Raw genomic sequence first — 72,089 nt, 5'->3', positions numbered from 1 at the left:
TAGGTTGGTGGTGGTTGAACAGGTTATTCTAGTGGTAATTACTATTATTTTCCAGTTCCCAGTAAATGCCTGTAATGTGTTCTTGTGAGATATACACATGTATTACTTATAATCTTTATCATTCTTTATTGTTTTCCAATTTGTCCGTAAAAATGTTGGCTGTCCATGATTTTTGAATAAGTTGTCCAGACAAAAGCAACATTGCATTTGCTAACCCTTGTCATGATACTAGTCCAAACTGCAACCAAAACTGATGAGCGCTTGAGTTGTCATCTTTTGTCAAAGATCCCAATTATTCTGGCAGTGGGTTTGAAACCACTGTGTCAACCAACAGATTTGACTTTGAGCCACTCCTAAGGGTGTAATGCTGACAGTCCCATGGTTTGTACCCTTTAACCCCTATACAGGGATCTGGACTTCACTGCAGGGGAGCCACTCGGACGCTACCTCCTCGAGTAGTCTCTGTGTGGTAGACAGCTGACCCATGGGAGTCAGACACACCGGTACAAGGCAAAACACCCAGTTAAATGATAAAAAATCAGTTAAAAACATCGGGAAACAGGAAATATATAATGTCATGACATATAACATGATTATGGGTAAGGCTACGTTCACACTAGCATTTTTACTGGATCCGGCAGGATTCAGCACAAACGCTTCCGTTACTGATAATACAACAGTTCAGTTTTGTCCCCATTGACAATGAACGGGGACAAAACTGAAGCATTTTTTCCGGTATTGAGCCCCTATGACGGATCTCAATACCGGAAAATTAAAACGCTAGTGTGAAAGTAGCCTAAGCAAGAGGTAAAAAAGTAACACTACATTATAATATGAAAGCAACATCATTCATATATGATTAGAGAATGCAGTCGACAATATAATAACCTGTAGTGGTAAGTAAGTGTAAAGCAAAAACCAACCAAAGGAATAAACCATCATGGTATATGTGATATAAAGTCATTTATAATCATCTCCTCATATCAGATTCAACCTTCTGCACTACCATTTCCTACTATGTTACACATATTGCTGCTATAAGTAACGTATCACCAATATAGTCTGTATTATAATTCACAAATAAGATTTCAGAAATGATCTTTTCCCATCTTGCAATGAACAGGGATACATTTTCATATAGGTAATTCGCACTGTATAATATTGGTGTAACATGGAACCCTATAACTAAATTTGGAATGGGGCTTGTTCTTTCAGCACATGAAAAGTTTATGTTATTTTGGTCTCCTCTCTGTCCTCTGTGTCTTTTTCTCCTTTATTTGGTCTGCATTCATTTTCCTCGTCTTATTTCTATCATCCGCAAGTTATACCTAATTGTATCTAAACAGTAAAGGTGCCCCAGCACTTCTTATAATATTAAATATCCATAAAAAACAGGAGATACAGTCCAACATCTAGTGTTTCGAACCACAAGGGTTTTTGTTCACGACATGATTACAGGACTGATACACAGGAATTTAATATTTAGATGTAAAAATTCCAGTGTATCAGTCCTGCATTAATGTCGGGAACTAGAACCCATGCTGTTCAAAACACGTAGATGTTGGACTCTATCCCCTGTTTTTTTTTATGTTTAATAAGCGATCTTGATTTTAAGAAGTTCTGGAGTGTCTATACTTTGTGGATATTTCATTGCCGCCAGCTGACAACTCTCCTGCGCTGTGACTACGGACTGTCCCTTAGTTGCTGGGCCCCACATCAGATGCTATATATCTGCCACCCTGACTATGCATATTTAAAGGACATGTGTTAGATCATGTGCTGTCTAAATAAAACCTGCTCAGTACCTAACAATCTGCCCATGAAATGGCAGACTGTTATAAGTCAAGGCATACAACTGGGAACAGTGGGCAAGCTTTCATTTTTCCCGCAATGCTCTTCACAGTATCCATGGTATTTACAGTTAAAAATACATTGGTTAAAATAAACTGCATCTGCCTAAGTTGACTTTTACTGATATGTACACTTCACAGATAGGGCAAACAGGCAGAGGAACAAGCTCATTCCACTTTTTGTTTAGCTTATAACATTGTAATTGTTGAATGATCCGCACCTTAACAGATTGTTCTTTTCCCTGAAATGTTTTAAAATACATACACAGTTTATAGACAATACCTCTTAAGACTTAGAAGGTCACTTGTAAAAACCTTCCTTATGATACACCATGCCTTTCTTCTCCATAAGCACAAGCGCAGAGAGATATTTACTTTCAACATTGGCCAAGCATTTATACCAGGCCAGAGATTCCGAGGTGCTAATCCAAATCTTACGGTGCATGAAAGCCAACCGTTCAGATTTCATTATCCAACCTTTGGTTTTATTTATTGTCTTATGGGACGATGTTGATGGGGTCATCTGTACATAGGGATGCACTTTCTGAATAGGATACAGATGAGAAAATAATCACTCCAAATGTTAATACATTTTGTGGGTTTGTTTGCTTTGTATTTTGTTGAACTTTAAAATTGAACAAAAGTGGAGACCGAAGACAGAAAAATACTAAAACAAACACAAAAGTCAGTAGCTAATGTACTAGCACCAAAGCCGCAACAGAAAAGATGGATAAATCAATGACTTAGAAGAATATTTAGTAATTAGATAATTGTTATAGAAAAACTATTTCCCAACACTCCATTTTATGGCAAAATGGCGTATACCATGTACCATAAAACATACAGTCCTGGCCAGAAGTATTGAGACAAAATTTGTTCCTTCATTGTTTTTAGATCTTTTTGTCAGAAGTTTGTATGGTATACTCAAGTACAATTATAATCATTTCCTAGTTATTTTTAACTTTTATTGACAAATACATCAAGTTTATGCAAAAACTCAATATTGAAAGTGTTGACTCTTCTTTTTCAAGACATCTGCAATTCTCCCTGGTATGCTGGATGTCAGCTTCTGGGCAAAATCCTAACTGATGGCAACCCATTCTTGCCTAATCAGGATTTTAGCACAATTTCTGTGGTTTTTGTTTGTCCACCTGGTTTTTAATGATTTAGATCTGGGGATTTTCTTTGGCCATGGACCCAAAAGTTTATATTTTTTTTCATTGAGCCACTTAGTTATCACTTTTGCCTTGTAACATGGTGCTCCATCATTCTGGAAAAAGCATTGTTCATCACCAAATTGCTCCTGGGTCATTGGGAGAAGTTGCTCTTGGTGGATGTTTTGATACCATTCTTTATTCATGGTAGTGTTCTTAGGCAGAATTGTGAGTGAGCACTTTCAATAGTGGGAATAGTAATATGAAGCACATACAAAGTTTAGTTGAATCGGCTTAAATAACAGGTCTAGGTAGAGTAGCTTGCCGATTGAGGTCTTGCGCTTCTATAGTGTGTGTGAGATTGCAGTATACTGTTTTCTGCCCTAACACTGGCATAGCGGAGCACTTGCTTAAGCCCTGACCTGACAAACCCTTGCACTATAGGACCTAATCTCCATCTCTTATGTGTTTCACCAACTTAAACTAATCAGAGAGAAACCACTAGCATGGTCCGAAGGTCAGGTAATATAAAGCTTCATGAGTAAAGAGTCGATAGCACACTAAGATATTGCTTAGTACTTTCTATCATTCATCAACTAAATAAATTTGAGCCTAATATTTAGTTGTGAATTTCAGTAACAATTATTAGCATTCCTGATGTACTACTCCAACGGGATACAAATGAGCAGATTATCATGGAAATCTTCAGAAAGACCGCTGCTATAACCAATTTGCTAAAATGGGGGAGCCCCCACCCCTATTCCCTGAAAAAAGGGACAATATCTCAGACTGTTTCAAAACTGGTATTTTTAATAAACACACCAAGGATATGAGAACACAATTTCAGTTATGAGGATATCCAGATGGCATTCTCAAAGCATTCACTGAAGCTATACAAAAAAAAATCTTTCTGCAGTACATAGACATACTGTATGTAATGTATGAAGCCAATTCATCCTATGGTCTTGGTAAATGGAGCCCCATAGAAGTATTACAGTTGATATGTAGTACACTCAGCAGTGAGAAGCATAACCATAGCCTAACAAAAAAAATATAGAAAACATACATTTTAATAGTAAAATATGATCTTGACCAACCATCCAGGGACAGGAGATGAATCATATGCAAGGAAACCAATTAGCATTTGCAGTCGCCAAGCATAAAGGCCAACAGTCCTGACAGTTCAGCTCCTGTCAATTAGGCAGCAAATAAATACTATAGCAATCTAGAGGGTTTAGCTTAATATCAGCCTATCAAAGTACAGTTAGGAATGGTCCAGGCAGACCAGATAGCATGGAATTTGTCAGGATTTCCCCGATGTCGGTAAATCAGTTGTTTATATGGGAGTATGTTATTCACAGTATGGACCCATTCTGCACAGGATGGTATAATATTGTTCATCCAGTTACTGGCAATTAGTTTCCTGGCTTGAAAGAGGACTTCATGTAGGAAATCAAAATGAGAAGTGGATAGCAATAAGGTTTTAATGAGTCCAAGTAAGCAGAATCAGGGGGTTAAAGACACAGGAACACCCATAAATTCATTTAGGAATTTAATGACCTGTGCCCAATATCCCTGAATATATAGACACTGCTAATGGTATATCGTTCATCCAGTTCCTAGCAATTAGTTTCCTGGCTTGAAAGAGAACTTCATGTAGGAATTGGAAATGAGAAGTGGATAGCATTATGGTTTCCATGATTCCAAGTAAGCAGTATCAGGGGATTAGAGGCACAGGAACACCCAAAAAGCCCTAGAACCTTAGTCACTTCCACAATCTCCAGGAGATGCAGGTAAGCAAGAACTAAAGGAGGATGATTTGCATGGCTACTGAGAAAAAAAGAGACAGCAAGGTAATCCAGCTTAAGGTGATCCAGACCCTGATGCTGCAGAGGCATAACAAGTGAAGACAGCCTATGCACCCCAGAACAGTAGACACTATAGCCACCGTTGCAAGAGCACAGCTATTAGCCAGAAATCCCTATAGCAGATTAAAAAAAAACTAAGGAATCTAAGGGCTGATGACATATTTTTTTGTTTTGATCATGCTGGGACATCTGGGAGGACTTTCAATGGTATACATACTATTGCTGGAAGTACTACAGCTTCAATGCTTCATACAGTCTCTGACTTTCTTAACACCACATGCTGGCCTTTGCACCTCCAACACCTACCCTGCCTAGCATGGGCAGCCCCAAACTACCATGAGGCAGGGAAGCCACAGCTACAATGAATTCCCCCAAGGGAACACAGGGTTCCTCTGCTTTACTGCCCCAACCCCAGGGAGAAAATGACCATTTTCAATCAAACATGCTACCCCATTAGATGTCACAGGTCTCTTTGTCTCTACCTTATGCACTAGAGATGTGCTTTCTAGCAGGAAATGTGTAATATAGGTCTCCTAGGCGACTAAACACTTTTTCCCATGCAGGAGACGCATAGGCTTCCTTTAACGATGAGGTTGCCATCACGTCTCCCTTTTGCATTCTGTTTGGCTGCTGAGTAGTCATGCCCCCCTAGAAGTTGAGCTTCTCTGCCCTTGTCTTGATTGATAAACTGCCATGGCCTCATATGATGTGGGGAGTACAATACACTCCCATCTCACTTACTATTGGCCAAGTTGACGATCAAGACCCCCAAATGGGGCAGGACCTTACTGTTAAAAGAGAGAGCAGAACACAGGCAATCTGCCACTGCTATCTCTTACAAAATTCATAGGAAAGGGAGATTATGTCCTATATCTCCAGGGTTGTCAGGTCAGGGCTTAGGTATGAAGACCAGTTGGGGTCACTGTTCTAATGGCAAGTGCTCTGCTATGTCGGTGTTAGGGCATGACACAATCTTGCACACACTAGAGAAGGGCAAGGGACCCCAACCAGCAAACATCCCTATCTAGACCTGATTTTTAAAGCGAGTCTGTCATCACAAAATTAAACTATTCCTGCTGCCCTGTAGTTGACATGTACAGTACCTCAAACATATCAGTCCTTGAAAGCAAGAAATGCGCTCACGCCTCCCTCCCACCATTCCTTGGAAAGTTCTTCACTGGTGATGACGCGGTCCTGTAGCTGAATCGCTTTAGGAGGTTTCATGGCAATTTCTTGGGCACCCTAAAGTCTTCTTCATAGCAATTGAACCCTTTTTCCTTGAAGTTCTTGATGATCCGATAAATGATTGATTTAGGTGCAATCTCACAAGCAACAATGTCCTTGACTAAAGCCTTTTTGATACAAATCAATGATGTATGCACATTTCATTGGAGGTAGTCATGGTTAACAGAAGAAGACTATGATTTCAAGCACACCCCTTCCCACCTTTAATGCAACCAGTTTGCTCTTCTAATTACATCAGCATGACAGAGTGATATTAGCTGCCTTGTCCTTGTTAACACTTTCTCCTGAGCTAACAAGAAGATCACTTAAAAAGTGTTAGCAGGTCATTTTGGGGCAGGGATGAAATTCAGTGGAAATGGGGTTTGTGATTAAGTTAATTTTCATGGCAAGGAATGACTTTGTTATTAGTTCCAATTCATCTGATCACTCTTCATAATAATCTATAGCACTGCCACAATTAAAAACGGAAGCAGCAAACAACAACAAAAAACTAAATTTGTGTCAGTCTCAAACATTCTGGCCACAACTGTACAGTGCCTTCAAAAACTTTTCACCCACCCACTCACTGTGGTGCTTTTCCTAGTAGAAGAAGGGTAGAGGCTGCACTCCAAAGTAATGCAAAGAAACAATTCTCTTTATTTCAGATGCAGTGTTTCAGTTAACATAGCCTTTTTAAGCAGCATTTGGATTATATTGGGGGTGAGTTGGACTGAAGTCCTGGAAGGCATGCACCCATCTTCTTGGGTACCTTGGAGTGTTGTCCATTCAACATGATTGCTTACAGCGGTGCTTTTCCTGTCCTTTTGCATTATAACTGATTTATGCCATTTAAATTTACACAATATACCTACCACCAGGGTGGACTAGGATTAAAAAGCAGACCTGGTACACAAACTCCACCAGCATACATCCAAAGTCCCCCCAGCATGGCCAGACCTGCAGAGGGAAACATACTTACCTGAACCCCCAGCTGGGCCTTACCTTTGCGGCTGCAGAAGTCTGGTTTTACACAGGTCACAGGCCGCTGCAGCGGTGATGTGTCCCCGATGTGTAATGTGACTCAGTAACACGACACATGGGGGACACATCACCACTGCTGCCAGTCATTGACTGCAGCAGCCATGTGACCTGTGTCAGACCTGATGTTGACACAGGGAGACAGCAGCGGGGAAGCGAAGGAGTTGGAACCCAGTGGCGGGGATCAGGTAAGATTGATTACCTTTATAATAATATAATAACATTTGCAAAGACAGGTGCACTCTGCGGTCTTACTAAACCCTCATACTGATGTTAAAATTGATAGATTAGCCAACATATCTTACTGTGGAGGACATGTCTGAGCCCGAGCACCGCGCCAAGGTTTCTCAAGTAGCTCGGGTCCTAACAATTACCTACCTGTGCCATATGGGCAATACCAGGAACCAGTAGGCGAATTAAAGGAGCGTAAGGTCCGACTCATAACCAATTCACCAGTTACCTCCAGCATGTAGCCATGCTTGCAATGGGAGGAGGGAGGAATCTGAGAGTCCCACTCAAGACTGGCTGATATCAGCCAGTCCTCGCAGGTGCACCTAAATGTGTCCTGTGGATGGAAAACAGGCACATTTAAATTGGAGTTCATACACCTACAGGAATCTCTATATACAAACCAGCAGAAAAAATGGCGTGATTGATTACCTCCTCAGGTCCAGCCATGCTGCAGCGTCTGCCCAAAAGGCCCTGGGGGTGATCAACCACTTTCAGCTGCTGTATTTAGTTGCCCCTAAAAACTCCTAAAAACGTCAGCACTACATTTATTTGCGAATCCTCCACCACCAACAACCAACTACTAAAAGCTACTGCAGTTAGTCTGCCCCAGCCTCGTCCCAGTGTGTAAGTCAATCGACCTACCAGAAGCACCAGATGATGCAAAAAAGATTGATGGGCCTGGGCCACAAAAGTGCATATTGGAGGCCTGGACTATGCTATAGGGAGCCACACAGGTCCTTCTTGCAACTGGTGATCAGATTTGGGAGGCAAAAGGCGCTTCATCCATGTGTGCCACAGTGCTGTAGGACATTAAAGTTATTCTACAGACCTTGTGTGAGTGATGGCGTGGTAAGTTACAGCAGGCAGAGCTATGTTCGTTTCTCCTGCCTGCACAGAACTACCGGCCAGCATCAGGAGAGGAAGTGAAGTGCAGTCTGTGTGGTAGTGGAGTGGTAATTAGATTACAAGTAGAGGCTGCACTACCACAACTATGGAGCCACACACTGCAGGGAGCGAGAGGTAGAACTTAGAAGGAGGCCACTGGAGAAAGCAGGCCCTGGCCACAACATCAACTTCAATTAAAGGGGCTGCCACGATTGGCGTCCCACTTAAAACTGTAGAATATTATTTGTGGGACAACTTCTTTAAGTGAGAAATAGCGCAGCCCACTGAGCATTTGCCCTGTAGGGTAGATGTTTAGTCTCAGCCTGTCTATCACTTTGAAGATGCAAAATATTTTTTAATGTGACAATCAATAATTAAAGGGAGTCTGCCACCACAATTTGACCTTATACACCTCTTGCATAGCACTGTAGCATAACTATACATGAGTCAAATGGTACCTTTGTCTTTTTGTTTTGATGCTCACCAAAGGCAAAAACACTGTTTTATTCATATGTAAATGAGGGCTCGCAAGTGCCCAGAGGTGGCGTTCAAGCTGTAAGTGCCCAGGGGCGGCGTTCAGGCTGTAAGTGCCCAGGGGCGGCGTTCGGGCTGTAAGTGCCCGCGCCGCTCTGCCTTCTTCTCACATAACCCCTTTCCAGCCTGTTGCTGTAACCCCATGTATAGTTATGCTACAGTGCTATGTAAGCGGTCTATAATGTCAAATTGTGGTGACAGACTCCCTTTAAGTCAAAAAACTGAAATGTTTAATTTACATAAGTATTTACTCCCTGAAAGTCAAAACTTCATGGAGCCACATTTTTCTGCAATTACAGATGCAAGTCTCTTGAGCTAGGTCTTTATTAGCTTAGCACGTCTAGACACTAGGATTTTTGCCCATTTTTCCAGGCTAACGTGCTCCAGCTCCTTCAAGTTTGATGGGTTCAATTGGTGTACAGTAGTCTTCAAGTCATGCCACAGTTTTGCAATTAGATTAAAGGGCATCTGTCAGCAGACTTGTACCTATGAAACTGGCTGACCTGTTACATGTGCGCTTGGCAGCTGACAATATCTGTGTTGGTCCCATGGTCCCACATTGCTGAGAAAAATAAAATTTTCATATATGTAAATAAGCCTCTAGGAGCAACAGGGGTGTTGCCATTACACCTAGAGGCTCTGCTCTCTCTGCAACTGCAAAAGGCCCAGGCGTGATGATGTTTTCATACTACATATGCAGCATTAAAGGGTTTAGTAACATTTCCAATATTTGCTGTTTTGCTTTTGTATAGATTTCATGTTGTTTCATGCTGTGTTCTCCAAACATACATATATTGTAGATAGATAGATATGAGATAGATAGATAGATAGATAGATAGATAGATAGATAGATAGATAGATAGATAGATAGATAGATAGATAGATAGGAGATAGATATGTCACAAACCTGATTCCTATAAATGCTACAATCGGCAACACTGGAACGCATACACTTTCATCTATTTATGTTTCATATTATATAAGCTTTTTGTGTTTCATTTGAGGAACTGCTGACATCTACTGACTACACAAAATACAGCATCAGTGGAGATACATTATTTCATAATCTTTATATTCTGAATGACTGGATAACACAATAATGGAGAAAATATTCTTATAAATAACCCATTCATTACATAAAAGGGTAAAGACAGCAGTATGTGTGATATTCAATCACGTTATTATTCATTGTTATCATTATTACAAAAAACAAAAACAACAATTGAATATTAATTACTAATTAATTCATCTTTACTCTGCACTCTATATACACTATATGGCAGAAAGTATGTGGACAGCTGCCCATCACACCTACAGTATACACTCACCTAAAGAATTATTAGGAACACCTGTTCTATTTCTCATTAATGCAATTATCTAGTCAACCAATCACATGGCAGTTGCTTCAATGCATTTAGGGGGGTGGTCCTGGTCAAGACAATCTCCTGAACTCCAAACTGAATGTCAGAATGGGAAAGAAAGGTGATTTAAGCAATTTTGAGCGTGGCATGGTTGTTGGTGCCAGACAGGCCGGTCTGAGTATTTCACAATCTGCTCAGTTACTGGGATTTTCACGCACAACCATTTCTAGGGTTTACAAAGAATGGTGTGAAAAGGGAAAAACATCCAGTATGCGGCAGTCCTGTGGGCAAAAATGCCTTGTGGATGCTAGAGGTCAGAGGAGAATGGGCCGACTGATTCAAGCTGATAGAAGAGCAACGTTGACTGAAATAACCACTCGTTACAACCGAGGTATGCAGCAAAGCATTTGTGAAGCCACAACATGCACAACCTTGAGGCGGATGGGCTACAACAGCAGAAGACCCCACCGGGTACCACTCATCTCCACTACAAATAGGAAAAAGAGGCTACAATTTGCACGAGCTCACCAAAATTGGACTGTTGAAGACTGGAAAAATGTTGCCTGGTCTGATGAGTCTCGATTTCTGTTGAGACATTCAAATGGTAGAGTCCGAATTTGGTGTAAACAGAATGAGAACATGTATCCATCCTCTGATGGCTACTTCCAGCAGAATAATGCACCATGTCACAAAGCTCAAATCATTTCAAATTGGTTTCTTGAACATGACAATGAGTTCACTGTACTAAAATGGCCCCCGCAGTCACCAGATCTCAACCCAATAGAGCATCTTTGGGATGTGGTGGAACGGGAGCTTCGTGCCCTGGATGTGCATCCCTCAAATCTCCATCAACTGCAAGATGCTATCCTATCAATATGGGCCAACATTTCTAAAGAATGCTATCAGCACCTTGTTGAATCAATGCCACGTAGAATTAAGGCAGTTCTGAAGGCAAAAGGGGGTCCAACACCGTATTAGTATGGTGTTCCTAATAATTCTTTAGGTGAGTGTATATGCTTGTTGGTCATTCCATCTCAAAACTGCAAGAATGTCTGCGCCTCTTTATAAGTTGGTTGCATTTTACACCAGTGGGCTTTTGAAAAATATTGATGTGTGAAACACCAGTCTTTAATAAATCACCCCTCCATGGGTGTTAATATAAAATTGGGTCCTATTTGTAGTTGCAACAGCCTTCACTCTTCTGGGAAAACTTTCCACAAGATTATGGTGTGTGTCTGTGGGAATTTGTGCCCATTCTTCTGTAACACCCCAGAGTGGTGTTACCACTACTGCACCCTGCTACTATCTCTAATGGGCTAATAAAATGTCATCTTATGTATGTCTTTCCAAGTCCTCCACAATGTGCATTCATATTCTTGATATGTAACTGTTTATTACATGTAATGTGCCTGGTTCACCAGCAGGTGTCAGCTTAAATGGCAGAGCTATCCTTAGATAGAATGGAACTCACTTATGCCTTAGTCACACGTCAGTGTTCGATCAGTGATTTCCATCAGTGATTTTGAGCCAAAACCAGGTATGGTTCTAAACACAGAACAGGTGCAGATCTTTCCCTTATATCTTATGTCTGTGGCGGCTCCAATCTTGGCTCACAATCACTGATGGAAATCACTGACCAAACACTGACGTGTAAATAAGGCCTCATGCACAAGACAGTATTTTTTTGCGGTCCGCAAAAAGCAGTTCCGTTGTTCCGTGATCCGTTTCCGTTTTTGTTTCCGTGTGTCTTCCTTGATTTTTGTAGGATCACCAGACATGAAAAGTGAAAAAAAAATCTAAGTCAAGTTTGCCTTGCAAATGATAGGAAAAAAACGGACGCGGACGCGCGGACGCGGATGACAATCTTGTGTGCCTCCGTGTTTTTTCACGGACCCATTGACTTGAATGGGTCCGCGAACCGTTGTCCGTGAAAAAAATAGGACAGGTCATATTTTTTGGACGGACTGGAAACACAGATCACGGACGCGGATGACAAACGGTGCATTTATCCGAGTTTTCAACGGACCCATTGAAAGTCAATGGGACCGCAGAAAATCCCGTAAAACGGAACAACGGACACGGAACACAACAACGGTCGTGTGCATGAGGCCTAAGGCATAATGTTGGATGGAAAGGTCTGGTTTGTGATTGTTTGTTTCAGATCATCCCAAAAGAGCACTTTGTACAGGCCACTGAAATTCATTAACTCTAAACTTATCAGGCCCTGGAGCTGTCACGGCTGTATGTGAGCAACTAGAGCATACACAGAAAATAGAGCCACTGACCGGACCCAAACTAGGGAGGATAAAGGGTGACCCCTGTCAGACCCTCAAAGCTCTCCCTATGCTGCTAAGCACATACCCGGATCCTAATGGTGGAACGAGGCATGCCCGCGTACCTAAGACTGATGACCACTGTAACCCCTACAATAGTGGAAGGGGCACGGCCACCGGTGCCCTGCTCAGTATATGGAGGGAACCGTGGTCGCCTCGGATCCGGTCAGAAAACAAACAGATACACTACAATGTCTGCACACTTAGCTGAAGGAGCTGCAGCAGCAGAGAAGACGGATCCAAAGACAGGTGGCAATATCCAGAGTACTTGCTGCAGCAGAACACAAGTCCAGTGAAATGATAGCTTACAAGTGAAGATACTCAAGCAAGAGCTACAACTCAAATGAGAAATATAATCCACACTCTACAAAGAAGGAGGGGTGATTTAAAGGCAGAGAAATCAAACATAGGAGGAACAGCTGGGAGGAAGGAAACAGAAAGTAATGACCTCATCCCAGGGGTGGAGAAACAGAGCAGTGAGAACTCCTCCAAGCTCTGGTAGTGACATCATCACAGGGGTGGAGAAACAGAGCTGTGAGAACGTCTCAAAGCTCTGGTAGTGACAGTACCCCCCCCCCCCCTCCGGACACCCAGGACCCACCTTCTCAGGATGAGCCCTATGAAATGCCCTGATGAGGCGAGTGGCTTTAATGTCCGACACCGGAACCCACATCCTCTCCTCAGGACCATAATCCTTCCAATGAACGAGGTACTGAAGAGAACCGCGGACAATGCGAGAGTCCACAATTCTGGAAACCTCAAACTCCAGATTGCCATCAACCAAAATCGGAGGAGGAGGCAAAGAGGAGGGTACCGTGGGCTGGACATATGGTTTTAAGAGAGATCTGTGAAATACATTATGTATCTTCCAAACCCGTGGAAGATCAAGACGGAAGGCAACAGGATTGATGACTGACAAGATTTTATAAGGCCCAATAAACTTGGGACCCAATTTCCAGGAGGGAACCTTCAGTTTAATATTTCTTGTAGACAACCACACCAGATCACCCACATTCAGGTCCGGACCAGGCACACGTCTCTTATCAGCCACACGCTTATACTTCTCACTCATGTTTCTAAGATTACTCTGAATCTTTTGCCAAATGGTAGACAAAGACGAGGAAAATCTCTCCTCCTCAGGTAAACCAGAAGGAGCCCCTCCCGAGAATGTCCCAAACTGCGGATGGAACCCATATGCACCAAAGAATGGTGACTTATCAGAAGATTCCTGACGACGGTTGTTCAGAGCAAACTCAGCAAGAGGGAGAAATGAACACCAATCCTCCTGGTTCTCTGCCACAAAACAGCGCAAATATGTCTCCAGATTCTGATTGAGGCGCTCAGTCTGACCATTCGACTGCGGGTGAAAAGCAGAAGAGAAGGACAGCCGAACCCCCAGGCGAGAACAGAAAGCCTTCCAGAATCTGGACACAAACTGCGTGCCTCTATCGGAAACAATATCAGAGGGAATGCCATGCAATTTAACAATATGGTCGACAAAAGCTTGCGCAAACGTTTTAGCATTGGGTAAACCAGGGAAAGGTACGAAATGAGCCATCTTGCTAAAACGGTCCACCACCACCAGGATCACCGACTTCCCTGAGGAACGAGGAAGATCCGTGATAAAGTTCATGGACAGGTGTGTCCAAGGACGAGACGGTATGGGTAACGGGAGAAGGGAACCTGAAGGCTGTGAACGAGGGACCTTAACGCGAGCGCACGTCTCACAAGCAGCCACAAAACCCTCCACCGACTTACGAAGAGCCGGCCACCAAAATCTCCGAGCAATGAGATCTACCGTGGCTCTACTCCCGGGGTGACCAGCAAGAACAGTATCATGATGCTCCTTGAAGAGATTGTGATGTAGCTCAGGAGGCACAAACAACTTCCCAGAAGGACAACGGGCAGGTGCCTCAGTCTGGGCAGCCTGGACCTCGGCCTCCAAATCAGAATATAGAGCAGAAACAACTACCCCCTCCGCCAAAATGGGACCCGGGTCCTCGGAGTTTCCTCCTCCCGGAAAACAGCGAGAGAGAGTATCAGCCTTCACATTTTTGATCCCAGGGCGGAATGTAACGACAAAATTGAATCTGGAGAAGAACAGAGACCATCTGGCCTGTCTCGGATTCATACGCCTGGCCGACTCCAAGTATGCCAGATTCTTATGGTCGGTAAAAACGGTGATAGGGTGCCTGGCCCCCTCCAACCAATGGCGCCATTTCTCGAAAGCCAACTTGATGGCCAACAACTCCCTATCTCCCACATCATAGTTTTTCTCTGCCGGGGAGAGTTTTTTAGAGAAAAAGGCACAGGGTCGCCATTTGGCAGGAGAAGGGCCCTGGGACAAAACCGCACCCACACCCACCTCGGAAGCATCCACCTCAACAATAAAAGGTAAGGAAACATCAGGATGCACCAAGACGGGAGCAGACGCGAAACTCTCTTTAATCTTAGAAAAAGCTGCAAGCGCCTCCTCCGACCAAGAGGAAAAATCCGCCCCCTTTTTTGTCATGTCAGTGAGGGGTTTGACAACAGAGGAATAATTCAAAATGAACTTTCTGTAATAGTTCGCAAAACCCAGAAAACGCATCAATGCCTTCTGATTCTCAGGAAGCTCCCACTCAAGTACAGCACGGACCTTCTCCGGATCCATGCGAAAACCAGAAGCAGAGAGGAGAAAACCCAGAAATTGAATCTCTGATACCATAAAAACACATTTCTCCAGCTTGGCGTACAATTTATTTTCCCGCAGAATCTGCAGAACCTGAAAAAGATGATCCTGATGGGTCTGAACATCAGGGGAAAAAATCAAAATATCATCAAGATACACCAATACAAATTTCCCCATTAAATGGTAGAAAATACTGTTAACAAAATGCTGAAAGACGGCCGGAGCATTCATCAGGCCGAAAGGCATAACGAGATTCTCGAAATGCCCGTTATGGGTATTAAAGGCCGTTTTCCATTCATCCCCCTCTCTGACCCTGACCAGGTTGTACGCGCCTCTCAAATCCAATTTGGAAAAAACCTTGGCCCCAAAATTTTGGTTGAAGAGGTCCGGGATCAGAGGAAGGGGATAGGGATCGCGAATCGTGATACAGTTCAACTCCCTAAAATCTAGGCAAGGTCTCAGAGAGCCATCTTTCTTTTTAACAAAAAAAAACCCAGCGGCAACAGGTGATTTTGAGGGACGAATATGCCCCTTATCGAGACTCTCGGAGATATAGGTTCGCATTGCGATTCTTTCCGGTTGTGAGAGATTGTAGAGGCGTGCTTTTGGCAGCTTGGCGCCGGGAATGAGGTTAATGGGACAGTCAAACTCCCGGTGAGGAGGTAGCTCCTGAACACCGCTCTCGGAAAACATGTCCGAGAAATCAGAGAGAAATGATGGCACAGTTTTAGTAGACACCTCTGCAAAAGTCGCTGTGAGACAATTCTCTCTACAAAAGTCACTCCACTCATTTATTTGCCTTCCTTGCCAATCAATAGTGGGGTTATGTCTAGTGAGCCAGGGTAACCCCAAAACTAGAGGAGAAGGTAATCCGTTAAGGACAAAACAAGATATATCCTCCACATGAGTGTCACCCACAGCCAACCGGATATTGTGAACAATGCCCTTCAGAGATCTCTGTGAGAGTGGAGCAGAGTCAATAGCAAAAACAGGTATATCCTTTTCTAATGTGCAAACCTGAAAACCATGCATGGCTACAAATTGAGTGTCAATAAGATTGACGGCCGCTCCACTATCGACAAAAATCTCACAAGAAATGACTTTGCTCTCTAGCGCCACCCTGGCAGACAGGAGAAAACGGGAACTGCAGGTCAGAGGAAAAGCATCAATTCCTACATCAACTTTGCCCAAAGTAGCAGATGAAGCAGAGTTTGATGATCTACCTTTTGAGGTTTTTCTCTTATTATCGCTCTTAGTACAGTTCAAGAATCTCCTAGATGGACAAACATTTGCCAAATGACCTATGCCCCCACAACAAAAACACACCATACTCTGAGGACTAAATCCTCTTTTATCAGGGGCAAGTCGACCTAGCCGCATGGGCTCCTCCTCAGAGGGGACCGAGACAGGACGAGGCCCTTGCACACTGAATGAGTCCGCACCACTGCCCCTAGACTGACAATGGCTGGACAGAGAGGTCTCATTTCTTTCTCTTAGACGCCTGTCAAGGCGTACCGCCAATGACATGGCAGACTCTAAGGACGTTGGTCTCTCATGGAAAGCAAACGCATCTTTCAATCTCTCTGAGAGACCATGACAGAACTGACTCCGGAGTGCAGCATCATTCCAACCTGAATCAGCTGCCCATCTCCGAAATTCAGAACAATAAAGCTCCGCAGACAGTTTGTTCTGGCATAAAAAACGTAAGGTAGATTCGGCCAGCGCAACACGATCCGGGTCATCATATATCTGCCCCAGGGCCACAAAAAATCTTTCCACGGATCGAAGGGAGGGATCCCCTGATGGCAGCGAAAAAGCCCAAGTCTGAGCATTACCCCTGAGCAGGGAGATGGCAATCCTCACCCTCTGCTCTTCATTACCAGAGGAATGGGGACACAAGCAAAAATGGAGTTTGCATGCCTCTCTGAAGCGAACAAAATTCTCACTGCCCCCGGAGAACGTTTCCGGAAGTGAGACCTTTGGCTCGCAACAGACTCCATGGGCCGGAGCAGAGCCCAATGCTTGAAGCTGAGTCATAGATTGACGGAGATCCGCTACCTCCAAAGAAAGACCCTGCATGCGGTCAACCAGGCCAGAAAGCGGATCCATGTCAAAAAAGACGGTTTTGGTGGATTATAATGTCACGGCTGTATGTGAGCAACTAGAGCATACACAGAAAATAGAGCCACTGACTGGACCCAAACTAGGGAGGATAAAGGGTGACCCCTGTCAGACCCTCAAAGCTCTCCCTATGCTGCTAAGCACATACCCGGATCCTAATGGTGGAACGAGGCATGCCCGCGTACCTAAGACTGATGACCACTGTAACCCCTACAATAGTGGAAGGGGCACGGCCATCGGTGCCCTGCTCAGTATATGGAGGGAACCGTGGTCGCCTCGGATCCGGTCAGAAAACAAACAGATACACTACAATGTCTGCACACTTAGCTGAAGGAGCTGCAGCAGCAGAGAAGACGGATCCAAAGACAGGTGGCAATATCCAGAGTACTTGCTGCAGCAGAACACAGGTCCAGTGAAATGATAGCTTACAAGTGAAGATACTCAAGCAAGAGCTACAACTCAAATGAGAAATATAATCCACACTCTACAAAGGAGGAGGGGTGATTTAAAGGCAGAGAAATCAAACATAGGAGGAACAGCTGGGAGGAAGGAAACAGAAAGTAATGACCTCATCCCAGGGGCGGAGAAACAGAGCAGTGAGAACTCCTCCAAGCTCTGGTAGTGACATCATCACAGGGGTGGAGAAACAGAGCTGTGAAAACGTCTCAAAGCTCTGGTAGTGACAGGAGCTTGCTTAGGGCACTCCCATGGTAAAACAGCAAAGGACCTTCCTCAAACTGCTGCAATAAAGCTGGAAGCATAAAATTATCTAAACCATCTTTGCATGCTCTAGCAAAAACATTGCCTTAGGCCTCTTTCACACGAGCGTGACGGATTAGGTCCGGATGCGTTCAGTGATAATCGCACTATTTTGCTTGCGTGTGACGTCCGTTTTGTATGCAATTGCATTGTGTTATTGAGTTTTTCCCGCTCGGATGATATGCTGATTGCATGCGTTTTTAACGCGCGTGAAAAAAAACTAATCCATCCTCTAGATTCACCTGTTACTGCAAACACATATAGCTATAAAGGCTGAGCACTCACCACCTGGACCACACAGAGAGACGTACAAATGTGGGCAATGGCATCTATTAAATAATTTATTATTACACAGATGCAGATATGACAACTAAAACATATAGTAATTAAAAGACAATAATAGTTAAAATATACCCAATATGTAACAACTACTAAAACATATGGAACTAAAAATAATGGCTGAGGTTGTTAAATCACCATACAAATATATGACAATAAAATCTACTTAATAGAATGTACCATCAGTGGTGAATAAAAATTGGTGATTTTGTCTTTTATGACATGAATTGTTACCCATTCGATTGTATAATATCGATGGTAAACAATTCGATGAAACTTTCGCCGATTGGAATAGACGGTGAATGTTCGAAAATAGAATAATGGCGGGCAGGCCATTATTCTATTTTTTAACATATACAAGTGACGAAGGTGAGTCATATTCGGCAAGAGCACCTATTTCCAGAAAACCAGTGGAGAGCCGCCTTTTTTGTTATATCTTCTAAATGTTCGAAAATAGCCAATGGATATTCGAAAATAGCAGTCTGATTCAAGACACATATAATGTTCTCAGTTCGATTGTATGTATATTATTGACAGTTCGGCATACATTCGCTAACTGGGGTGCTGTGATTACACCTGCTAATGTGGAAAAGTTTGATTGCCGTATCACTTGCGCACACAGTGGCGTCCCACATGGCTAGTAATGTCGAATGTAGCAGTACCTGGTTACAGATTGTCAGCTGTAACGGCTCAGATGATTTTACGGTCCCTTGTGTTCACGATCTCCAGTTACCTTCCGAACTGTCTCCAACCGTGGGAAGTATTCGAATAGAATATCACGATTACGGGACCGAATAATTAAATCGAGGCGTTGCTTCTATACCAGGTAAAAGTCAAACTTCTATAATCGAGAGTTCCACATAAACGAGGGTCCAATTCCAAAGTGTATGGATAGATGTTTGTCCATCAGCTGATGTGCGGGTCAGGAGAGTGGACAGAAATGATAGAGCAGAAACCGCAGAGAACGGGTTCAGCGTTTGTGGTATCCCTTACCCTTTAAGAGTTTTTTACGATTATATGTCCCTCTGTTAGAGTAAGTAGACGTGTTGCCTTCCAGAAACGGAAGCACAAAGCTCCCTTTAAGTCAAGTGTTGGTACTCAAGTGTAGGATTGCCAGGGTGGTGTAGAAGTGGCCACAATATCCCTGAAGAGGTTGTGTTGCACGTGTCACAGTGCTCCTTACCTGGATACGGTTGGATCCCAGACATGGTCGTCCGAAGCAGTGCAAAAGGGGTAGTTAACTTGGATAGTGTAGAAATAAAGTTGGTTGCATGGAAGTTCAACAGTTGCTTTACTTTGCATAAACGATAATCCAAACAATCCACAGAACTTGTCTTGGTTCCCAACAGGTTTTAGCAGGACTTTGGCAGGCAAACAACTTCTGCAAAACAAACTTCTCTCTGCTGAATCTATAGTTTACTCTCTCAGCTCTGCTATGTCAGCAATATTAAATAGGAATGCTTTCCTTTCTGCTTGATGCTGTTGTTCTAAGTCTGTCTCTCACTGTGATCCTAGGAACTTCTTGTCCTGGCTGACTTTTAGGGAGAGCTCAGTCCCACAGGGACGAGCGTCTGCTTTTCTCCCTACAGCATGGAGTACAGGAACTAACTGGTTCTAACTAGATCGTACTTTCTCCTTGGAGAGTATAAGAGAGCTGGAAAGCCAGGTTCCACACTCTGTAGAGTAGCACTGCCAAGTATACTGCCACCCGCTGGGGAACCAGGTTATTGCATGAACAAACACTAATGCATAGGAAGAAATGCACACTACATGGAGGACCTGGAATAAAGGCAAAAGATGACATGGTTTTTGCATATACAGACAGAAGCAGGGTGTAGGAGTGGTAATGCCACTTGGGGGCGTTACAGAAGCGGATGTGGGTGCATCCTATCATTTCACAACGGGCCAGCAAAGGGAAATTTGTTGTTTTGTACTCTGACCTCCGTGCGCACCCTGTTAAGTACTTTAATTATTGCTGCATGTCGGTGGCTACCTTTGATCGGCTGCTGGGGAGTTACAGCCTACCATGACTTTCCGGGACACCAACATGCGGCGGAGTGTGTCACCTGAAGAACGTCTCATTATTACTTTATGGTAAGACTATATTATCAGACCCATACATGAATGACCCACTGTTTGCCAATACATAGCAGTTTGGTCTGTGGCCTGTGTATTCTGAACTTTACCTGTTCTATGTATAAGTACTTAATATAAGTACACATGTATTGTATATTGTCACTTTTCAGTAAGAAACTGTGTGTTCTTTTGCCCCGGCCACTTTTTATACAGTCATTTGGTGTACTACCAAGTCCTTTATTAGTCACACCAGATTACAGTTTTGCGGGGGGAGGTTTATAATCCTGGCTGTAATGATGAGGATACGTCACCTGTGTGTATATGGTAATGGTCTGGAAGTTGATGTAGCTAAATGGTTTTCCTTACTTTAAAGTATATTTCAATATAAAGTGTTGAGTCCCAATATTGTAGTATGGTCTAATTTTTTTTCAACTTGCCGGACAAATTGTCATGAAATACTTTTAAGTAATGTTGGAGATTCGAAAACATGTGATATTTTGGGCATTAATGGTGCTAATTATTATTTGTTTTTCATTTCAGATATCTGGCGACTGGCGATTCTTTTTCATCCTTACATTTTGAGTTTAAAATGGGGACCTCCACAATTGATGGCGTGGTACGGGCTAAATGTGCCCAAATTGTATTGGTGCCCTTGACGGGAAGCACATACGGGTTAAGAAGCCACCGAACTCAGGGTCCTGATTCTATAATTATAAACAGTTTTTCTCTGTAGTATTGTTGGCCTTGGCTGACACAGACTACAGGTTTATAATTGTAGATATTGGGTCCTATGGAAGTAATGCATATGCTTGCATCTTCAGGGCTTCCAGAATGGGTCGTACCATAGCCAGCAAACCTTTCTGGCTCCTCTGGTCCACCTGCGCCTTATGTGGCTGTAGGGGACGAGGGTTTTGCCCTTTCTACCCACCTCATGCGTCCCTTTTCTAGGCGAGGTTTGGATGGAAAGAGGCGCACTTTTAATTATCATTTAAGTAGGGCCAGAAGGTTTGTGGAGTGCGCCTTTGGTATTTACAGCTGGCCCCTGAAATGTGAATGTGGTCATCAAAGCGTGTGTAGTGCTGCACAACTACATACGCACCTATGAGTCGACACCTGATGAAGACGTCCAAGTATATAGTCTGCCATCTGGAAGAGACACTTTCCAACTTGAAAGATCAGAATCTGCTGGACTGAGAGTGAGGGACTTATTTTCTGAATATTTTATGTCCCCTATCGGTTCATTCCATTTCCAGCAGTAGTACTCGACACATGGAAGGTTGTAGTTGCCAGTGCGTTTTTTTTTCACAACCTGGATGGTAATTTTTAGTTAGTTTTTGTATTTTTTAGTTAGGGACTCGCAAGATAATGAGGACCCTTGATGTGGGTTGCGAGCTTACATATTTTGCTTACATACTGTATATTGTTTCGAACACAGTATGTGAAATATGTACCAATACCTCATTAATATAAAGTGTAAATTTTAGCACTAAATGTATGCATGTTTCCCCATCATCATTAATAAAGTTGTAGTTGGCCTGAATTAATAAAAACTATAATTACATGTGTCATGTCACTTAACTCCATCTGTATTGTGTTTACTATCGTGTGCATAATGGACAGTATATTTTTTATGACATGTTTTGTAGATATGTATTCTACATAAAAATATGTTGACTAAAGTGTATAAATTTGTAGATATTGTTTATAACCACAATATTAGTGTGTGTAACTGATTGAGAAATCAAGTTTATATAGTAAGTGTATTTGGATGATATTAATGTATAGTAAACGTTTACTATTATTAATGTGGTCTCTGTGTTTGTGCTACATAAATATCATTATGCACTGTATATAATAAAGAGAACAAACAATAAAAACCTTGAAAATAAAACTCTGTTTATTATATTACAGAATAGTTAACTTGACTTTTTTTTATAACAAAAAAATAATATAAAATATAATTTACAAATTAAAAAAACGCCCAAGTGGCGAGGGAGGACCCTGAAACGGAGGGCCATGGTAGGGTTGTGAAGGGGGGCCAGAATAGTGAGATGGGCCAGCTTAAGATAAGGAGGGGCCAGGCTGGCAATACGAAGTTTCCCCCTGATATTGTTGGCCATATTGCCGACTAGGTTGCCCATAATGATCCTTTGGAGGAGGGAACTGTGGGGGACCCTGTGAACCCTGGGGAATTGGCATTGGGCGGGGGCCAAACATGTGCCCATGGGTGCGCCAATTCTCCAGGGCCACAAACATCTCTGTGGGATCATTGGGTGGAGTGGCTGCATCCAGAACGATTCCGAGAGCTGCTTTGGCTCTCAGTAATCTTTCTAGAGGAAGCCTCTGCAAATAATGGGCCAGACTACGGGAATACAGATCTGAATGGTCGTCCTGCCGGGCTCTAGACAAATAGTCCAGTACCTGGGTATTGACAGGAGGCATGGCCCGGCTGGGTAGAGCCAATGTGGGGGGAGGATTCCAATCCGGAAGCAGCAGGATAGCCAGATGCTGACATGCAGGGTCTTTCTGCACTCTCGTTTGAAGCTGACACAGAGGGAGTGTCCTCCTTGCAGGTGCTCGACTGCTGGGGAGCGGACTCTTCGCCTTCCTCCTCTAGGTTGTTCTCCGTTCTTCACAAATTAAAAAAACAGAACATGCAAATTAATATATGAACACACTTTTTTATTATAAATATTCATGTCACATATTACTATCATCAGCAAAATACATTTAGCACATAGTAGTACATGAACTAACCAACATATTACATATGTGGGCATTTAGCTACATTGGGGAAACTAGAAGTGGCATAGCTAGCCATAGCTAAAAATCTGAATCTACTTGTAATGTTGTTCACCTACTTTTGCTAATGAAAGGAGGACATTTCTAATTTACCAATTGTTAAAAATTCACTATGCCCTTGGTGCTGGATCTCTTTGCGGAACTGGTCCCTGCAGCCCCACCACCGATTCTTAACTTCATCCACTTTTAATTAAAAGACAAGAAAGGAAAATGTAGCCACATATACAATCCTACAGAAGACAACGTATGACATGTGCTATGCTAGGGAGGATAACGTATGACATGTGCTATGCTAGGGAGGATAACATATGACCTGTACTATGCTAGGGAGGACAATGTATGACATGTGCTATGCTAGGGAGGACAGCAAAGATCACACATGTATATATCGGCTACTTACCCAAACTCTGGCGACTCTTCCCTTTGGGCTGCACACACATATAAACAGTAAAGCTGAAAAATGGCGATCATTCTAAATTCAAGTGGTATTATACCTACTATAAATGGATCAATGGAAGCTCTTAGCACACATTTTGATCAAACTTGTGTCAGGCCCATCTACCAGGCATCAAGGTGGCTTCCGCAGACAGGTCCCTAACACTAATATACCACCTCTCTTGGACTTACGTAAGTCTATATTTTCAGGGCAGTTTATTAGTGTTAGGGACCCATCTGCGGAAGCCACCTTGACGCCTGGTAGATGGCGAGCAATATAACAGTAGGGGGCAATATAAATACTGGGGACACTGTGTGGGCATTATAACAGAAGGGGGTGATATAAATACTGGGGCACTTCAGGGTGAGCATTATAACAGTAGGGGGTATTATAAATACTGGGGGCACTGTGGGGACATTTTAAATCCAGGGGACATTAAGCATTCTTATTACTATTGGGGCTCTATAGGAGGGTCCACATTATTTATATTAAGAGTATGATGGGGGCCATATTACTACTAAGGGGTCTGTAGAGAGCTTCAATACCACTGGGATAACAATAGGGGGACCTTATTTCTACTAGGGGCTCTGTAAGGACATTATTAATACCGGAGGGCTCTTCTATTAATGGAGGCACTCTTGGGGAGCACTATCACTGTTGGGGGCACTGTAGGGGTCAGTATTACTAATGAGGGCATTCTAGAAGGGAATTACTATTGGTGGGACTATGAGGAGTACTAATACTTTGGGGGGAACTCATTTTTCTTCAGGATGGTATTTGGGGGTAGAGAAAAGTGAGGAAGCTAAAATGTCTGTGTTTCACACTCTGCAGAATCCTCACCCTGATCCTCCTTCCTCTCACCATGGAGAGTGTTGGCAAACAAGTGAGCCCACACTCGGATATTCCAAGGAGCTCTTTTCATCGCCATTCCCTGATTTGGCCCTCTCGCCAAACCCGTTTGAAGAGGGACATGAGGAGATCTTGTGCACTAAAAAAGATGACAGTGGAGAACAGCAATTAGTGTTTCACAAGGTGGATGATGATGATGAGACACAGTTGCCAATAAGTCTACCGCAATTAGTGTCTCAAGAGCTTCATGATGTTGTCAATAAGTGAGGTTCTTGTTAGGTCAACAAGTCAGGAGGATGACCAGAGGGAGGAAGTGGAAGAGGAGGTGGTGGACGATGAAATCACTGACCCAACCTGGGAAGGTGGCAAGCCGAGCGAGGACAGCAGTACAGTGGGGGCCACACCAAACAGGCCCGCAACTGTTCCCCAGAGCACCCCCTTTCGGCAATCTCACTTGCCAAGAGGTAGGTGTTCCGCAGTCTGGCGCTTTTTTGAGGAAAGTGAGAACGATAAAATAATTGTCACCTGCAACCTGTGCTGTACCAAAATGAGGAGGGGCATGAACACTAGCAACCTCACCATCACCAGCATGATCCGTCACATGGCATCAAAGCACCATAATAGGTGGGCCAAACGCCTGGGTCCACAACCACCTGCACACTGTTTCCCATCCCCCCCTTCCCCCTTTCCCATGCACCTGATTGGAGGTGGGGTCCCATATGTGTGTCCAGACCCATACAGCTTACAGATCATGACTAAGAGCCGGCTGGCTCGAAACATGTCGGTCTGACCAGGACATGGAGGGACCTCTTTCACTGCACCATGTGTACGTTTGGAATATTCAATAAAGAACATGCAAGATTTTATCTCCTTCGTGCTGGAAATCTGTTTATTTGAATGAAGTTTACGCTGAGCTTTTCCGTCGCACGACTGAACTGGTGAGCTGGATTTTTATTCAGATAAAACAATAGTCCTTAAAAGGAATGTTGGGTCTCTAACACCTTTCAACCATCAAAACTCCCCAGAAAAAACACAATTCCTCTCCCTACACTATCTGTCCCTTCTGCTGCAGTTTGCCCTGACTAAGTCTGAGCCGGACCACATGTCATCGGGTGCTATATAGCACCCGATGACGCGTTCCGGCCAGCCAATCACTGTATTGCCAGTAACCAACATGGCTACAGCATTACAGTGAGTGGCACTACTCTCCCGCACGTTTATTGGCTGCGTAGCAGCCAACAAACGTGCAGGGAGAAGACTTGAGCATCGCGCTCGAGCACACGTGCCGAGCATCGCGATGCTCGAGTGAAAAAGGTGTTTAGCCGAGCATGCTCGCCTAACACTACTCAGCTGTTATCTGAACTCCTGTAGCAATAAATGGTGAGAACACCACTTAGAAGTGGGGCCCACACCTGTCTGACATTGATGGCATATTCTAGGAATATGCTATCAATGTCCCTAGTAGGCCAACCCTTTTTTATGTCACTGTGCTATGCAGTATGACCCATAGAGCTACTAGTGTGCACCTCTGAAGATTATATTGCCGTGTGCATGATTTTATGCAGCTGTTTGCAAAGATGTGGCTGAAATTATGTGGGGTGTTCTCATACTTTTGGCCATTTCGTTGATTTAGTTGGTCTCTGCATACTGGCCGGATCAACAGAGTTGAGCAGACGCTATGCAAGGTTGCCAGAGACAAACCTACATAATCAGGAAGCGTCCCACTGCCCAAGCCCAGTTTAACCCCTTCCCGCATATGAGTGTAACTGTACATCCAGATAGCAGGATAGTTTCTGCAACTGGGAAAACAGTTATGCCCGAACTCTTACCAGAGGCTGTGACATTATAACGTGTCACAGCCCCGGACTTTTCATATAGACTAACCAATCAGAGCATGTATGCTGTTTGCAAGCTCTGATCTCCACAGAAGGTTATTCTCTGCCTCCTCTGTGCCCCAAACTGTGCCATCTGTGCCCCCCAATCTGCATTCTATGCCCCCTCCTGTGAATCCCCCCTGCCCCCTCGCACATTAAAAACTTGATAGAAGCAACTCTGGAGCGGAGCCGCAGTCATCAGCAGCGGGTTTCTGCTGTAATATACTGTAATATACAGCTGACACTCAGCTGCAACAGCGGAGATCCCTGCACCGATCCATGCCTCCCTGCCATTTAACCCCTTAGATGCCAGAGTGAGTAGCTTCTATTGGGTTGACAGAGGGAGAAAGCTCCCTCTCTCCCCAATCAGGACTCTGCGCTACAATGGAAGCATCCTGATGGTTGCCGCGACAATCAGACACACTGCAAACATGCCATGGAACCAAGCCTCCCTGACAGGCAATGCTGTAGGCAGGGTCCTGATCAGGGTGAATGTCAGTGTAAGGCTACATGCACACGACCGTATGTGTTTTCCGCTCCGCAAATTGCGGATCCGCAAAAATAAGTGTAGTGTACGGGGACTGTAATGCCCGTCACTACAAAAGTGTCACTTGGTGTGCTGTCGTCCCCCCTTAATTATGGGGAAGTTGGTATATGTCATCTTTATAAATTGTCATGTAATGTAATGTTATGTATTTCCCTGTTACTGTGACACTTGCATGTACAGGCCTGCTAGGGGTGTCATTCCAGCTTCTAGTCACTAGAGGGAGCTAGAGAGCCCTAGTTTATATAAGGCCCAGTCAGGGAAGTGAGAGGGAGTCTAGTCTAAGTGTCTGTCTAAAGCTGCAGCCTGTAGTCTGAAGCTGGAGCTTAGACTATGTCAGAGACAAGTCCAGGCCTGAAGCCTGCGGACCAGGAGAGGGTATTGCAGTCCCTGTAACCGGGTTCCGAATCCAAGGAGAAGGTTCCCCTCCTGAATATATATATGCAGAAGCAGGAAGACCACCGTACAGAAGCTTCTAGAGTCTGAGGAAAGAGGGAGAGAGACAGAGGCAAAAGCGCAGAAAAGCAAGAGGTACTCAAGATAACAGAGGAGGTACTTTATAAAGCTAAAACCAAGGATATACGCCAGAGTTAAGGTATTGGGCCTTGGAGAAGATTTGCTATGTTCCAGGATCAGTCAGAGATAGAGTGCAAGCTCCTGTACTGCAAGTCCTGTGTGTTTAACACTCTGTAGTCACCTTGCTCAATCTGTATTGCCTGCATCGACCGTATTGAAAAATCAACTGTATGCAAAGGAACTGTGCTTCCGTGAATGTCTCTATATTTAAAACTACTAAAGTTGGAGTTCTGTTTTAACATCACGGTGTTCCTCATTTATTCCTGCTATCAGCAAACGGCGTGCCACCGTTTAATTGGCACTGGCGTCACGAACATTTTCCTACCATCACCTGCCTATGCAGAGAGTCAGCCGTCTCAGGTTAGTGTTTATTGCACTACTACACCCAGGAACACATTTCTATACACAACTTGAGTACGCTGCACCTCTCTTTTGGCGTCACGAACAGGATACGCACGCTTTCTAGTGCAAGAAGCGTGAACTTTGTGCCTTATACAGTTGCCCTGTGACCAAAGTGACAAATTGCCTGTTTTATTAAAGTGGACTTTGTGGACTGAAAATCATACCAAAAGTGTTCCTAAAACCTCCAAAAAGCGCTGTGCAGTGTTGCGCTATCAAGAGGAAGAAAATCGCCACACCGGAGTGTGGTTTTATGGACTTTTTACCATCCTGCTTGCTGTCAGTGAATAGACAGCGGATTTTGCTAAAGATGGCCGCTGAGGCTGCTGAAGTAGCTGCTGCGTCATCTTCATCCCGAAAAGGCGGGAAAAATTGGCGCCTTTCTGAGGAAATAGAGGGAAGGAGTTCAAGGTCAGGCGCCACTGCTTATCTGGACATTTGCATGTCTGCGAGCATGGACACCGCCTTCCATATACTGGAATACCTGGGGGGCGGCCTCCCAGCGCAAGGGGAGGAGCTGGCTGATTTAATTGACGCGACCCTATCGCTCTCCAGAGAAGGATCGAGCATGTTGGAAAGTGAACAGAGCGTTGCTGCAGCGTCCGCGCCTGACATACCAGAGATGTCTGATATTGGTGTAGAGCCAGAGGAGGCTCCACCGGCCTACTCTCCGGGACCGGAGAAACCCGCCTGCCGCCCAAGGGAGAAAGAACCAGAGCCCTGCTATGGCTCGTGGAGAGACTTCTTTCAGCCCTCTTTCAAATGGTCCTCACTCATGGCGGAGATCCGGGAGGCCGCAATAAAGCGGAATACAAAGACCAAGATCTATTATGAAGAGTTGACCAAGACAATTCATGAACGACACACCAACACCCAACCCCGCCTGGAAAGGAGAAAGGGAGTGGTGGTGTCCTTTGACAAAACCCGTGGCTACGGGTTCATCCAAGATTACCTGACTGGCAGAGACCTATATGTTAACCGAAGGTCTGTCAAGAGAGACTACCTCCCTTCCTATCAGCACAGCCTCCGCGAGGGAGAGGAAGTGGAGTTCACCCCTGCCGAGAGCCTGAGAGGCCCTTATGCCACTGCCGTAACCCGTCCCAAGCGAGAACTTGAGGACTGGGAGGCAGAAGAAGAAGACTACTCTGGCTGCGAGCGGGAACCGGAACGCTCTCCAGAGCCGGCCCATCACGCCTTCCAGGAGCGGAGCTCCTTCATTGGGCCTAACGTCTTCTGGCAGCCAACCGTGTTGGAAAAATGGTTGAGCCCTTACCCTTCCCCCGAGCTGCCTCGTCGGGAGAAGACCATGCAAGAGATGGAAAATCTAAAGGGACTTCGAAATACCTTTGAGAACATCCGGAGGGGTCGGAGACCCGATGCATCACCAGAACCTGCAGAGGCCGAGTCCGTGCCATCGGTGACTGTACCTGCGCCGGCGGCGCCAGCAGATGACCGCGACTCTGATACGGAGAGCATCGGTGAGCAGATTGTCCGGCTGGAGGAGAAGTTGCGGGAGCTGCGCAAGATCGCGACCGCCAGGATCCAGACGCCGCCGAAGAAGGACGAGGTAAGGGTGCCTGTCACCACCCGTAGACTACCTTCTGCTGCCACCGCTCCGCCAGTGCCCCAAAGAAGACCCCCTGTTGCTGTGAATTGCTGCACAGAGCCCACCGGACCGCTTGAGGCGGCGGTAACCGCTCCAATCCATCCCACCATTATCATGCCGGGACCGGTACGGTCCACCCAAGGGTTTACCCCTAGGCCCATGCGGCCAATACCTATTAGGGGCCCCTTTACTCTGCAGCTGCCCCCTAACACCGTTATGTCGGCCCATCCTCCTGTAGAGGACTACTACAGGCCATATTTGCCAGCAGGGTCAAGTGATTATGATATGCCTCTGTAAAACAGCCTGCTAGGCCTTTTGATTTATTTCATCAATGAATGAGGGTATTAACCCTTCCAGGACCGGAGTCCTATGTTCCTGGTCGTTTGTGGCGACTGCCAGTTCATCCACGGCTCAGTGGTAGGTGTTGACCACTGAAGTAATAAAGCCAACAAAGCCAAGTTTGTTTCCAGGACCTCCTGCCTGCTTTTGCTACCCCCACGCCAAGTTGTGCCTGTTCCTTAGTTGCACCTTTTACCCTTTACCCCCTTTTCAGGTTGATCAGGGGTATTATAGCACTTGTTTTATATTCTACAATTTTATTGTGCAACTTCATACTAAGGAACCGTGCCCGGAGACAGACTCAAAAGGACCTGAGCCTCTGAGATTTTTGCTCTTTTAAAAGGAAATGTGCCCAGAGATGGACTCCACCGCATGAGAGCCTCTGTGATTTATTAGGAAAATAACCTGGGTACGGACTCATGTTTGTTCTTTGAGCCTCCAAGAACTTTATTACTGTTTTATCTATTTTGCTGTTCTATTATGGACTTATTCATTGTCATGGACTATCCTGGTTATAATGTTACGCTGTGCCAGGTCAGCGCCCCAGTTCCATTCATTATCCTGAGGAGAAGAGAACGACGCCCCTTGTCACCACCCTTCATCTTTGCCAATTGGACCTGATATGAATGTAAATGCAGATGAATTACATGTATGTATGCCTGCATGTCTCTTTTTTCTGTTTCAGGTAGAGATTCCAGTTGGGCGAGCCCTGATGGAGTACGAGGTCGTACTCAGCTTAAAGCAGTGGGGTATGTAGTGTACGGGGACTGTAATGCCCGTCACTACAAAAGTGTCACTTGGTGTGCTGTCGTCCCCCCTTAATTATGGGGAAGTTGGTATATGTCATCTTTATAAATTGTCATGTAATGTAATGTTATGTATTTCCCTGTTACTGTGACACTTGCATGTACAGGCCTGCTAGGGGTGTCATTCCAGCTTCTAGTCACTAGAGGGAGCTAGAGAGCCCTAGTTTATATAAGGCCCAGTCAGGGAAGTGAGAGGGAGTCTAGTCTAAGTGTCTGTCTAAAGCTGCAGCCTGTAGTCTGAAGCTGGAGCTTAGACTATGTCAGAGACAAGTCCAGGCCTGAAGCCTGCGGACCAGGAGAGGGTATTGCAGTCCCTGTAACCGGGTTCCGAATCCAAGGAGAAGGTTCCCCTCCTGAATATATATATGCAGAAGCAGGAAGACCACCGTACAGAAGCTTCTAGAGTCTGAGGAAAGAGGGAGAGAGACAGAGGCAAAAGCGCAGAAAAGCAAGAGGTACTCAAGATAACAGAGGAGGTACTTTATAAAGCTAAAACCAAGGATATACGCCAGAGTTAAGGTATTGGGCCTTGGAGAAGATTTGCTATGTTCCAGGATCAGTCAGAGATAGAGTGCAAGCTCCTGTACTGCAAGTCCTGTGTGTTTAACACTCTGTAGTCACCTTGCTCAATCTGTATTGCCTGCATCGACCGTATTGAAAAATCAACTGTATGCAAAGGAACTGTGCTTCCGTGAATGTCTCTATATTTAAAACTACTAAAGTTGGAGTTCTGTTTTAACATCACGGTGTTCCTCATTTATTCCTGCTATCAGCAAACGGCGTGCCACCGTTTAATTGGCACTGGCGTCACGAACATTTTCCTACCATCACCTGCCTATGCAGAGAGTCAGCCGTCTCAGGTTAGTGTTTATTGCACTACTACACCCAGGAACACATTTCTATACACAACTTGAGTACGCTGCATAAGGATGACATCCGTATGCCATCCGTTTTCTTTTTGCGGATCCATTGTAACAATGACCTTAAATGGACAAGAATAGGACATGTTCTATTTTTTTTTGTGGGGCTACAGAACGGACATACAAATGCAGATAGCACACGGTGTGCTGTCCGCATTTTCTGCAGACCCATTGAAATGAATGGGTCCGCATCCTATCCGCAAAAAAAACGGAACGGACACGGAAACTAAATACGTTCGTGTGCATGATGCCTAAAACTGACAATACTATTCTCTAGTATAGTACAGCCATCAGCCCACTGGATCTTTAATACCCAAGCAGGACTTGATATAAAAAAAAGTGTAAAAAATATAAATAAAAAAACTTCAAAAATATTTATTAAAAAAAGGGAACTAAAATTTAAATTTAAAAATAATAAATACCTTTTTCTTATACCAAGTGACAAACGCTGATAAAAACTAAAAAACAATGGCAGAATTGCTGTTTTGTCATCTAACCTCCCAAAAAGTGTAATAAAAAGCAATCAAAAAGTCATATGTAGCCCATATGTTTGCTGAAAAATAAAAATTTTATGAATGTTAGTATACTGTATGGCGATGCAAAATATAACTTATTTAAAAAAAGTGATTTTATGCTGCAAAAGTGGTAAAACATTGAAAAAAAAACTATATAAATTTGGTATCGCCATAACCATATTAACCCATAAAACAAAGTTATCATATATACCGCAAGAGGAACCCCATAAAAAATAAAAATTACAAACTGAGAGAATAGCAAATTTTGCCCACCTCATCTCCTAAAAAATGGTAGCGATCAAAAAGTCATATGTACCCCGAAATGGTACCAATGAAAGCTACAGCCCGTCCCCAACCTGTACTCTATTGTGGAAAAGGAAGTCATGGCATGTCTGGCACACAGTGTTGGGGCAAGGGTCCATCTGACCACTGATACCTGGTCTGCAAAGCACGGTCAGGGCAGGTATATCACGTACACTGCGCATTGGGTAAACCTGCTGACGGCTGCCAAGCATGGAATGCGTGGCTCTGCAGCGGAGTTGGTGACACCGCCACGACTTGCAGGCAGGCCTGCTGCCACCTCCTCTACTCCTCCTACTCCATCCTCTTCGCTAACCTCCTCGGCTGAGTCCTCTTCTGCTGCTGCGTCTTGCTCCACATCAACTGCACCCCCCAGCTCCCCAGGGGCTATTCCACATCCCGGATACGACAGTGTCACGCCGTCTTGGGGTTGACTTGCCTGAAAGCAGAGAGTCACACCGGACCAGCACTCCTGTCCGCCCTGAACGCACAGGTGGATCAGTGGCTGACCCCGCACCAACTGGAGATTGGCAAAGTGGTGTGTGACAACGGAAGCAATCTGCTGGCGGCATTGAATTTGGGAAAGTTGACACATGTGCCGTGCATGGCACATGTGTTGAATCTGATCGTACAACGCTTTGTGTATAAGTGCCCAGGCTTACAGGACGTCCTTAAGCAGGCCAGGAAGGTGTGTGGCCATTTCAGGCATTCCTACACGGCCACGGCGCACTTTTCCGATATTCAGCGGCAAAACAACTTGCCAGTGAGGCGCTTGATTTGCGACAGCCCGACACGTTGGAATTCAACACTCCTAATGTTCGACCGCCTGCTCCAACAAGAAAAAGCCGTCAACGAGTATTTGTATGACCGGGGTGCTAGGACAGCCTCTGTGGAGATGGGTATTTTTTTGCCACGTTACTGGACGCTCATGCGCAATGCCTGTAGGCTCATGCGTCCTATTGAGGAGGTGACAAACCTAGTCAGTCGCACCGAAGGCACTATCAGCGACCTCATCCCATTTGTTTTCTTCCTGGAGCGTGCCCTGGATCAGGCCGTAGATGAGCGTGAAGAGGAAGAGTTGTGGTCACCATCACCACCAGAAACAGCCTTATCATCATCGCTTGCTGGACCTGCGGCAACACTGGAAGAGGAGTCTGAGGAAGAGGAGTCAGAGGAGGAATGTGGCTTTGAGGAGGAGGAAGACCAACCACAGCAGGCATCCCAGGGTGCTCGTTGTCACCTATCTGGGACCCGTGGTGTTGTACGTGGCTGGGGGGGAAGAACAGACTTTCAATGAGATCAGTGAGGACGAGGAATGGGACATGAGTAGCTCGGCATCCAACCTTGTGCAAATAGGGTCTTTCATGCTGTCATGCCTTTTGAGGGACCCTCGTATAAAAAGGCTGAAGGAGAACGACCTGTACTGGGTGGCCACGCTACTAGACCCCCGGTATAAGCAGAGAGTGGCTGAAATGTTACCGAATTACCGGAAGTCAGAAGGGATGCAGCAGTTCCAAAACAAGTTAAAAAGTATGCTTTACACAGCGTATAAGGGTGATGTCACAGCACAATGGGAATCTAACAGGGGAAGAGGTGAAAGTAATCCTCCTCCTACCACGACCACGCCGGCAAGGACAGGACGCTTTACAGACGTGTTGTTGATGGAGGACATGCAGAGCTTTTTAAGTCCTAAGCATCGCCACAGCCCTTCGGGGTCCACCCTCAAAGAACGACTCGACCGACAGGTAGCAGACTACCTCGCCTTAACTGCAGATATCGACACTCTGAGGAGCGATGAACCCCTTGACTACTGGGTGTGCAGGCTTGACCTGTGGCCTGAGCTATCCCAATTTGCGATAGAACTTCTGGCCTGCCCCACTTCAAGTGTCCTGTCAGAAAGGACCTTCAGCTCAGCAGGAGGTATTGTCACTGACAAGAGAAGTCGCCTAGGTCAAAAAAGTCTAGATTACCTCATCTTTATTAAGATGAATGAGGCGTGGATACTGAAGGGACTGACAGTGGGGGATACATTTGACTAAAAAAGGCCTGATGAGATGCCTTGGGCTAAAAATGGTCCCCACGCTGCTGTATTTAATCTCTGCATGCTGGATGACTTGCGTAACTTCTCCGCCACCAACTAGGGTTCAAGCCACAATGTTTTAGTACACTTTCTGCCTGGAAAACATCAATTTTACAGCAGCGGCTGCAACAATACCTAATTTTTCAGGCATGTGTACATGCCTAATTTTTCTGGCCTCTGGTGCTGCACTGTACAAAAAAAAGGCACATACATCTGTCAATTCCCCTTCGTGATCGTTACCTTGTTGTGGTGAAGGGGCTTACGTATCACAATGAAGCGATCACCTCTATGAGTGTGTTGGCAATGTTGGCACACCCCAGATGATAAGGTCGTTGCTTCATTGTGAACAGACCAAAAGCGATCAGCTGGATAATTTTTCATAGAAAAAACATTAATTTTCTTTGTGATCATCTAAGGTGATCATTAAAGACTACTAGGCCAACAATGGGCCCACACTGCAGAATCATTGTTTTTTGGGTCACTTAACTGTCACTGAACTACCTCAGCACGACCATAGGCTTTGAAAAACCGCCATTGCCTGCAATCTCCCAAACGTGCGCACGAGCACAGTCATCACTACACCAAGATTGACGCATAGAGGAATAAAATTTATGTCATGAGTGTGTCAACTATTGACAACTCTTTGCGGTTGTCTAAAATCTATTCGATACACGTACGCTGATAGGGGACAAAACAGAGATTAAACTGGTAAGAACAGATTTTTTTTATTTAAAAAAAAGGGGACAGCCTCTGCGGAGCTGGGTATTTTTTGGCCGCATTACTGAACGCTCATGCACAATGGCTGTAGGCTTATGCGTTCTTTTGCGGAGGTGACAAACCTGGTCAGTCAAACCCAAGGCAACATCATCGACCTCATCCCATATGCGTTTTTTCTGGAGCGTGCCCTGCGAAGAGTGCTGGATCAGGCCGTAGATGAGCATGAAGAGGAAGAGTTGTGGTCACCATCACCACCAGAAGCAGCCTTGTCGTCGTCGATTGCTGGACCTGCGGCAACGCAGAGAGAGGAGTCTGAAGAAGAGGAGTCAGAGCAGGAAGGTGGCTTTGAGGAGGTGGAAGACCAAACAGAGCAGGCATCCCAGGGGGCTTGTTGTCACCTTTCGGGGACCCTTGGTGTTGTACGTGGCTGGGTGGAGGAAGAGACCTTCAATGACGTCAGTGAGGACAAGGAACGGGACATGGCTAGCTTGGTATCCAGCCTTGTGCAAATGGAGAGTTTGCGGTTGTGCAAATGGACTGTTTGCGGTTGTTTGCGGTGCGTTAAACGGGGAGTTTGGTCTGTCAGAGTTTGGTCTGCACTGTGAAGCGGGCGTAACCCTTACACTACCTGATCGATACAACATCATACCTGATCGTATACACACACTGGATGTTTTAAAGCACGTTATTCCAAACAATTTAGGAATGTTAGGTGATTTATGCCCTTTATGGATTAAAACCCGACTCTGCGTCAGCTACGTAATTTTCCATGGGAGTTTTGCCATGGATCCCCCTCCGGCATGCAACAGTCCAGGTGTTAGTCCCCTTGAAACAACTTTTCCATCACTATTGTGGCCAGAAAGAGTCCCTGTGGGTTTTAAAATTCGCCTGCCTATTGAAGTCTATGGCGGTTCGCCCGGTTCGCCCGTTCACGAACATTTGCGGAAATTCGCGTTTGCCGTTCGCGAACTGAATATTTTTTGTTCGCGACATCTCTAATACTAGGAGCTGTAGTTTTGCAACAGCTGGAGGGCCACTGGTTGAGCATCCCTGGTATATGGTGATGCAAAATATAACTTATTTTTAATAAAAAGTGATTTTATGCTACAAAAGTAGTAAAGAATAAAAAAAAACTTTATATTATCATCATACCCATATTAAGCCACAGAAAAAAAGCATAGCATATGTACCACATGACGAATCCCATAAAAAAATAAAAATAAAAATCTGACAGAATTGCTAATTTTCCCCTCTCACCTCCTAAAAAAAAGTATAAAAAGTGATCAAAAGTCATATGTACCCCAAAGTGGTATATATAAAAACAACAACCCTTTCTGCAAAACATAAGTCCTCATACAGTTACATTGGTGAAAAAATATTGTTAATGATGCTGGTATTTGGTGATGCAAAATATAACCTTTTTTTAATAAAAAGAGATTTTATGCTGCAAATGTAGTAAAACATAAAAAACTATATAAATTTGGTATCATCATAACCATATCAAACCATAGAATAAAATTAGCATATCATAGATACCACATGAGGAACCCCATGAAAAAAAATTAAAAACACTGACAGAATTGCACATTTTGCCCACCTCACCTCCTAAAAATGGTATAAAAAGTGATTAAAAAAGACATTTGTACCCCAAAATTGTACCAAAACAAACTGCAGCTCATCCTGCAAAAAATCCAAGCCCCCATACAGCTCAGTCAAGAAAAAAATAAAAATGTTGTGGTGGTCCATGTTAGAAAATCCAGATGCGGCACCTTCCCTTCTGAGCCCTGTCATGTCACCAAACAGCAGTTTACGACCACATATGGGATGTTCCCGTATGTTACACCTTTTAAAAATGACTAATTTGGAGCTAAAGCAACATTCTATTGGAAATAAAATATATATTTTTTTCTTTTCATAGCCACGTGTTTCTAAATTCTGTGAAACACTTGTTAGGTCAAAGCACTCACTACACTCCTCAATCAATTCCTTGAGGGGTGTAGTTACCAAAAGGGGTCTTTTTGGGGGGTTTCCTTTCTAGGGATAATTCAGGGTCTCTTCAAATGTGACATGGCACCTGAAAATCTTTCCAGCAAAAGCCACCCTCCAAAAACAATATTGCACTCCTTTCCTTCTTAGCCCTCCCGTGTGCCCATGAAGAGATTTACAACCACATATGTGGTGTTTCTGTAAACTGCAGAATCAGGGTATAAATACTGAGGTTAGTTTTGCTGTTAACCCCTGCTATGTTACAGGAAAAATGAAAATTCTGCACACACAAAAAATAATTTTTTTAAATTTCACCTCCATTTTGCTTTAATTCCCGTGGAACACCTAAAGGGTTCACAAAACTTCAAAATTCAGTTTTCAATAATTTGAGGGGTGTAGTTTCTAAAATGGTGCCGTTTAAGGGTGGTTACTAATGTCCTTAAAAAATAAAAAGACATTTACAAAATGATGGCAACATAAAGTAGACATATGGTGAGTGTTACTTAATAACTATTTTATGGGGTGTCGCTATCTGTCTTTAAGGCAGAGAAATTCAAAATTGCACATTTTTCTAAATTTTCTGTAAATGTTTGATTTTTTTATACATAAAGGTGAAACATATTAATTCAAATTTACCACTAACATGAAGTAAGAAATGTCACGAGAAAACATTCTCAGAATCGTTTGCATAAGTAAAAGCATTCCAGTTATTACCACATAAAGTGAAGTGGCATGTCAGATTTTAAAAATGGGCCTTTGGCATTTGGTCCAAATTGGCTTTTTCTAGAAGGGGTTAAATAGCCTGATGGGATGATGTTATCAGTACATGCCAGGTTGCCACAGCAAGCCAACACAGGAGAAAAGACTGCCATTACAACATAAAAGGAGGGGAACTCAGTACAGGAATCACAGAAAAAAGGTGCACCACAATAATATGCGACTGACCATACTGGCTAGAACCTCACGCTGATGTTAAAAGCTGAGACTTTAGCCAATATCTTCCAGTCAGGAATATATCGGAGCCCTGCGCACCCCATCAAGGTATCTCAGTGTGGCATGGGTCCTACCACTAAACTACCCATCGTGTGTGAACACAGTCTGATAGGTGCTAGGAACCGACTCACATCCAAGCTCCTACATAACTACATAGTAAGATCCCTAATACAATGGGAGGGAGGAGGAGGATGCGAGCCCCACCTATAACAGGCTATGTGACACAGGCTACCAGGTGCACCAGAATGTTACCAATGACAAACATTAGCACATTCAATACATGTAAAGAAAAATCACTGAATAAAGTGGCCTAAATGGGAGGAAATGCTCAACCCCAAACACTGTAGCGTGTTTATAATCGGAGGAGCAATTCCTCCGCAAGTGATCCGTTGCTGACGGCAATCCCCAGCAAAAATGCATACAATGGAGGATGTCGGCAGTGGACCTCATGCACCACAAAAACATCCTACACAAGATGAAATAATGTGTGGATGAAAGTGAGTGTTACTTAATAACTATTTTATGGGGTATCGCTATCTGTCTTAGAGGCAGAGCAATTCAAATTTAGAAAATTGCAAATTTTTCAAAATTTTCTGTAAATTTTTGATTTTTTCATACCTAAAGTTAAAACATATTATGATGGTCTAGGGCAGTGATGAGGGCTGATATCTGTGTTTACGAAGGTGTAGGACAATCAAAGGGTTAATGTGTCTGCACATAGTGGTTTATGACAGGTGGTCTTAGGCAATGAAGGAGCTAATAGAAAAAAGAACATCTGGAAAATCGAATGCGATTGAAATGAGATTGACAGAGAATAAATTGCTAGTGCTGCTTGGTCAATGACCACACAACCAAGGCAGTTTATCCTTTAGGGTCATATTAATACTGGGTGGCATCTCCCCTTCCTACTATACAGTCATACAGATGCTGAATATTCTCCTGTAGTATGTACTTCCAAGCTCTTTCAAGTTGGACCTGTATTTCAGCCAAGGTGGCTCTGGTTGCTGTGCATGACAGATCTGTCACCCCATCCAGTCACAGGCATTCTCGATGCAGGAGAGATCTGGTGATCGAGCTGGTCATGGGAGCTGCTGGATAACCGTCATCATTTGCATTATTTATGTCAACATATTTATTATGTCTTATTTTATTACATATGTTTGTTATTCACATATTGCACTTGCACTTTATTGTTCATATATTTGCAGCGGGTTGTTTTGCCTTTTGTCTGTCTCCAGTTTTGTGTATTGTTATCTATGTTCTAAATTCCATTTGTATGCACCGTTGCTCCTATTTTGTCCATTATCTGTTTTGGATTTCAATCCTACATCATGTGATGCGGTGCGGTCACGTGGTGTTTATCGCGTGCTGGCTGCCTTCTTACAGAGTCGAAACCATGGGCGTGTTTGGACAGGTGATCACCTGATAATGACGAGGGGGGTTGCGTGAGTCGCCATCACGTGTCCTGCCACGCGTCACAGAGGCCGGGTTACGCAATTGATCACCTGACTGGACATCAGGTGTTTGGCGTGCGTTCCCGGTCACATTTGTTTTGGCGTCTGCTCACACAGGTATACATGGTTATTTATATTATACACATGAGGATCCTCTTAATGTAATTAATCACTGACTTTTGATTGGTGTGCTGAGCATTTACATAAGTGTACTCTGAAGGTGAATTGTGCCCCGAGATGAAGGTGTTTCCGAAACGCGCGTCGGGGTGTGCGGTTCTCCTGAGGTGACTTCTTTATTGATGGGTACTGTATGTGATTGATTAATGTTACATCTTTTATGAGGGGTGTTTTCTGTGGACTATTCCATGTACTGTGATGCACTAGCACTTATTTTCTACGTACTTATTCTTTTTTTCTTTATTTTTTTTCTTTTGTGGATATGGGATTTTTTTCATCCCCTGTGTTCTATCCCCCTCTCTATGGCAATTGTATTTATATGAACATCTCTCAGGTGTATACCGCACTTCATTAATGTATTTCTGTCTCTATTTGGATGATTTTTTACATATATAATTAATAAAGATTATTATTTATTTAAGGCCTGTTTAGACTCAGCTTTTTTTGTTTAGGTGCATCTGTTTATGTTGAGTAGGCTCTTTTTGAGGGGTTTTGGGCCTCTATTTAATGTAGTTGTGAGTAACCTGTGTTTATTAATCAATGTTCCGGACATAGCCTAAAAGATAGGCCCCCTCACCCATTATTTGCTGGGGTATTCAGATATTTCATTTTCTCTTTCGTTTATGAAATAAAAGGGTATCCTGCGATTTTTGACTCACCCTGTACATATAGTATACTTTACGCCAGTGCCAAGGGGGCTCAGTCTGACTTGAGGATTGCTGCTAGACTGCTGGGTCTCTACGCCTGTGGGTGCTGTGTTTTGGCTGTAGTGGTTTCCACGTGGTGCTGCGCCAAATTAGAGTAGGCCCCACTCTAAAGAGGCAACCTTGACATGGTGAGTAGGCATATGCATTTATGCTGAGAAGTAATGTAAATTATACTAGGAAGCAACAGATCAATGCATAGCTTGTGGATGTGCGTTCTATGTTTTTTCTCTCTTTTTTGGAATGATATTGTGTTTTGTAAACAGGGTCTACTGCCCAGAAACAATTCATCTGTATGGGGATGAGTGATTCCATTAGTAATCGCCTGTCATAGCCTCACCTCTGCTCACAGTCAGTTAATGGGAATGCACAGTGTGTTACTAATAATTGCCTGTTCAGTCAGTCCCAGTAAAGGAGCCTTTAGCCAGTAAGATGGAAGGGCCGGACTGAGGACTAGTGATGAGCTGCAGGAGCTATATTCGAATTTGCGATATTTTACAAATATTTTGTAGAATATTCGTCATATATTTGCGAATTCGAGATTATTTTATTGAATTCGAAAAATCAGCAATGTAAAAATCGCGTAATGCGAATTCGTAACGCGAAATTCAGGCGTGGGTCACTTTGGCTAAATTTTTCAAGCTGCTAGAAGTTTCATGAGTTTCTCCTGAGACTGGAGAAAATGGTTGGCACGGCAGAACATTACAATAGCTTTATATGCAGATAGAGTCAAGTGCTCCAATGTATTCGCGATTGCACTAATCGGCAGTGATTAGAATATTTTTTCGCACTACGTGCAACTTTACATTTTAGCAGGTGTGACTACAGATTACTGATTGTTGTGAACTTGACATTGCTTCCTTCTCATTGGCCCACAAGCAAGAAGCAGAGAGAAATCATGTGTTCAGATGGAAAAAAAATGCAGAATATTTGATATAACGAATACATAGCACTATATTCTAAATTTCACGAATTCTCGAAGTGGCGATATTTGCGATAAAAATTCGCTATTTGAATATTCGCGCTCAACACTACTGAGGACTGCAAGCCTGGGGGGGGGGAGATCCTCATGAATGGGTTTGAAGGGTGTGAACATTTAGGGTAGGAAAGAGTTATAGTGTTTGGGAGAGAGGCGTTGATAAAGGAAAGGGTAGAGAAAGTGTATTACCCCAGAGCAAAGGGGTATCTGCAAATTGTTCATATCTTTATGTTATGTAATGTGTCATTGCAGCAAGCTCCTTTGGAGCCAGTGCAGAGGATGGGAGTGATAGTGGCGTTGATGAAGTGTTGTGTCACGGTGTACTCCCTTGGGCCATTGCTCCCTGGGGATCAGTGCAGTGGAAATGTAGTACTGAAAAACTAAACCATTACTTAACAGTCTCTTTTACTAATCCCAAAGTTTAACTTCTGGTACATTCAACAACAGCAAGTTCCAAATGTAATCTTTGGGACCAGTAAGGAATATGGAGGCATGTTAGATTACTGCAACTTAGCACTTGTGATTGTAGATATCCATCATCAGGTCTAGTCTTTAACTTTAACTGGTCTTGGTGATGAGTGTCTGAGCCGTAGTGCCTCACCTTACAGCAGAGTCTGTTATGCAGGTTTTCAGCTATTCTGCTCTGCTGCCTTGTCTCTCAGGTATTTGCTTGAGGCTGGATTACATTGATCTCTCTGGAGAATCTTTAACAAGAGCAGGAGCTAGACAGTGTGCTTCCTCTCCTCTCTCTATCTGCACAGGAACTCCCCCTCCCCGGCAGAAAGCAGGACATGCCCACTCCTACCAAGAGGGAGAGGGTGGTTAGTCCTGTTCCTTGCCAACCATAACCATCCATTCATTACTGGAACAAACAATACATATCTACAATGGTAGTACCCCAGGTCTGGAGTACTACAAAATGTTATGTCATGCTATGTATTGACCCCAGTATAACCATATATGGATGGCACTTCCAGGGTTAACAACCCTGGGCCAGTCCTTGTAGGAGGTTAGATGTGGACTTGTTCGACCCTTAGCTGTAGTCTGGGACAAGGGGAGTTTGGAAGGGAGAGGGAGCTGTGATTTGTGCTCCCTCTTTTTAGGCCCAAAAAGCTACAGACACTCTGCATGATCTACAGAAGGAGAGAAAGTGTAAAACAAAGGGGAGAACTAGAGAACCTAGTGTCTGCATGGCCAAGCACTGGAATCTGTAAGATAACCTGCTACAAAAAGCTGTTAAGACTTTACTGCAGTCAGGGACACTGTTAGGACACCCTTCACACCTAGACATGACCTGGACAGTCATATCTGGAAAACCCTGTATCCCTCAGTGGACATTACAACCACCATTGCAAAAGTATGATTGCCTACCATCGATTCTGTAGGAAGAGACTTGAGACAGATAGAGAGGAAAGAGGTCTAGAACTCCCATCTTGCCTAAATACATACAGTGAGGAACAGAAGTATTTGAACACCCTGTGATTTTGCAAGTTCTCCCACTTAGAAATCATGGAGGGGTCTGAAATTCACAATGTAGGTGCATTCCCACTCTGAGATACAGAAAAAAAAATCTGGAAATCACATTGTATGATTTTTAACGAATCTGCTGAACATAAGTATTTGAACACCTGAGAAAATCTGTGTTAATATTTGGTACAGAATCCTTTGTTTGCAATTACAGAGGTCAAACGTTTCCTGTAGTTCTTGACCACGCTTGCACACACTGCAATAGGAATTTTGGCCCACTCCTCCACACAGATCTCTTCTAGATCTGTCAGGTTTCGGGGCTGTCGCTGAGCAACACGGAGTTTCAGCTCCCTCCAAAGATGTTCTATTGGATTTAGGTCTGGAGACTGGTTAGGTCACTCCAGAACCTTGATATGCTTCTTACGGAGCCACTCCTTGGTTATCCTGGCTGTGTGCTTCAGGTCGCTGTCATGTTGGAAGACCCAGCCATGACCCATCTTCAATGCTCTCACTGAGGGAAGGAGGTTGCTCCTCAAAATCTCATAATAAATGGCCCCATTCATCCTCTCCTTAATACAATGCAGTCGTCCTGTCCCCTTCGCAGAGAAGCACCCCCAAAGCATGATGTTATCACCCCCATTTTTCACAGTAGGGATGGTGTTCTTGGGATGCAACTCATCCTTCTTTTTCCTCCAAACACGAGTGAAGTTTAGACCAAAAAGTTCTACTTTCTCCCATGCCTCCTCTGGATCATCCAGATGGTCATTGGCAAACTTCAGACTGGCCTGGACATGTGATGACTTGAGCAGGGGAATCTTCCGTGCAATGCATGATTTGAAACCATGACGACGTAGTGTTATACCGACAGTGACCTTTGAAACTGTGGTCCCAGCTCTCTTCATGTCATTGACCAGCTCCTCCCTTGTAGTTCTGGGCTGATTCCTCACCTTTCCTATCATCAGTGATACCCCACGAGGTGAGATCTTGCATGGAGCCCTAGTCCGAGAGAGACTGGCAGTCGTCTTTAGCCTCTTCCATTTTCTAACAATTGCTCCAGTTGATCTATTTTCACCAAGCTGCTTGGCAATTGCCCCGTAGCCCTTTCCAGTCTTGTGGAGGTCCACAATTCTGTCTCTGGTGTCTTTTGACAGCTCTTTGGTCTTGCCCATGGTAGTAGTTGGTGTCTGACTGACTGTGGGGTGGACAGGGGTCTTTAAAAAACTCAGACAGTTGCTACTAAGTTAGATTAATGAGTGGAGCAGAGGTGGACTTTTTAAAGGCACAGTAACAGGTCTTTGAGAGCCAGAATTCTTGCTGTTTCTCAGGTGTTCGAAAAATCATACAATGTGATTTCCTGATTTATTTATTTTTTATTCTGTCTCTCAGAGTGGGAATCCACCTACAATGTGAATTTCAGACCCCTCCATGATTTCTAAGTGGGAGAACTTGCAAAATCGCAGGGTGTTCAAATACTTCTGTTCCTCACTGTACAGTATCTCACAAAAGTAAGTACACCTCTCACATTTTTGTAAGTATTATATTATATCTTTTCATGGGAGAACGTTGAAGATATGACACTTTGAAACAATGTAAAGTAGTCAGTGTACAGCTTGTATAACAGTGTAAATTTGGTGTACCCTCAAAACACACAGCCATTAATGTCTAAACCGCTGGGGGGAAAAAAGTGAGTACACCCCTAAGTGAAAATGGCCAAATTGTGCCCAAGGTGTCAATATTTTTTGTGGCAACCATTATTTTCCAGCACTGCCTTAACTCTCTTGGGCATCGAGTTCACTAGAGCTTCACAGGTTGCCACTGGAATCCTCTTCCATTCCTCCATGACGACATCACAGAGATGGTGGATGTTAGAGACCTTGCGCTCCTCCACCTTACATTTGAGTATGCCCCACAGATGCTCAATAGAGTTTAGGTCTGGAGACATGATTGGACAGTCCAGCACCTTTACCCTAAGTTTCTTTAGCAAGGCAGTGGTCATCTTGGAGGTGTGTTTGGCCCAGTTTCCGAAGGGAGAGGATCATGCTCGGCTTCAGTATGTTACAGTACATGTTGGCATTCATGTTTCCCTCAATAAACTGTAGCTCCCCACAGCTGGCAGCACTCATGCAGCCCCAAACCTTGACACTCCCACCACCATGCTTGATTGTAGGCAGGACACACTTGTCTTTGTACTCCTCACCTGGTTGCCACCACACATGCTTGACACCTTCTGAACCAAATAAGTTTATCTTGGTCTCATCAGACCACAGGACATGGAGGCTTCCTTCTGGGATGACTACCATGCAGACCAATTTGATACAGTGTGCGATATATGGTCTGAACTGGCTGACCCCCCCCCCCCCACCCCTTCCCCCACTTCTTTAACCTCTGCAGTAATCCTGGCAGCACTCATATGTCTAAAGACAACCTCTGGATATGACGCTGAGCATGTGCACTCAACTTCTTTGGTTGACCATGGCAAGGCCTGTTCTGAGTGGAACCTGTCTTGTTAAACTGCTGTATGGGCTTGGCCACCGTGCTGCAGCTCAGTTTCACGGTGCTGGCAATCTTCTTATAGCCTAGACCATCTTTATACAGAGCAACAATTCTTTTTTTTTCAGATCTTCAAAGAGTTCTTTGCGATGATGTGCCATGTTGAACTTTCAGTGACCAATATGAGAGAGTGTGAGAGCGATAACACCAAATTTAACACACCTTCTCCCCATTCACACCTGAGACCTTGTAACACTAACGAGTCACATGACATCGGGGAGGGGGGGAAATGGCTAATTCGGCACAATTTGGCCGATCTCATTTAGGGATGTGCTCACTTTTGTTGCCAGTGGTTTAGACATTAATGGCTGTGTGTTGAGTTATTGTTGAGTTTTGTGAGATACTGTACATCATTATCTGGGAAGAATTGCACTGTGTACAGTTGGAACAATGTTTTGCTACCAGTGGATGTACTACAACTCCTATTTTGCACTTCAGTAAAGAAAGACATTTATTAGGCTCCATCTGACCTGGTTACTGACTCCTGCACCGTATGCTGGTCATTGCATTCTCATTGCCCCTCCTTGCACCTCCATCTGCAGAATCTAAGGCTGGCAATATTATTCTTCCACTGATGGCTGTGATTGCCAGGTAAGGTGTATAGGAATAAGATATGGTGGGCCAGACTGTGTTCAAGTGTGAAGGGTGTCTTAGCAATGTCACTCTCACCAAAGTAGAGTCTCTATCAGCCTTAAACACCAAATGCTTTACTGACATACTCCAAAGATCGGTCATGAAGATTCAGGACCTTCTAGTCCTTGTTTTCTTTTTCTTCTTGGAGTACTGTGGAGTAGAGATGGTTTTCTCTCTGTGGATCTCTCAGAGATAGTGGTTCTCTGGACCAATATTGTGAGGAGTGAGCACATGTAGCTTCCTCTCACTTCCTCCATTAGCACACTACTATCTGAGCTAGGTGCAGATTTAAGTCCAGCATCTAACTTCCTACAGGGGCAGAGGCAGGGTTATTAAACCTGACTGATCCATACAGAGATATGCTGGTACATTACAAGGTATTACCATATTAAATAACATAAAATAACTGTCAGCACAGTAGGCAGGAGCACACAGACAGTGAGCCCTAACTGAAACCCAGCATGCTTTCCCTGCCTACTTGCAGTAGAAGTCCTAGGCAGCTAGTCCACAACTGGTCAACATCCCCTACTCTGCTAGGTGCAGGAATGACACACACAGAGAAGAAACTACACAAAGACGAAGTCTTACAGGGATGGGTCGGAACTGGGCGGACATAGGGTAGTCAGAATAGCCAAGCCGAAATCAGAACCAGACAGGAAACACAGTACCAAATCACAAGACAGAGAGTGGTCAAAGGCAAGCCTAGATCAATCCAATTCAAACTCACACAGAACAGAACTGTAAGCACATCTAAGGAGTGAAAACCTATCACTCGAGCTGGTATCTTTCCAGGAAGGGGTTTAAATAGAGCCCTGAGTCCCAGGATCAGAACCTGATAGGTCATGACTTAGCACTCCATTAGTCAGAACACAATACACAAGAGTAGAACAGCTGAGCAATACGCCCACTGCGACTTCCCTCCAGTTCACTGTGGGGGAAACAGAGCATTGCATTCTGTTTCTAAGGATGCTGGCACGTCACCAGGGCTCGTGGCTTCGCAGCACGTTTTTCCTGGTGTGGTTGCTCCGAAGCTGGAGATCTCGCCACTGGGGCCAAGAATGGTAATTTTGTAACTTTACCCCCCCCCCCCCCCCCCTCTAAAGAGGGGCTACTAGGCCCTCAACCTGGGGAGCAGGCTTAAAAGGAAATTTTGCATGGAACCTCCTAATTAGGCGAGGAGCATGGACGTCATGAGCAGGTACCCATGTTCTCTCCTCGAGCCAAAGCTGCAGATCTCGCCACTGGGGCCTGGACAGGTAAATTTGTGATAATAATATTGCGCAACTAGAACAGTGCGCGAGTACTCTATTCTGGGGTACTGCACTTCCAGGTTTGGTGACGTCTGGTCAGATATTGTAGAGGGAAGCGAGGTCTGTGGTCAGGTTCAATAAGGCTAGGATTAAGGTGAATAGGGCAATGGGTAACTTCTTGATCAGGAATGGGAGGATGGATGGCTGTGTGGCATGCAGAGCTGAAATCTGGGGTTGGGAAATTTTGGAGGTTGAAGGTTGCTGAATGCAGTGGGTATTGATTTGAGGTGTTTGACTTTGCAGAATAGAAGTGAAGTGGCCCTTAAGGTGTGACAGAAAAAGATGAGGTGTCACTTTATGTGGTGGTGTTAGTGGCTGCTATGACTAATTAAATCCACTTACTGGTGTTGTGTCGTCATTGGGTTTTGGATGGGATTATTTACTGGAGGATTCAGTAACTAGTAGAGAGGAACAAGTCAACAATACTCTAAGTCACATTCATTCCTTTTGAAATCATATTGAACAAACTGTCCAACGCTTGAATCAACAGTTCCATGACCCATTCTCTTCCCCATTTGTCAGTCTTTTTATTAATAAATTCCATTTGTCAGTTGGAAGCAGTACTTTTCTGTATTACTTTTTGTTTATTTCGTAAAACCCTTTAGGCTGGGTTCACATATGGCTACTCGCAGATTTGCTGTTGTCATTAACATGTGGCAAAAAAAAGCAGCGGAAACTGACCTGTGGTGCAGATTTTATATCTGTAGCATGTCAATTTATACTGTGAATTTCATTGTGGATTTTAACTTTCCGATGAAAAAAAACGCAATATTCGTCTCATTTGCAGCATTTCAGCAACCAAATATAGCAGAAACGCAGCTAATCATTCACGTGGTAACCTATCCTTAAACTAAACCTCTGCTGAAACAACGATGGTGTAGAAGTGCTTCTTTCTTTAACTCTGTTTTTTGAGCAGATGGAGTACACATCCCATATACTGTACTTACCATGGATCCTGCACTTCTGCACCATCGTTTTTACAACAAAGGTTTAGTTACCAGTTAGGTTTCAGTTTTGGAAGCCAAAGCTAGTAGTGGAAGAGAAAAAAGAGAGGTAATATAGAATCTTCCCTATATATCTTGTCTCCCTTTATGTTGCATTCCTGATATTGGAGTCAAAAACTGCATTAAAACAGCATAAGGAAGCACCAGGGGTGCACCCAGCCTTTCTGCTGCCTGAGGCGAAAACGGAAACAGCCCCCCCATGCCAATTTCTTAACCTAACCCCTTTGCCAAAATGAAAGCGCTCATTGCCCATGGCCCTTCTGCTGCCCCCCTCTTGCCCCTTCCTTGTGCTGCCTGAGGCGATTGCCTCACCTGGCCTCATTGGTGGTGCACCCCTGGGAAGCACCCTCACTCATGCCATACATAAAAGTCAGACTGCAAACATTTATTGAATTGTGTTCACACGGAGAGGCCGTCATCCAGTTGGGTTGCAGCCAAGCTGTGGTCATGAACCACGCAGCCAATTAGCCCTCAGCTTTCTTTCCTTTAACTAATGAAGACAACACTGTATAGTACCCACTGAGGAAGAGATAAGACATCTCGAAACGCGTCTGGGCGTATTACCTGTGAAGCAACTATCTCAGCGGTGCATGGCCATGTACTAAAGAACGAACAGATTTACCCACTTTGAGCTCACGTAAGACCAAGGCTGACTGCAGGACTCACGAAAGTGAAATACCTGATACAGGTCTCCCGCGAGAATAGAGACGGGATTCAAACTAAGACCTGACCGGATACAAATCAAGCGGAGAAAGGCTGAAGCGTGCAAACGCCACGAGAAGTAACCCTTCCGCGGAATCCATTCAGTGAGCCGACTGGGGTCACAGTGAGTAAAGATATAATCTAAGTGAAGCTGTACTAAACCACGGAATAACAGGCGGTATAAGTACGAAAGCTGCTTATTTTCTGGACAATTGACTTTTTTTGTATACATAGGCGTACTCAGACCTTTGAGACGTCCGTTACAAATAGACTACTCACACGTGGTGTGAACTACGGACTTACTCTAAATATCTTATATTCTATATCCTATAAGGTGGCATAAGATTTTACTGATATGCATAAGTTTGTGAAATCTGGATGGTGACTACATTTGACTATATCTGGGGCACACTTATACTATTTACTCTGTTTTGCTCTGTCACGGACGGCCGCGATCCAAATAGCCAATATATTCTGGGAAATACGGATGCATCCCTCTGTGTCGGAGTCTACAGATTCTTTTGTTCCAGTTATAGACATCTGATTGATACACATGACTGTATATGCTTTTTAGATATTTTAGAATTTTAACCTAGTGCACATAGGATACATTATTTGTTGTTTAATAAATATTTTAACAATATTCAAGTTCCACGTGAATTCCTATTGTTTGAGTGCCGGTTCCATCCAACTTACACTGTATAGTCGGTCTTCATTGTTAATGGCCACGTGGTATTGAAGGTGACCGACTATACAGTGTGGTCTTCATTAGTTAAAGGAAAGGAAGCTGAGGGCTAATTGGCTGCGTGGTTCATGACCTCAGCGCGGCTGCAACCCAACCGGATCATGGATGCTCTGTGTGGCCATACCCTAAGGCTGCGAAAGGCAGCACTGTCATTACTGTGATGTATCAAAAAACTGTGTTAGCATGAAGCCAGTGCAATTTTAAACTGATTGTTATATGGCTCCACTGCTATGGAACTGCAGCTATTTTCGGAGGTCCAAGAGTGAATGGAGGAGTGACTGTGCATGCACGGCTTGCTCTGCATTCATTTCGGGACCTCATTCTTGAGACTGGACCCGCACCTGTCGGACATTTATGACGTATACTATCAAAATGCCATAAATGTCCCAGATACCCCTTTAAGGATCTGCTTTTTGAGTTTGGTAAGCATACCATGTCACCTTTAACCCTCTTTCTTTACAATGGCAAATGTTTTCCCCTTTCCATCAAGTTTCCCAGGTAATGTTGGTAACATCAGGCTCATCCACGGACCTGTGCCGCTTTAATACAGAACATATGCTTGCTGGACATGCCAGAGCTGCAGGTGCAAAAGCTTCCTTTGCACTTCAATCCCTTCTTTTCAGAAAATTTATTAGCTGGGTTAGTGCAGGCTAACTAAACGGCAAGCCCCTGGGTGCAGTATCCAGCAGAAGAATGCTTTGATCCTGCCCTCTCCTCTGACAGTCTAATGCAGATTACATTGCCAAACGGCTTGAGATCTGTGGCAGGTTGTTTAGTCAGATATGTAACTAGCTAACCTGAAACAAAGAGCACACAGTTTCTCACTGTCATTGCAGGAGCAGATGTCACCATGCAAGTATTCCACTTCTTGACATTCCCAGATAATGTCTAATCTCACAGTACAGAAGATATTACATATAAATTATTCTTGGACATGCAAAGGTTACCTTAGTGATAGCTTATTCCTATTGGAATTTACAAAATGATGATTATCAATCACTAGCAGGGCACAAGAGCTGATGTCACCCTGCCCCATCATTCACTCATTCACTAGGCCAAAAGTCTATCAGAGGACAGTGGGGTGGCTCAAAGACGTTGGGATGCAAGGGCCTTATTACCTCTGCTGGGCACAATATATAGAGACTATAGAGTGTTTTTGCTACTTGGGGGGGGAGTATGGTGGGTTTTAATATTGTGGGGGCACTATAGGGGGAATTAGTACTAATTGGGTCACTAGAGGTGGGCATTATTTCTTCTGGGGGAACTAAAAGTGCCATTATTACTACTGGGGGCACTATAAAGGGTTTATTACTACTGAGGGCATTATGGTAGGCTTTACTACTACAGGGAGAACCATAAGTGGCATTATTACTACTAGGGGTATTATGCTGGGCTTTATTATTACTGGGGCACTATAGAAGAAATTAATACTAATTAACACCACTAGAGGACTACTGGGAATGTTATCACTATTATGGGCACTATGGGGAAAGTATTACTACTGGGTGCATTATTATGTGGCACACTAGGGAGGGTACTACTAATGGAGGCATTATTACTATTTGAGCACTCTGGAAGATAGTTTTTACTATTGGTAGGACTTTGGGGAGCACCTTGAATAGTATGATCTTAGCACAATAATCTTTTGGGAACTATGTTTTTAGCATTATTACTGTCAGGGGTACTTCTTGCTGTGCACAATTACTTTTTAGGGCACTGTGTGGCATTCATTTTTGAAGGGGGCACTATTTGTGGGGTACTAGTATTTTCAGGAGGACTATCTGTTTCTGCAGTTTTGTATCTGGTAACATTGGGGAGCTCAGCAGGCACAGTATTGGTAATGGCAGCAGGATGATACTGTCGGTTGACCAGGATGACGAGTTTGTGTTGAGAAGGTGTCAGGGAATGATGGAAAAATGCGGAACCTATGATGTCTGCATGACAAACCCATGCAGGCATGAGACACAGCTGGAATAAGTCATCATAGTGGTCTGGAGCAAATGGAGAACAGAAAAAGGACATCTACATCAGAGGAGACGTCATTGGATGTAATAGGTATGTAGTGCAGTATAATCCTGTATATTTGGCAGCACAGTATGTTTATTAAAAAGTAGCAGTCATCTATCATGGGCTATTCCGTCTTTGTAGGCAGGTTCTATAGTCTTGGGGTCAGATATAGGGACAGTGCCCGAGATCTACATTATCTTTACCCTTGCTGACAAGACGGTGGACCAAATCGCATTTGACCGTGATAAAACTGTTAAGTTGTTATTTTGGGGCGTTTTATATATTAGATTCTAATAAAGGTTATGTTTTATGAGGGATAGTCTGTAATTTTTGATAATTATATCACCTCAATGATTACACCCTTTAACGGGAAATTGTCCTAGCTGTGAATTCTATCAAATCTGAAGAAACTATTGACAGAGGCTTGGAACAGAGCCTATGACATCGGCGTTTGAATAGCCTTATATTATTAACATTTATCACTGATTGTTTACTTGGGGTTACTTGCTTGAAAATACTTGTCACTAGGGGGTACTTGGCATGAAAAGATTTAGAAACACTGGTCTACAGTACTAATCCTTAGTATTGGTCATTAATATCCGATCGATGAGAGTCAGACCCCCTGTACCTCCACCAATCAGCTGTTCTCAGCAGCATCTGGCTCTAGAACTAGCCCTTTGAATGAAACAGGAAGCACGGCTCAGTTCAAAGTGTAGTGGCCACTCCAAGTTGCTGCCGCTCAGCTCCCATTCACTTCAGTGGGAGCTTAGCTGCAGTAACCCAGCAAGAGTACTTCATGCCTCCTGTTTCATTCAGAGTGCTAGCTCCAGCACCAAAGGCTTCAGGATATTTGATCAGTGGGGGTGCGGGGTGTCAGACCCTCACCGATCAGAAATAAATGACCTATCCTCTGGATTAGTCATCAACATCAGGAGCCTGGAAAACCCCTTTAATTGATTTAAAAGAGGAAACACCTTCTTGGGTACAAACACTTATTTGGGGAAATTTATCCTGGTCTGTGAGCCACTTTTCTGGGGTAAAAAGTTGACAAGCCATTGTTGTATGAAAAACAACAGCCCAGAATGCTGACTTAAATTATAGTTGAAATCTGTGCCAGCTCATAGGTGTTGTAGATTTCAGTTAGAGTTTTACAGACCGGACAAAGATGCACCATTTCAATATATTCGGTACATCTTGCTCCAACAGATTTTTAACTAACCCTCGCGTATGAAACGCCAGTCAGGTTGCTGCCACACTGTGGTGGAGATTTATCAAAACTTCATGAAAACATCCAAAAACATCATGGAATGTATTTGCTTTTTACAAGCTATGGGAAAACATCTGAGAAAAATATCACATCCAGGACATGATGCAATTTAAAAAAATGGCAAGAGAGCAAAAAGGCAAAAAAAAAAAAATCAGAAAATCAGACATCATATAGTACAGGACATTCTAACAATGCTAGAACCAGCCCTGCACCTCACATGGATCCCCATTCATTGCTCTGCTAGAATTATATAAAGCTGCCTGCACAAACGGAGTGTCTTTTCTGCTGTAACTCACCGGGAGTGTCTTTTCTGCTGTAACTCAACGGGAGTGTCTTTTCTGCTGCAGCTCAGGGGGTGTGTCTTTTCTGCTGTAACTCAACGGGAGTGTCTTTTCTGCTGGAGCTCAGGGGGGCGTGTCTTTTCTGCTGCAGCTCAGGGGGTGTGTCTTTTCTGCTGCAGCTCAGGGGGTGTGTCTTTTCTGCTGCAGCTCAGGGGGTGTGTCTTTTCTGCTGGAGCTCAGGGGGCGTGTCTTTTCTGCTGCAGCTCAGGGGGGGTGTCTTTTCTGCTGTAACTCAACGGGAGTGTCTTTTCTGCTGTAACTCAACGGGAGTGTCTTTTCTGCTGCAGCTCAGGGGGTGTGTCTTTTCTGCTGTAACTCAACGGGAGTGTCTTTTCTGCTGGAGCTCAGGGGGGCGTGTCTTTTCTGCTGCAGCTCAGGGGGTGTGTCTTTTCTGCTGCAGCTCAGGGGGTGTGTCTTTTCTGCTGCAGCTCAGGGGGTGTGTCTTTTCTGCTGGAGCTCAGGGGGCGTGTCTTTTCTGCTGCAGCTCAGGGGGGGTGTCTTCTCTGCTGTAACTCAAGGGGAGTGTCTTTTCTGCTGCAGCTCAGGGGGTGTGTCTTTTCTGCTGGAGCTCAGGGGGCGTGTCTTTTCTGCTGGAGCTCAGGGGGCGTGTCTTTTCTGCTGCAGCTCAGGGGGGCGTGTCTTTTCTGCTGCAGCTCTCTCCCTATCACAGATCAGGAGAAAGTTGAAGGATGTGTGACCATCTCAGTGAGCAGGACAAAGAAATAAGAAACAAAAACTAAGAGAAGGTGGTGCTATAGATATACATTTTATTGAACAGCTCAGTGGATATAAAAAAATTTTTTTACATGCAATAAAAAAAATATTCTGATCCAGGTGCTGGTTTGAAAACTGTAGAATATTTTTTGTGGGACAACTCCTTTTAAATCTTCCCATTTGTTCTTGCAGAAATTCCTCAATTAGTTGCCATCCCCTGAGGCAGGTCGGCGACTGCCTCAGGCAAGATCCTCATCTTTCCTCATGGCAGATGTGGCCCTGCCTGCTCCCTCTGGCCTGTTTCAGTGCCAAGGGCCTGATCCTTCTGGTCATAGTCTGTAAAATTGTTGATTAGGTCAAGTGTGCCCCTTCAGCCAATTACTGGCCTCAGCGTTGATGTGTCCCCAAGTAGCACATTACTACTGGGATACTTGGGGACATGTCACCACTGAAGTCAGTGATTAGTCGCAGCACTGCATCTAAAAGTTTATAGGGACTAGGAAGAGTATGGATGGGAACTGGTGCTGGAAATGAGTGTCGGGGAACAGGTAAGTGTATTATTTTGTTTTGTTACAGCATAGTACTGACCAGCATAGTACTCAACAATGGGGCATGACTTCATTAAAAGGGGTGTGGCTTATCAGGAAAGGAAATGGCCAAATGTACAGGTTTTTAAGCTAATCTAAAAAAATCTGAAAGAAGGACAACTAAAAGTTGTCTTAAACTTGTAGACAGGCAGTCTATGGATGTGCCAGATTGATCATACAACCTAATTAACTGGGATTATTCTGGCGCATTTAAAGACTTCTGGGGGATTTATCAAGTCATGCACTCCAGAATTCTGTCTTCAAAAAGTTGCAATACAAGCCTGCAACATTTTGGATTGCTATCTATGTATACACACTTACACAGAGAATGCTGTCAATCACTGATAACACCTCCCCTGTGTACAGCTGTCAATGACTGACAGAAATCTATGTATACAAACTTACACAGAGAATGCTTTCAATCACTGATAACAGTTCCCCTGTGTACAACTATCAGTGACAGACAGCTATCTATATATACACACTTACACAGATAATGCTATCAATCACTTATAACACTTCCCCCGTGTACAGATATCAGTGACTGACAGCTATCTATATATATATATATATATACACTTACACAGATAATGCTATCAATCACTGATAACACCTCCCCATGTACAGGTATCAGTGACTGACAGCTATCTATGTAAACACACTTACACAGAGAATACTATCAATCACTGATAACACCTCCCCAGTGTACAGCTATCAGTGACTGATGCAGCGGACCGGACCGCAGGGGCAGTATGTGAGGCTACAGTGGGCCGATGGGGGTAGTAGTAGTTTTTGGTACTCACGGTTAGCGGAAGACAGCACTAAATCCTCCGGGGTACTCTCTATTGCAGGTAACACCAGCCAGATGGAACTTTAGGTGCCCTTGATGGTAATGGGTATGCTTAAAGGGATTCTGTCACCTCGTTTTAGCTTATAGAGATGCGGACATGCACGACTAGATCGCCGCTAGCATGTCCGCAATATATCTGTCCTATAGGGCTGTGTCCTTTTATTTTGTTTAAAAAATGATTTTAGAGATATGTAAATGAGCCTGGTATAGTGCCCAAGGGGCTGTACTAACCTTCTTGGTGCCCAGCCACGCCCCCCTATGAAGGAGCCCAGCACCGCCTGCGTCCTCCGAATCTCCTCCTTTCATCACAGTTAGATTGCCGTAATCCCGCGATGCGCGAGCTCGCGCATGTGCAGTTCCTTCCCTGAGGCTGATGCCAGCACAGGGAAGGACCATTATACCGGCACTGGGCATGCGCGAGCTCGCGCATCGTGAGATTGCGTAAATCTAACTGTGACGAAAGGAGGAGATTCGGAGGACGCAGGCGGTGCTGGGCTACTTCACAGGGGGCGTGGCTGGGCACCAAGAAGGTTAGTAAAGCCCCTTGGGCACCTTGCAAGGCTCATTTACATATCTCAAAAATCATTTTTTAAACAAAATAAAAGGACACAGCCCTATAGGACAGGTATATTGCGGACATGCTAGCAGCGATCTAGCCTTGTATGTCGGCATCTCTATAACCTAAAACGAGGTGACAGAATCCCTTTAAGGTGCTTTAGTGGCTGGGCCCCTGTGTTCGCGACGCTAGCACCGTTAGGTGCAAATTAAGTTGGTAGTGGAAGAAATGAGGAGTCAATTGTAGTAAACAACAGAACTTTTACTAAATCACTTGTCTTCAGGTAGTCAGTACAGTTCATTAGTACAGAAGAAGGTAATAGTTCAAATATCAAATAGGTAGTAATCAGTGACTGACAGTTATCTATATATACACACTTACAAAGAGAATGCTATCAATCACTGAAAACACCGCCCCTGTGTACAGATATCAGTGACTGACAGCTATATCTGTATACAGAATTACACAGAGAATGCTGTCACTGATAACACCTCCCCATGTACAGCTATCAGTGACTGACAGCTATCTATGTATACACACGTACACAGGGAATGCTATCAGTCACTGACAACACCTCCCCTGTGTACAACTATCAGTGACTGACAGCTATCTATGTATACACACTTACACAGGGAATGCTATCAGTCACTGACAACACCTCCCCTGTGTACAACTATCAGTGACTGACAGCTATGTATACACACTTACACAGAGAATACTATAAGTCACTGATAACGCCTACCCTGTATACAACTATCACTTACACAGAGAGGCACCATCCTCTCTGATTGCCAGGACTGTGGGACTGTGGTTTCTCCCCTTTCCACATTGTATCAGCGCTGCAGCGGTGGCCATAACCCCTGGAAATGAGCAACGTGTAATGCAATGGAAAAATGAATCAAGCCAGCAAAGGAGGCAATATGGACAATCCCAATATATTATTAACCCTTTCATTACCAAGGGTCCTTGATGCCCCTGTGACCATGTCTAATTTTGCAAATCTGACATGTGTCACTTTATGTGGTAATAACTTTGGAACACTTTTACTTATCCAAGCCATTCTGAGATTGTTTTCTCGTGACACATTGTACTTCATGATAGTCATACATTTGAGTCAATATATTTCCCCTTTATTTATGGAAAAAGTCCCAAATTTACCAAAAATGTTTTTCAATGTTTTACCAAAAATTTCAATTTCTCTCCTTTTAAAACAGAAAGTGATACTTCATAAAATATTTATTACTTAACATTCTCCATATGCATACTTTATGTTGGCATGATTTTGTAAATGTCGTTTTATTTTTTTAGGACGTTAGAAGGCTTAGAATTTTAGAAGCAATTCTTAAATTTTTTAAGAAAATTTCCAAAACCCACTTTTTAGGAACCAGTTCAGGTCTGAAGTCACTTTGTGGGTCTTACATAGTGGAAACCCCCATAAATGACCCATTGTAGAAACTACACCCCTCAAGGTATTCAAAACCGATTTTACAAACTTTGTTAACTCTTTAGGCGTTCCACAAGAATTAAAGGAAAATGGAGATCAAATTTTTAAATTTCACTTTTTTGGCAGATTTTACATTTTAATCAATTTTTTTCTTTAACACATCGATGGTTAACAGCCAAACTAAACTCCATATTTATTACCCAGATTCTGCGGTTTACAGAAACACCCCACATGTGGTCATAAACTGCTGTATGGGCACACGGCAGGGCGCAGAAGAAAAGGAACTCCACATGGTTTTTAGATGCCATGTCCCATTTGAAGCCCCCTGATGCACCCTTACAGTAGAAACTCACGTTACTCAAAACTCATTTTACAAACTTTGTTAACCCTTTAGGTGTTCCACAAGAATTAAAGGAAAATGGAGCTGAAATTTCAAAATTTCACTTTTTTGGCAGATTTTCCATTTTTATCTTTAACACATCGAGGTCTAACAGACAAACAAAACTTAATATTTATTATCCTGATTCTGCTGTTTACAGAAACACCCTACATGTGGTCATAAACTGATATAAAGGCACACGGCAGGGCACAGAAGAAAAGGAGCGCCATATGGTTTTTGGAAGGAAGATTTTGCCGGACTGGTTTTTAGACACCATATCCCATTTGAAGCCTCCCTGATGCACCTTTACAGTAGAAACTGCCAAAAAGTGAACCCATTTTGGAAACTAGGGGATACGGTGCCAATCTTATTAATTCTATTTTGGGGTACGTATAATCTTTAATTGCTCTATATTACATTTTTTGTGAGGCAAGGTAACCAAAAAATGACTGTTTTCGCACAGTTTTATTTCTTATTTTTTACATAGGCCTAACTAACTGGGACAAAGTCCTCAAAAATAAAAATATAGCCACAAAATGGGATATTTTTAAAAGCATCCTAAAATCTAATTGTGAGAGATACATACCTCATGGGAATGAAAGATTATGGAACAAGAAGAAACCAATGTGGTTAAATAGAACTGTAAAGAAAGCAATAAATGACAACAACAAACAAACATTTAAATCACTAAAACAGGAGGGTAGTGAGGAAGCACTGAAAAACTATAAGGAAAAAAATTGAATATGTAAAAAACAAATAAAAGCAGCCAAACTAGAGACCAAGAGATTAATTGCCAAAGAGAGCAAAACTAACCCAAAAATATTTTTCAATTCTTTAAATGGTAAAAAGTATAAATCTGAAGGGGTCGGCCCTCTACAGAGTGACGAAGGGGGAGTTGCAGAGAGTGATGAAGCGAAAGCAAAGCTATTAAATATTTTTTTCTCCACTGTATTCACTGAAGAAAATAAACAGATGAAATGCAGAATGTAAAATTTAATTCCCCATTAAAATTGCCCTGTCTAACCCAGAAGTACAGCGGCGTCCTAAAAAGATTAAAATAGACAAATCGCCAAGACCAGATGGCATGCACCCCCGTATACTAAGAGAATTAAGTAATGTCATAGCCAGACCCTTATTTCTGATATTTAAGGACTATATACTGACAGGGAGTGTTCCACAGGATTGGCGCATAGCAAACGCGGTGCCAATAGTAAAAAAGGGACCAAAAAGAGAGTCCTATAGGCCGGTAAGTTTAACATCTGTCGTGGATAAACTGTTTGAAGGTTTTCTAAGAGATGCTATCTTAGAGCATCTCAATGAAAAAAGGGCAAATAACACCATATCAGCAAGGCTTCATGAGGGATCGGTCATGTCAAACTAATTTAATCAGTTTCTATGAGGAGGTAAGTTCTAGACTTGACAGCGGCGAATCAATGGATGTCGTATATCTGGACTTCTCCAAAGCATTTGACACTGTACCGCATAAAAGGTTAGTATATAAAATGAGAATGCTTGGACTGGGAGAAAATGTCTGTATGTGGGTAAGTAACTGGCTGAGTGATAGAAAACAGAGGGTGGTTATTAACGGTACACACTTAGATTGGGTCACTGTCACTAGTGGGGTACCTCAGGGGTCAGTATTGGGCCCTATTCTCTTAAATATATTTATTAATGATCTTGTAGAAGGCTTGCACAGTCAAATATAAATTTTAGCAGATGACACTAAACTGTGTAAAGTAATTTACACTGAAGAGGACAGTATACTACTACAGAGGGATCTGGATAGATTGGAGGCTTGGGCAGAAAAGTGGCAGATGAGGTTTAACACTGACAAATGTAAGGTTATGCACATGGGAAGGAATAATGCAAATCATCCGTACATACTTAGGGTACTTTCACACTTGCGTTCTTCCTTTCCGGCACTGAGTTCCGTCAAAAGGGCTCACTGCCGGAAAAGAACTGATCAGTTATATGCCCATGCATTCTGAATGCAGAGCAATCCATTCAGGATGCATCAGGATGTCTTCAGTTCAGTCTTTTTGACTGATCAGGCAAAAGATAAAACCGCAGCATGCTACGGTTTTATCTCCGGCCAAAAAAACGGAAGACTTGCCTTAAATCCGTCATTTTTTCCCATAGGAATGTGTTAGTGCCAGATCTGGCAATCAAAATAACGGAATGCCGGATCCGTTCTTCCGGTCTGTGCATGTGCAGACCGATAAAAAAAAGAAAAAAAATTTATGCCGGATCCGTTTTGCCAGATGACACCGGAAAGAAGGATCCGGCATTTCAATGCATTTTTCTGACTGATCAAACATTTTTAAGACTGATCAGGATCCTGATCAGTCTTACAAATGCAATCAGTTGGCATTCGTTTTGCCGGCGATGGAACTGCTTGCCGGATCACTCTGCCGCAAGTGTGAAAGTAGCCTAAATGGTAAAACACTGGGTAACACTAACATGAAAAAGGACCTAGGAATTTTAGTGAACAGCAAACTAAGGCTACTTTCACACTTGCGTTCAGAGCGGGTCCGTCTGATGTCTGCACAGACGAATCCGCTCCTATAATGCAGACGTTTGGATCCGTTCAGAACGGATCCGTCTGCATTATAGTTAAAAAAAATTCTAAGTGTGAAAGTAGTTCAGACGGATCGTCCAGACTTTACATTGAAAGTCAATGGGGGACGGATCCGTTTGAAAATTGAGCCATACTGTGTCAACTTCAAACGGATCCGTCCCCATTGACTTACATTGTAAGTCTGGACGGATCCGTTTGCCTCCACACGGCCAGGCGGACACCCGAACGCTGCAAGCAGCGTTCAGGTGTCCGCTTGCTGAGCGGAGCGGAGGCTGAACGCTGCCAGACTGATGCATTCTGAGCGGATCCGCATCCACTCAGAATGCATTAGGGCAGTACGGATGCGTTCGGGGCCGCTTGTGAGACCCTTCAAATGGAGCTCACAAGCGGAGCCCCGAACGCTAGTGTGAAAGTAGCCTAAGCTGTAGAAACCAGTGTCAGGCAGCTGCTGCCAAGGCCAATAAGATAATGGGTTGCATCAAAAGGGGCATAAGATGCCCGTGATGAGAACATAGTCCTACCACTTTACAAATCACTAGTCATACCACACATGGAGTACTGTGTACAGTTCTGGGCTGCTGTGAACAAGGCAGACATAGCTGAGCTGGAGAGGGTACAGAGGAGGGCAACTAAGGTAATAACTGGAATGGGTGGACTACAGTACTCTGAAAGGGTTATTCACTTTAGAAAAAAGACGACTGAGGGGAGATCTAATAACTATGTATAAATATATCAGGGGTCAGTACAAAGATCTATCCCATCATCTATTTATCCCCAGGACTGTGACTGTGACGAGGGGACATCCTCTGCGTCTGGAGGAAAGAAGGTTTGTACACAAACATACAGGATTCTTTACGGTAAGAGCAGTGAGACGATGGAACTCTCTGCCTGAGGAGGTGGTGATGGAGAGTACAATAAAGGAATTCAAGAGGGGCCTGGATGTATTTCTGGAGTGTAATAATATTACAGGATATAGCTACTAGAGAGGGTCGTTGATCCAGGGAGTTATTCTTTTCCTTAGGTGAAGGAAATTGGCTTCTACCTCTGGGGGGCTTTTTTTTTTGCCTTCCTCTGGATCAACTTGCAGGATAACAGGCTGAACTGGATGGACAAATGTCTTTTTTCAGCCTTATATTCTATGGTACAAGATTCATCTGACAGGGTAGATCATGTGCTATTTTTATAGAGCAGGTTGTTACGGATGAAATGATATCAAATATGTCTACTTTTTTGTTTGTTCGTTTCAGTTTTACATAATAAAGCATTTTTGAGAAATTAATTATATTTTTGTGTCTCCATTTTCTGAATGCATTATTTTTTTTTTATGCCGATCATCTTGTGCAGGGGCTCGTTTTTTGCAGGAAGAGTTGACGTTTTTATTGGTACCATTTTCGGGTACATATGCTTTTATTTATTTATTTTACAGCGTTCACCTAAGGGGTTAGGTCATGTGACATTTTTATAGAGCAGATAGTTACAGACATGGCAATACCTAATATGTATACTTTTTCTTATTTATTTAAGTTTTACGCAATAAAAGCATTTTTGAAACCCAAAAAATTATGTCTCCATAGTCTGAGAGCCATAACTTTAAAAATTTTTGACTGATTTTCTTTGGTAGGGACTCATTTTGAGGTGACGGTTTGATTGGAACTATTTTGGGGGGCATATGCCTTTTTGATCGCTTGATGTTGCAATTTTTGGGATGTAAGGTGGCGAAAAATGGCTTTTTTTGGCACTTTTTTTTTTTTACAGTGTTCAGCTGAGGGGTTAGGTCATGTGATATTTTTATAGAGCTGGTTGTTGCAGACGCGGCGATACCTAATATGTATACTTTTTTATACTTTTCACTTTAACACAATAATAGCATATTATTGATACAGAGGGCACAGATGGGGTCCACAGATCGGGGGGCACAGAGCACACACTACCTGATTTCAGGATCTCATCTGCAGAATGCAGATAAGAGCCTGAAACAGGCACTTTTACACTGCCGCGATCCGATTGGTTAGTCTGCACAGACTAACCAATCGGATCGATCTCCGGCAAAGGACCATTCTGATTGGTCCCTTGTCAGCATTACTGGACTGTATGCTGTCCGTGACAGCGGCAGCCATGGGGCAGAAGCTTTAATCCGAGCGCTAAAGAGCTGCCATAACCTTTTTATATGTGCTAGCTGCATGGGGTATGTGCAGATAGAACGTATACAGTCGTGAAGGGGTTAAGTGCCTTGTATTAACTTTATCTACATGATAAGTGGAAGGCTGAAAAGTCAGCCTGAATTTGTGGGAGGGGCATCTTACCTTCTTAAGCTCCAGCCCCCAGCTCCTCAGGGCGCTTCTGTTCACACGCTGGATAAGGAGTCGCTCTGCTCTGGTACTGCACCCTTGCACGTCGTGAGCTGCTTCAACTGCTTCATTCGCCACCCATACACCGCCTATTCGCGTCCGCAGGACAGGTGAACTAATGTATGATGTTCTCCCCGCTCCACAAGGGCTCCTCCGAACGGCGGTCACATACTTCCGGCTCGCGGGGTCGGCGTGCGTTCCAGCGTGGAACGCACGTCAATATTCGCTCCGGATCCGAGCGCTTCGCCTCGCTCATGCGACGGCGGGATGGGCAGGGTTCGGCCTGCTGGTCACCCCCTCCACAGGGCTTCACCCGTCCCGTCCGCTGGCTTGGGCGCAGTCGCAAGGCCGGCGTGCGTTCCAGCGTGGAGCGCACGCCGGAATCCTCGTCCAGGCCTAGGCTTCTGGTCACATGACCAGCCTGCTTTCCAGCATGGACCACACGCCGGAATCCTCGCACAGGCCTGGGCTTCCGGTCAAGTGCTCGGCGTGCATTCCAGCATGGAGCGCGCGCCGGAATCCTCGTCCAGGCCTAGGCTTCCGGTCACACGACCAGCGGGCGTTCCAGCGTGGAGCGCACGCCGGAATCCTCACCCAGGCCCGGCAGCTCTAATCGGCCAGGCGGTTCCAAGGCAGGTAGGCTCTGTCCCCACTGGGTTCCCCCTTACAGGAGCCTCCGGGCCCCATGTTCCGGGCTTCTGATGATCGAATTAGCGTGCGTTCCAGCGTGGAACGCACACCGATAGCTGCTCCCACATCTGGGTCCCCCGCTCCACAGGGCTTCACCCGGAATCCTCACTCAGGCCCGGCAGCTCTAATCGGCCAGGCGGCTCCAAGGCAGGTAGGCTCTGTCCCCACTGGGTTCCCCCTTACAGGAGCCTCCGGGCCCCATGTTCCGGGCTTCTGATGATCGAATTAGCGTGCGTTCCAGCGTGGAACGCACACCGATAGCTGCTCCCACATCTGGGTCTCCCGCTCCACAGGGCTTCACCCGGAATCCTCACTCAGGCCCGGCAGCTCTAATCGGCCAGGCGGCTCCAAGGCAGGTAGGCTCTGTCCCCACTGGGTTCCCCCTTACAGGAGCCTCCGGGCCCCATGTTCCGGGCTTCTGATGATCGAATTAGCGTGCGTTCCAGCGTGGAACGCACGCCGTTAGCTGCTCCCAAATCTGGGTCTCCCCCTCAACAGGGCTTCACCCGTCCCGTCCTCTGGCTGGACTTGTTTGGCGTGGAACGCACGTCAAACAAGTCCATATACGAAGTAGGCAGGGGTGTCTAGCTCCTGAGCAACAACTGTTCATGTCTTTAAGCAGCCATTTATAATTTGTGGGCAAAAAAAAAAAAAAAAAACTCAGCAGGTTACCCAGCAACCAAACGATTAGAAGCGCACACCCGCCGTACCGCGCGACGTCAGGTGGGATGAAGAAAAAGTTATCCTCTGTCCCCACTCTTAGGGGATCAGGGGGAGGGCTCCTGGGTCCCCGTTAGGTCTGGTAGGGCACTAGTTTTAGTTCGGAGGCCGAAGAGAGCTGGGGGTCTCACCAGGTGTAGGTTAGGTCTTTATCGCACCCCATACGCGATCATCTGTCACTAATCGTTCACTGCAATTATCTGTCGGCCTTACTATTAGGTCTACGGCCCCCAGACTGGCACCCCCGTCGAAACAGGCCACACGCGGCAAGCAGGGGGATCTAGCCCCTGGGCAACAACGGCCCATGCCCACAAACAGCAAAAAAAAATAATAATATATATATATATATATAAGCGATGAAAAGAAGGGCAGCACTCCAATAGATAAAAAATTAAAAACTTTATTTACCCATAAGGCTGTAGCCTTTTACTACAGCCTTATGGGTAAATAAAGTTTTTCATTTTTTATCTATTGGAGTGCTGCCCTTCTTTTCATCGCTTATATTACATTGGATTGGCTTGTATCCATATTGGGCTTTTTGCACCCTTCATCTACTTTTATCTGTGACGGTGCTGCCATCTCTTTTTTTCTTTTTTATATATATATATATACACACAATGAAATCGGTAGGTTCCAATCACCAGCCATTTTATACGCACTCCCGCCGTGCCGCAGCAGGAGGAAGGCAAGTCATCCTCGGTTCCTCATTTAGGGGGAGGGCCCCGGGGTCCCTGCTGGGTGGAAGGGACCTAGTTTCAGCACGGTGTTCAAAGAAACCGGGGTCTCACCACGAGTAGGCCAGGTCATCATTGCACGCCATACCCATTCAGCGGTCACTAAACGCTCATTGCAGTCATCTATTCTATGGTGGCAACAGTGCCATGTGTTATATGTATGTACTTCACGTTATATGCTGCTGTCTCATCTACTGGTTCGCCAGGCTCATACCTACTTCTGTCTCCTGGATCACCCAGGCTCACACCTACTTCTGTCTCCTGGATCGCCCAGGCTCATACCTACCTCTGCCTCCTGGATCGCCCAGGCACGCACCTACCTCTGCCTCCTGGATCGCCCAGGCACGCACCTACCTCTGTCTCCTGGTTCGGCCAGGCTCATACCTACCTCTGCCTCCTGGATCGCCCAGGCACGCACCTTCTTCTGTCTCCTGGATCATCCAGGCTCATACCTACCTCTGTCTCCTGGTTCGTCCAGGCTCACACCTACTTCTGTCTCCTGGTTCGCCCAGGCCTGTCATCCTTCCCAGTTATGTTCTCTTTTCTTTCCGAACTTTATGGATTTGCCCTCTCAGGAACGTGTCCTGACCGTTCACTGGTACGAGATTTTGGACCAAGGTCAGGTGACCCAAGACATCGATACAGGTAATAGCCTCTAAGCCCAGGTACGTACCCAGACCGACACAAGCCTTCTCGTAGGCACCGGTCGTACTACGTTCTGGTCACATATAGTTATTTAGTCTCTGTCCCATATTTTTCCTGGAACAATCTGGTTATGTATTCCCCTGAATCACTCAGGTCTAAGTATTGGCCTGAATCGCTCAGGCTTCTGTATTTTTCCCTGGTCTCTCAGTGGGTAGGTAGTGGCCAGGTCCACCCAGGTCCAAGGTAATGCCCGACGCACCCAGGGTCTGTCATCTTCACAAAAGTAATCGCCTGATTCGCTCAGGACTCCATGTTGCCTGAACCGCTCAGGATCCAATGTATTTGCCTGAATCGCTCAGGTCCCATGCATCTGCCTGGAACGCTCAGGGGTTTTCAGCAGGGTCCGGCTGGTTCCCGGTTACCCGGTTCGTGTCCTGCATGTCTGGATTCCTGTTTCCCGCAGGTCTCGTTGCATGCAGCACGACTTCGGGCCCTGATTCTGGCAGTTCAGGTCACCCAGCAGATGGCCATGGCGCCCAGGCTGCATCCTGGTTCTCCGTCGCTTCACCCCAGTGCCACCAGATCGCACCTCTCTCCGGGTCTCGTACCAACGCAAGCTTATTCTCATGTAAGCAGGGCCTCAGGCCACCGGAAGTTCGATCCATCCTCAATTGTGTCGCAGGGCTCCTCCGTGTCCGGTCACTCCACGGTTCAGGTCTTCAGTATCGCCGGAGAGTTGGCAGCGCTGTCCGTCGATTTGGGTAGGTTGCAATCCCTTCTATATCATGGTCATTCCTGTTTCCTTTCCACTCTTGCCGGTCACTCGGCCACTGCTCAAAAGAAAAAAAAAAAAAGAGAGAGGGAAGTATATGTATGTGTACTCTCCTGAATATCTCAGGGTGTATTTTCCTGAATCGGGTTTCATATATTTCCCTGATTAGATCAAATTTTCACGTATTTCCACGATTCACCCAGGTCTCAGTTCCCTGAGTCGCTCGGGTTTATGTATTTCCCTGAATCGCTCGGGCCATGTATGTTCCTGGATCGCTCAGGGTTATGTATTTCCCCGAATCGTGCAGGTTTGTATTTTTCTGTCTCTTCAGGTTGACTGTATTTCCAGGTTGTATGTATTCGCTCAGGTCTTATTTCCCACAGGTTGTACGTATTTGCCTGAATCGCTCAGGTCTTATTTACCACAGGGTGTACGCAGTTGCTTGAATCGCTCAGGATCCAATATATTTGCCTGAAAACGCTCAGGGGTTTTCCCATACCATCAGGAAACTACCAAGCCGGTGTCAAGGTTTACGAAGTTTCCCAGGTCCCACTCGCTGGGTGGCTTGGACGATGTCTCCTACACCCTGGCGTTCATAGCCCACTGTCACCGCAATCTCAGGCTGTCATTTAACACCATCGGGCTGTACCTAGCGGGGATACAGCACTGCGCCATGCTTCATAATCCAAATAGAGGTTCCTTTTCTTCAGTGCAGACAGTCAAGGTGGCCCTTGGGGGGATCCAGAAGTGCGGGGATGCCCCTACCGGCCGTAGACAGCCTGTCTCCGGCGAGATGTTTGGGCGACTCTCGTCCGCGCTGGATGGACTTCCTTTTGGGCACTCTCCTAGTTTGATTATTAAGGCAGCCATGTATCTCGGGTTTTACGGGTTTCTCAGGCCAGGTGAGTTCACCAGCACCTCCCCTAAACGTCAGGGGTTGCAGGTGCGACAGTTGTCCTGGGCCCATGACCATTTTGTCCTCTGGCTCCCTTCCACGAAGGCCAACCAGCATGGACCACCCTCGGGGGTCAGGTTTCTAAAACCTCCAACGATTGGTGCCCAGTCACGGTCCTCCGTCAAATGCTAGCCCTGTTGCAAGATCCCTCCCCAGAGGCCCCGCTGCTTCCTTGGCGTGTGGGGCCCCTGACGTCAATCCAGTTTGTGTCCCACATCAGAACGCTGGCCTCAGGTCTCGGTTATAACCCGCTGGCCATCACAGGACACTCGCTCCGAATCGGAGCCGCGTCCTCAACATCAAAAAACGGGGTCCCGGCACACCGGATTAAATGCATGGGTAGGTGACGCTCTTCTTGCTTCACGAGATACATCCCGAACCCGCATGTTGAGATTTCCCAGGCATTTTGTAATCTTGCTCTCTGAGTGGTATTAAAGGCTTTTGGTCACTACTCTGCTCTCCTCGTTTATTTTGCCCACTACTAGGCTTACCCTCGCTCCTGGCTTCCGGCACAACACAGCCAGCTAGGTCAGGGGAAGCGCTTCACCCACTCATCACAGTTAAGCCTCTCCCATAAGTGGAAGGCTGAAAAGTCAGCCTGAATTTGTGGGAGGGGCATCTTACCTTCTTAAGCTCCAGCCCCCAGCTCCTCAGGGCGCTTCTGTTCACACCCACCCACCCCCCCTGTTCTCAAACACTCCCCTTAGGCTACGCCCACTACTAGGCTTACCCTCGCTCCTGGCTTCCGGCACAACACAGCCAGCTAGGTCAGGGGAAGCGCTTCACCCACTCATCACAGTTAAGCCTCTCCCATAAATGCAATTTGCTGAAGTGAGACAACCCCCTTAAAGAGGACCTTTCACTGTTTTTTTTTATTGTAGATAAATACCTTTACTTGCGGGATACACCCCGCTGATGCTGCCACCCTGAATATTTTTTTAAAATATTGTTCCTGCGCCCCGCTGTATTTTTCCAGCTCAGTATGTTAATACTGAGCATCGTTACAGGGAGAAAGAGACGCCAGGGTTTCTCAATGGGCATCTCCTTCTCCCTGGCCTTGCCCCAATCCAATCACAGAGGAGAGCGTCACAGCCAGGGAGAAGGTGAGTTATTTTTCTCCCTGGCTCTGACAGTCTCCGCTGTGATTGGGTACCCCGTAGGTAAAGGAATTTATCTACAATTTAAAAAAAAATGTGAAAGGTCCTTTTTAAAGTATTCAGCAGGAAAAAAAAATTAACTTTTTATGTACTTTCTGTTATAAAACTGCTCTAGTTGTGAGAAAATCTCTTTACTTTTTCATAATGGCACCCCATGGTGTATAGTAATGTGTATGTCCACCTACTGAGGTGGAAGCATATGCTGACCTCCATCCTTCAACTGCCACTAGCTAGATCAACTTTTAGAAGCTTTGACACTAAGGCCCCTTTCACACGGGTGAGTTTTCAGCGGGGGTGCAATGCGTGAGGTGAACACATTGCACCCTCACTGAATCCGAACCTTTTCACTTCAATGGGGCCGTACAGATTAGCGGTGATTTTCACGCATCACTTGTGTGTTGTGTGAAAATCGCAGCATGCTCTATATTCTGCGTTTTTCATGCAATGCAGGCCCCATAGAAATGAATAGGGCTGCATGAAAATCGTGCGGATGCGGTGCGATTTTCACGCATGGTTGCTTGGAGATGATAGGAATGAGCAACCCCAGACCCCATAAAAGTAAATTCACTGTATTATTTTCCCTTATAACATGGATATAAGGGAAAATAATGGCATTCTTAATACTGAAGAACAGTGATGGCCAGTTCGCAGTGTTCACCAACGAACACATGTGGGCTGCCATCTTAACTCACAAGTCCGGCGATGCACAGGTAAGCCCTTACCTGTGCCTGCGCCGCGAGCCGGTCTGAAATCAAATGCGGTCACCGGGAGCAGGCAGTTCCGAGAACAGAAGCCGGGGGCCTTCATCGGGCTGTTCTCGGAACTGCCTGCTCCCGGTGACCACATTTGATTTCAGACCGGCTCGCGGCACAGGTAAAGGCTTACCTGTGCATCGCCGGACTTGTGAGTTAAGAAGCCAGCCCGCATGTGTTCGTTGGCGAACACTGCGAATAGAGATGTCGCGAACATAAATTTTCCGTTCGCGAACGGCAAACGCGAATTTCCGCAAATGTTCGGGAACGGGCGAACCGGGCGAACCGCCATAGACTTCAATAAACAGGCGAATTTTAAAGCCCACAGGGATTCTTTCTGGCCACAATAGTGATGGAAAGGTTGTTTCAAGGGGACTAACACCTGGATTGTGGCATGCCGGAGGGGGATCCATGGCAAAACTCCCATGGAAAATTACGTAGTTGACGCAGAGTCGGGTTTTAATCCATAAAGGGCATAAATCACCTAACATTCCTAAATTGTTTGGAATAACGTGCTTTAAAACATCCAGTGTGTGTATACGATCAGGTATGATGTTGTATCGATCAGGTAGTGTAAGGGTTACGCCCGCTTCACAGTGACAGACCAAACTCTGACAGACCAAACTCTCCGTTTAACGCACCGCAAACAACCGCAAACAGTCCATTTGCACAACCGCAAACTTCCCATTTGCACAAGGTTGGATACCAAGCTAGCCATGTCCCGTTCTTACCAGTTTAAAAAAAATCTGTTCTTACCAGTTTAATCTCTGTTTTGTCCCCTATCAGGGGCCGGTGTATGGAATAGATTTTAGGAACCGGGAGATGGAAAAAGATGGTTGGTCGGTCCTCTTACTCCCAATTTGGGGCACTGCGCGTGCGCCGTGCAATGTACTGTGCCACCCTATATGAGTGGTGTGTTAAGTAGTACTATTCCTATCAGCTTAATCCCTGTTACGTCCCCTATCAGGGGACGTGTATGGAATAGATTTTAGGAACCAGGAGATGGAAAAAGATGATTGGTCGGTCCTCTTACTTCCAATTTGGGGCACAGCGCGTGCACCGTGCAATGTACTGTGCCACCAGATAGGAGTGGTGTGTTAAGTAGTACTTTTCCTATCAGTTGAATCCCTGTTACGTCCCCTATCAGGGGACGTGTATCGAATAGATTTTAGACAACCGCAAAGAGTTGTCAATAGTTGACACACTCATGACATAAATTTTATTCCTCTATGCGTCAATCTTGGTGTAGTGATGACTGTGCTCGTGCGCACGTTTGGGAGATTGCAGGCGATGGCGGTTTTTCAAAGCCTATGGTCGGGCTGAGGTAGTTCAGTGACAGTTAAGTGACCCAGAAAACAATGATTCTGCAGTGTGGGCCCATTGTTGGCCTAGTAGTCTTTAATGATCACCTTAGATGATCACAAAGAAAATGAATGTTTTTTCTATGAAACATTATCCAGCTGATCGCTTTTGGTCTGTTCACAATGAAGCAACGACCTTATCATCTGGGGTGTGCCAACATTGCCAACACACTCATAGAGGTGATCGCTTCATTGTGATACGCAAGCCCCTTCACCACAACAAGGTAACAATCACGAATGGGAATTGACACATACATGTATGTGCCTTTTTTTTTTGTTTTGTTTTTGCAGCCACAGTGCAGCACCAGAGGCCAGAAAAATTAGGCATGTACACATGCCTGAAAAATTAGGTATTGTTGCAGCCTCTGCTGTAGCAGCGGCCGGAAAAATTAATGTTTTCCAGGCAGAAAGTCCACTAAAACATTGCGGCTTGAACCCTAGTTGGTGGCGGAGAAGTCACGCAAGTCATCTGGCATGCAGAGATTAAATACAGCAGCGTGGGGACCATTTTTAGCCAAGGCAGCTCATCAGGCCTTTTTTAGTCAAATGCATCCCCCACTGTCAGTCCCTTCGGGATCCATGCCTCATTCATCTTAATAAAGGTGAGGTAATCTAGACTTTTTTGACCTAGGCGACTTCTCTTGTCAGTGACAATACCTCCTGCTGCGCTGAAGGTCCTTTCTGACAGGACACTTGAAGCGGGGCAGGCCAGAAGTTCTATCGCAAATTGGGATAGCTCAGGCCACAGGTCAAGCCTGCACACCCAGTAGTCAAGGGGTTCATCACTCCTCAGAGTGTCGATATCTGCAGTTAAGGCGAGGTAGTCTGCTACCTGTCGGTCGAGTCGTTCTCTGAAGGTGGACCCCGAAGGGCTGTGGCGATGCGTAGGACTTAAAAAGCTCTGCATCTCCTCCATCAACAACACGTCTGTAAAGCGTCCTGTCCTCCTTCAGCCTTTTTATACGAGGGTCCCTGACAGGCATGACAGCATGAAAGACCCCATTTGCACAAGGTTGGATGCCGAGCTATGTCCCGTTCCTCATCCTCACTGATCTCATTGAAGGTCTGTTCTTCCCCCCAGCCATGTACAACACCACGGGTCCCAGATAGATGACAACGAGCACCCTGGGATGCCTGCTGTGGTTGGTCTTCCTCCTCCTCAAAGCCACATTCCTCCTTTGACTCCTCTTCCTCAGACTCCTCTTCCAGCGTTGCCGCAGGTCCAGCAAGCGATGATGATAAGGCTGTTTCTGGTGGTGATGGTGACCACAACTCTTCCTCTTCCTCTTCACGCTTATATACGGCCTGATCCAGCACTCCT

The sequence above is a fragment of the Bufo bufo genome, chromosome 2 (assembly GCF_905171765.1).
Source record: "Bufo bufo chromosome 2, aBufBuf1.1, whole genome shotgun sequence".
NCBI classification, from domain to species: domain Eukaryota; kingdom Metazoa; phylum Chordata; class Amphibia; order Anura; family Bufonidae; genus Bufo; species Bufo bufo.
Note: the sequence above shows the minus strand (reverse complement) of the source record.